The sequence below is a fragment of the Phocoena sinus genome, chromosome 12 (genome assembly GCF_008692025.1).
Source record: "Phocoena sinus isolate mPhoSin1 chromosome 12, mPhoSin1.pri, whole genome shotgun sequence".
Lineage (NCBI taxonomy): Eukaryota > Metazoa > Chordata > Mammalia > Artiodactyla > Phocoenidae > Phocoena > Phocoena sinus.
In genome coordinates this window covers 63,953,637-64,025,725 of record NC_045774.1, presented here as the reverse complement: position 1 = coordinate 64,025,725, position 72,089 = coordinate 63,953,637, and the positions used below count along the sequence as shown (strand labels likewise).

General features: G+C 37.4%; 1 pseudogene; it reads left to right on the top strand.

Annotated features, from left to right (window-relative positions):
- The first annotated feature begins 15,712 nt into the window (after positions 1–15,712).
- On the top strand, positions 15,713–58,494 carry LOC116763315 (annotated as a pseudogene).
- Positions 58,495–72,089: the final 13,595 nt, after the last annotated feature.

Sequence of the window (72,089 nt, the reverse complement as noted above, 5' to 3'; positions counted from 1 at the left end):
TGAATTTGTTACAATATTGCTTCTGTTTTATGTTTTGGTTTTTTGGCCATGAGGCATGTGGGATCTTAGCTCCCTGACCTGGGATTGAACCCACACCCTCTGCATTGGAAGGTGAAGTCTTAACTACTGGACTGCCAGGGAAATCCCTATGTCCCAATTTTTGATAGAGACAACTATGGATGTGTAATCTCATATATCTAATCGCTTATGGTTATACAACACCTTTCCAGCAATACTCTAATGAAACTGGTATGATAAAGAGTGTTTGATATGTTTCAAAGTCAGGATCATAGTCAGTGGCTTTTCAGTGGGTGAGTGAAGCGAGAGTAGAGAATGAGATCTGATCTCTAATGTGGACAACTAAGTAAAAAGTGATGTTTCTTTGTGATTGAAGGAATAATAGAATACAGTCATTGCACGTTATCCATGGGAAATTGGTTCCCAGACCCACTATGGATACATAGTCAGCCCTCTGTATCCACACGTTCTTTATCCTCAGGTTCAACTAACCATGTACTTGTAAACGTAGTACAAGACCTGCAGTTCTTCGAATCTGAAGATCCAAACCCAGAGATATGGAAAGCCAACTGTATTTTATGAAGAAGGTAACAAACTCATCTTTAACATAGGAATACTGGTGTTTATAGGACACCCGAATGGAAGTATCTAGTAGGATATAAAATACATAGATTTGAGATAAAATCAAGCATTGACCTGTTAGCATTGTGTATATGATAGTGAAGCCATGAAAAAGAGTGAAATCATCTAGGAATAATGTGAGAAGAATCAGAAAATTCTAGAGACTATCAACATAAAACAGCATCTCATAGATTTTAAGAACTCTTGTCATAGGAGGAGCAGAGATAAGAAACAGTGGTTATTACACAGATAAAAGTGAAAATCATTTCAAGAAGGAAGAAGTGATCAAGATGGAGGAAGTGAATCAGCAGTGTTTGAAGCTGCAGAAAAGACATTTAAGATCAACAATCAAACCTGCCATGGATTTAACATCAAGGGTGTCACTACTGCCCAAAGTTTTAGTTGGGATTGAGAGAATAATGGCATCATATATGGGATTTGGAGTTTGAAAGTGGGATAGTATAGAAAATATGCATAGACTATGTTTTTACAAATATTGATTTATTGATTGCAAAGTGAAAAAAATAGATGGCCAAAGGGCCATGCAGTGTTGAGTAAAAAGTTTTCTTTTGAGGAATAATTATTAGAGAGACTTAGGAAAGTTAAATTCTGAGAGAGAGAGAGAGAGAGAGAGAAAATAGACTAGGCAATGGTTTAAAGGTTCCTGAAGGTTTGGTTATAGACAAAAAAGGGGGGAGGGTTCTTTTTCCTTGGAGAAAGGCTAGAGATGGGATGGAGGAGGAATTAAGAGGTCCAAAGATGGGCTTCCCTGGTGGCGCAGTGGTAGAGAGTCCACCTGTCGATGTAGGGGACACGGGTTCGTGCCCCGGTCCGGGAAGATCCCACGTGCCGTGGAGCGGCTGGGCCAGTGAGCCATGGCTGCTGAGCCTGCGCGTTTGGAGCCTGTGCTCCGCAACGGGTGAGGCCACAGCAGTGGCCTTTTGCGTACCGCAAAAAAAAAAAAAAAAAAAAAGACCCAAAGATAAGTTTTAGGGTAGATAAGCTTTTCAATAATATTTATTAAACAGATATTGTCATTTACTAAAGATGAAGAGGAGGAGAAGGAAGAGGGAGGAAGAGGGGGGAGGGGGGAGGGGCAGGCATAGGAAGAGGCATAGGTGTCCCTTCACCTAAGCAAAGGAAGAAGGGGAGAAAGAGGTGAAGGCACACTATTGCCAAAGACTTGCTAATTTGTAGACAGATTCTTAGACACCATAAACACTAAGCTACGCTGAAGGGTACAATTTAAGCATAAACAGAGCTTTGAAATTTTGCTTTAATTCCACCTAAAAATTGCATTTTGCATGATGTTTATTGTCAACTGCTCAAAAAAGATCCTTAGGTCCAAGGAGAAAATTATTTCAGCGGCCCCTCTCAAGTAGTCCCCTGAATTTCTATTTTTTTTTTCATATATATTATTTCTCCACTCTTGGTTGAGATGTTCTACTTTTTGGTGGTTATTTCATCTTCAGAACTTTCACAGGCATAATTGAGTTAACATGCTTAAAGTCAAGGAAGACATTTAAAGTCAGATGCCTCCGAGGCACTGGAAGTGACAGCTTAATTCCTTGGCTTTCAGCTTCCTCTTTATTTTTGGCCCCTGAGGGAATTCTCTTGATTTGTCAAAAGCTAGGCTATACATTTAAAAGGATGTTTGTTATATATTATCCAGAATTTCCGGGTGTTTTGAAGGATGATATTAATGATATCTTATCTGCATATTAGTAGAGTTATAAATCTTAGTCTCTTGCTCCTAATTCTAACAGATTTTCCTTGTATCCTATGAATTCCCCTATCTCTTAATTATTCCTGGATTTTAATTTTAACATGGAGACATCTCTGTCAGAATTAAAACCAATAAGAGATTCTGAAAGGGGAAGGAGAGACTACTACTCTGAACGTCTGAACATGTCTCCTGTCTGCATCTGCTGCTTTGTGAGGAAGGCTTGCTTTCCCTACACGATGCTCTACAGCTGCAGGAGACATCCGCGGGATGCACAGCTCCATTTATTTGGGAGACTGAGTGACCTTGACTCTCCCTGCTCTTGGACTCCAGTCTTGGCAGTCCCTCAGACTCCTCCCAAGCTTACAATGCTCTTACTGGGTGGAGGCAGGTATGGCTGGGTTAAATCCTTTTTCCTGGAAATATAATTTTCCTCTTGGAGTCAGAGCTCAATACTTTCTTGGAGCAGTACTGTGACGTTTTTCTGTATAACACCTCTGATGCCCCTATTCCCCCACTTTCTGCCTCAGTACTGCCATCTGTATAATACTCTCTCTTCCCATGCTACATAATAGCAAATTTAACCAAGGCCACCATCACATACACAATTACACATTATTGCCATTTGCTGGGGTCTGCTACAATTTAGCAAGAATCCTAGTTTTCAAATGTTGAGAGAATGTTTTAATCCAAAAATTGGTGTGAGAGGCTGAATAATGGCCCCCAAAGATGTTTGTGCCCTGATCCCTAGACCTTGTGAATATATGTCACCTTACATGATAAAGTTAGGATTGTACACCCAGGATTAAATTAAGGATCTAGAGATGAAGAGATTACTCTGATTATCCCTATATAATCATGAGGGAGGCAGTAGAATCCTTCTGAGAGGGAGGCAGTAGAATTACAGTCCAGAGAAGGCTATGTGACAATGACAGGCAGCAGACATTGGAGTGATGTGGCCACAAAGCGAGGAATGCTAACAACTTCTAGAAGCTAGAAGATGCAAGGAACAGAGTCTCCCCTGGAACCTCAAGAAGGAACCAGCCCTGCTAACAACCCTGATTTTAGCCCCATGAACTTTATTTGGGACTTCTGAACTCTAGAACTGTGAGGAAATAGATCTGTGTTGTTTTAAGCCACTACATTTGTGGTAAGTTTGTTATAACAGCTAATAAAATCAGGAATTTAAATATACATAAGAACAAACATTTCTTTGTCCCCCAGGACATAGAAAATGTAGTAATAACAGTGGTTCTAGCAGCTTCCACCTACCAAGATTCCACTATTTACAAGAAATTCTTCTTTGTAACTTACCCACTTTATTTAATTCATATAATGGCACTGCTATTCCCATTTTACAGAAACAATATCATAGAAACCCATTTACCCACTGAGTGAAAGGCAGAGCCACCATGTGAACACAGGGCTTTGTGATATCAGTTTAAAGACTGGTACATTGTAAAAGCAAAACACAGATTACTGAAGAGAAGAATTTCAACATGGCTGAAAGGAATGCTGAAAACCTATCAAGGCAGTGTTATCAGTTGAGCTGGATCTCTCAAAAAACATTATGTGGGAGTCCTAACCCCCAGTCCCTCAGAATGTGATCTTATTTGAAGATAGTTTTACAGAGGCAATCAAGTCAAAATGAAGTCATTAGGGTGGGTCCCAATCCAATGTGACTGGTATCCTTATCAAAAGGGGAACTTGCCGTTTGAAGACAGAGGCAGAGATTGGGATGGCGCTTCTACAAGGCAATGAACACCAGAGATTGCTGCTGACAAGGAGACGAATGACCAGAAGCTAGGGGAGAGGCACAGATTCTTCCTCACAAGGCTCAGAAGGAACCAACCCTGCTGACACCTTGATCTTGAACTTCTGGCCTCCAGAGCCGTGAGACAATAAATTTCCGTGGTCTAAGCCACGCAGTTGGCAGTACTTTGTTATGGCAGGCCCAGCAGACTAACACAAGCACCAGTGATGATGAAAATTAGGACGATAACAGCAACTGCAGCTGTTTTTAAAATATCAGTATTCACTCATTATAGTTATAAAATTAAAAAATGTAGTTCTTACAAATCCGCTTATTATATATGTTAGTCTAGCACACTTAGCAATCGCTTTAAGGAGGCCTCTGAATAAAATTTGATCACATTTCTAATTAATCACCTATAAACATAAATGGCATTTATAAAGATAATATGTTCTATTTCCTTTAAAAATACTTCACTTGGGCTTCCCTGGTGGTGCAGTGGTTGAGAATCTGCCTGCTAATGCAGGGGACATGGGTTCGAGCCCTGGTCTGGGAGGATCCCACGTGCCGTGGAGCAACTAGGCCCGTGAGCCACAACTACTGAGCCTGTGCGTCTGGAGCCTGTGCTCCACAACAAGAGAGGCTGCGACAGTGAGAGGCCCGCGCACCGCGATGAAGAGTGGCCCCCGCTTGCCACAACTAGAGAAAGCCCTCGCACAGAAATGAAGACCCAACACAGCCAAAAATAAGTAAATAAATAAATTAAAAAAAAAAACAAACTTCACTTGTCTGACAAACAAAATCTTCTTGAGTACTTACATTCTAATAAATTAAGCTTTTAAAGATGTTGAATCCTGAAGACGATTAAACGTTCTAACGCTGTATAGAAATGGTAAGATTTCAACTTAAAAACACAAGCCTAAGTCAAATACTGAGTTAGACATTTAAATTTACTCTTATGGGTTAAATAATCTTAAACCTTTCAAGCACATAAAAAATCAAAACTACACAAACTTCTTAACCCACGTATATAAAAGTTATGGGGTGGATCCTCTCAAACATTCCTATACTGAATCCTAAATCTTTCTCAGGTTGAAAGGTACTTGCAAGGGGACAGAAACAATTTATCATCACACACAAATCTGGGATTACCTTCTCACTTTGCTGAAGTTACCTAAAGAAGAGGAGATAGTGGCTGAGGCATGACTGGGCTCATATCCCTGCACAAGCAGGAATTTTAAGCCTTATTCATGGCCTGCAACAGGGATTTAAGGGAGAAAAATGGTTTCGTGTTCCACATGCCTGAGATTTGAGTCAAATTGTTACTCACTTTTCAAACTGAAATACAGTCTGTACCCCCTTCCCATGTGGCTACACCGATGGTTTTTGTTTTTCTTTGGCTCTTAAAAAAAAATGAACATTAATATGTTGTTAACAAAGTATGAAGCACAGGCCTAAGTGCTTTAAGATATATTAACTAATTTAATCTGTGAATTGAGATACTAGGTCCCAGTGGTGGCCTCAGCATCTTATCAGCATCAACAAATGAGGAATGTCTACTTGTATAACCAAAATATCCTATAGCTAGATGGGCAGGTGTAACAGAGTCAACATTTGTTCAATAATTATATCTAGGATCAACACATTACAGTTAATTAGTTTGTATATAACCAACTCTAGTAAGCAGTGAAATGGAATACCCCAGGGCAACAGATCCTGATCAGGGAATAACAGGCTCTTCAGACTGTAACAATTCTATCAACTAGAACAGCTCATAGCTCAAGGACACTTGCTCACATAGCTGGTTTGCATTTTTGTCTCTTAACTCTCCTAACTCTTGAAGATCAAAGTCTCTGGATGGAGCCTCAGGACCTGTTCTTGATGAGGCCTGGTGTAGGATTGATATGCAGTAGGTTTAGGGAGAGAGAAAGCACCCACAATGATGAGGTAACTAATGGGCCATCAAATGCATCCCACCTAAAGTTTAAGGTGCTGTGGCCTTTAATACAATTCCTAAAGCATGGGTATATCTTGTGCTTATTGATTAGAAAGTTTATTCTGAGTAGATTAAATAATTTCATAATGAAAAAAATTTATGGTTAATATTCCAAAAATAAATATAAGTTGGACAATGTCTTACATATATCTAATAAGATAACTTACCAAACCCCTGAGTTACCAATTAAGGAAGTGAGTCTTACAGAAATTAGTAACAAGGCTGGTCAGGAAGAAGCAAAGCTATGATTCAGACCAAGAGCTGTCTGAATCCCAAGCAAGCTCTTGAATCTCCACCCAGTGACTTAAATGTACTTTTAGCCTCTTGCATTTGGTTGAGGAATAAGACCTCTGGTAGACCACTATATTCTGAAATTGTGGATTAAAAGAAAAAGAACATGAGAACTTTGTTAAACCTATTCCTCCTCTCAGTTAATGACAAATGATAAATGAAAAGGATACTCTTTTGCGATTTGTGATGAATAAGAATTATCAAATTGGACAACAAAGAAAAAGAGATATATCCTTACTATTGTTCCTTCAGATTGGGAAATAGGTTAATTTCAGAAGGGAAATAGGAAAGGGAGGTGTTTCAAGTTGGGCATTTCAAGCTATCAGACCTGAAAAATGGTAAAACTTGCAATCATTATCTCATAATGGTTGCAAATCCTGGTGCAAATCTTCCCATTATTGCAATGATTTAATACATACAGCATCCAGCAACTTACATTTTAATAAGATGACAATTTATTGCTTGAAGTAATTTTGTTTAAGCTATTTTTAGTTCTTTTCCCCCTCTTGTTAACTCTTAGAAATACTCCTACCAGCATATTCAGCCGTTTCCTTGTTATGGAAGTGTTACAGCTGCTGTAGTTTACGGCTCTTCTTTCGCTTGGGGTCAGAGAAAATTTTCTGGATAATTCATTTTTATCATTCCCTTTTCTAAGAATTCATGTTCATTTTTAAAGCAGTAAGCTTTATTTTCTTTTCTGCCAGATAATCTACAAATTATAAACATACCACAAAAATTTTTGAACATAATTCATACCTCTTGCAAACTAAAATCAAAACTTCAGTTTACATTTTCCCAAAACAATGATCTCTATGTTTATTCTTTTTAGCTTATTTCTAAAAAATGGTCAGAGTCAACATTTAGCATATTTCAATGCAAAACAGACTTAATTTTTTCTTCCTAGCAGCCTCTGATTTGTTCCAATCCTACCTTGAAGCGGAATTAGCATTTTGGTGGATCTTAACTTCATAAGACATTAAACTTTTCACTGAGGACTCCATGGGAAAATTAAGACATTTAAGAAGGTTCCCTGGTTGGTGTCCCCATTTCATCCAAAGATCCCTGTGACTCCCATTAGACATTTATCTCTCCTTTCTCAGACTTAGTGGGACATCCAAATAACACATCAAATGACTTTTTGCAGTAAATAATTTTGAAAGGATTGTTATAACTTTGCTTTTGAAGTTATTTAGCTGGAAGTGACTTAAAATTACAATTGACTCTGATTGTGCTGTATTAATCATGTTAACTCAAGGATTCCTGCAAAGTGAAAAGAGGTAACCTAAAATTGTTCTCATATATCATGACTGTTTTTTTTAGAATTCAAAATTTGACAATTAATACAATTGTTGACATAAGGGTCTACATTGGTAGATATTTAACTAAAAGTTAATATTTATTTTTCATTATGCAGGTTTTTTGGGTTTTCTTGTTTGTGTTTTTCTGTGATTTGGAGCCAATGCTTTCCTCAGATCTGACATATTTTCAGAGGACCCTGGACAGCCTCAGCATTATGACTTTTAGTGCTGGTGCAGAAGATGTCTACATGGCTAGGCTAGGAAAAATCCCTGTAGTACTCTCATTCTTTTAGCCCTAGCCCTCAATTAGCATAATGCACTCAGGAAACAAAAGTTTGATCATTAGCCATCCCTAGCCCCTTTGAAAGCTATCTATCTCTATATATTTACATATAAATATGTATTTATATATAATGATATATACAAATATACATAAATTGTATGTAGTATGTATTTATATATACATTTTATATATTATATAAAAATTATATAATGCTATATTTTATATATTTATGTATAAATTATATATAATGCTATATTTATTTTATATATAAATTATATATAATGCTATATATTTATTTATATATAAATTTAGTTCTCTCAACATCATAAGGAAATACAAATTTGATAAAAGCAAATCTTTTACTTAAGAGGAGGCTACCTCTAAGAAAAAATGGTTTTCCTTGTATGAAATACCTCCTCTTCAACTGGTGAATATTCTCGGCCCTCAGCAAATCTACTTGAGCTGCTTTTCCACAAGATGTGGGGCAGACAGTGTGGTGGAGGCTCCCTCTGGCATAGGAGGAAGGGTAAGGTCAGGTCATCACGGCCTGCAGTCTCTACATCTACAACACAGCCAGAACTGGACCAGACCTCATTCCCTTCCCTGCTGTCACCTTCCCCCAAGCCACCAAGCCTCTGGCTGCCCTCAGTCAGTGGCCTCCTCCCTGGCCTCCTACTTCAGCTCCTGCTCTCCTTCAGTCACCTCTCAACCCAGCGGCCAGAACGACATTGCCCAAACTGAAGTCAGATCACATCCCTCCTTTGTCATCACCTCCATCACCTCCACCTCATTCCATGATAAAGCCAAAGTCCTTCCAATGGCCTCACGGGGTCTAGGTCCCCTTGGCTCTCTGACCTCTTCTGCTATTCTCCCTGGTTCACTCCACTGCAGCTGCACTGGCCCCGCCGCTGCTCCTGGAGCAGGAGACTTCTGTTCAGTCTACTTGCTCTCTGGGCACAGCATACTCTTCTCCCAGTTGTCAACACATCTCCCTCCCTCACGTTTTCCTTAGACCACTTCTCAGTTTGTTTTGCTCTTTAGCACTTATCACCAGTAACGCCTACAACAGCGGTCCCCAACATTTTTGGCACCAGGGTCTGGTTTTGTGGAACAGTTTTTCCTCAGACGGGGGGTCGGGGGGATGGTTCAGGCAGTAACACGAGCGATGGGGAGCAATGGGGAGCAATGGGGAGCAATGGGGAGCGGCAGGTGAAGCTTCACTCGCTCCCCCGCCACTCACCTCCTGCTGTGCGGCCCGGTTCCTAACAGGCTGTCGACCGGTACCGGTCCGAGGCCTGGGGGTTAGGGACCCCTGACCTACGACATACCTGACTCATTAATCTTGTCTGTTGTCTTTCCACACTAGATCTAAGTGCTGCGAGGCGGGATTTTTTGTGCCTAGAACAAACCTTTGCTCATTTCACATGATCTTTCCATATTTGTTCATTGAGTGGGTTCACAATATGTTCCTTCTTAAAAAGAGTCAATGGGAAGATTGACATGATATTTAATTACTATCCAGGCCTCTACCAACTCAAGACTCAAAGGTTCTTCCTTTAATCCAACCCCTAAGTTCTTTTCCTAGGAGTGTTGGCCAAGCCAACTGTGACGCCATTTTGGGGAGAATTTTTCCCTTGGACTGGTGACTTCTGTCTGGAGAAGGTTCCTGTCCCTTGCTCCTCACAGGCACTCCCCCGGAAGTTAGGTTAGAGCTGATCCTGTCCTTGTTAGTCAACTCTGTTGTGAGGAATATACTAGAAATAGGATTCCAAAAAAAAAAAAAAAAAGAATGGGGATTGGGAGATGGTGTTTTCTCTAGCCAACACATTTTAGTACAAGACCTGACTGTTATGAGGCCCATGATCAAATGATGGGAGGGTATCTGCTTATCCCACTCTACCCTAGACTCTTGCCTTGGTGGAAGACCAAACTTCAAGGATGAATACCACTTCCTGTTCCTCAAGTCTGCACCACCACAGCCCAGCTGGCAGATCTTATTCCTTATAGAAAGTACATGTTACCTCCTTATCTTCCCCTTCCTGTTCTCTCAGAACTATGAGAGCTCAGGAAGTCCTTGGTGAAATTTTTTTCAGCAGTATATCCACAGTCCACATAAATTTCTCACACAGTGATCTGAACCCCTCAGACCAGAATCTTCAGGGGACTCTCATTAGCACTTTACACCAGCAGGACTCCTCTCTAAAATTCTCCCGTCTCACAGCCATCCTTTCTCTTTTGCTCATGTAATCTCTGTTGAGGGCTGGCCATCCCTGTGGCTCCTCTAGCGAACGATTTACGCAGAACTCAAGTATTTCTTCTGGTCCCTGGTATTTCACTCCCAGCACAAGTCTGTCTTTCCCTGTTCCACAATCTGTGTGAGAAAATATTAGCCCCTTCAGTTCATGTGACTGGTCCAGGCACAACCTGGATACACTATCACATTCTCTCAAGGTTCCTTTTAGACACTAAAAAAAATGTCAAGAATGCCTCCAAATAGTTGTTGCGCTGCTAGTGGCTGCTGGATGATTGAATCAGAAAAATTGTGTGTATGTAAAATATATTTATAATTTGGTCTAGAGAATCATTAATTCTCTAGATCCTGGTGAGTATACCAGAATCCCCAGTAAAAACATGGTCTACTTAAAATAGAATAATTTGAGACAAGTTTATTTACAAAAAAGCAATTTTCTGCAGAAGTATGATTGTAGGGGTACCCAGAGAATTGTGGAGTAACACAGAGCTAGTAACTGCCAAGTTGTTACCACCCCTCAGCCTGAAACGGGGTGGGGAAGGCAGTTCCAGGAACTTGCAAAGAGTATAAGTTGGCTGCCTTGCCAGGAGCAGTGACTTTTGGTCTTGTTATAAGGGAGCCAAGGAAAAACATACCCTCAACGCATTTTCTTCCCTCTCTCATCTTCTGCTGGGATTTCCATTGGCCCTTCACAACTGGACAATCCAGGGCATAGGAGCCTTCCTATTTAGTCCCTTTAGGTCACGCTCCCCCTCCCCTGAGAAGAAGAGGGGGGTGGATTTGGAGGGGCAAATACAATGGGCTTGTCTCAATTCTCCACAGTATTGTAATGTGCTATTTGAATGTACAAACATATAAAACCAATGTCTATACATTCCTCAGACATTCACATCTCTCAGGGCCATGCAAGACTGTGTGAGACCTTATAAAAGAGAACTTCCACCTGTGCTTTTGCCATTTAATGAGATTTTTAAAATAAGTGGTTATTATTAAAGGTTATGAAAATATAAGGGAAATTCAAAGAGAGCAAACAGAAAACACCCAACTGAACATTTCTTAGACTAAAGAATTAAGAAGATAGAAAATCCTACAGAGAATTTCTGAGACTGAAATTTTAAAATGCACTGAAACCATCTGGAGATTGACGTAGGAGTCTATATGCCTGAAATTTTTTTCTTTTAAAACTTCAAGTTTTCAGATGTTGATGCATTGTCTACAGGGAATAAACGGCAATCCACAAGGCAACAGGCTGTACTGCAAAACTCTGCAGATATCCTGACTCTGACCAGATGACCAGATATCCTGACTCTGGATTGGTTAAGAGGATCCTTGTGGAGTTTCTCGCTGAATTGTAGGGTTCTCTTTGCACATTGATACTGAACATGTAGATAATAGAAATAGACTTTTCAAGGGTGTGCATATTTTCCACGTGAAACAATATGTATTAAACAAATTAAAGTTGTTTTAAAAACAGAAAAATATTTTGTTCCAGAACCGCTTCATAGAAACAGAAGAGAACTGCAACCCAGTAATATAATGACAATTTTAACAAAAACTTGGTGAGATTGAGGAGTTGTTGGAAATTAAATAATGGGCATTTGGGGTGCTATTTTTAAAAGCCATTTCTAATTAACAAACACACATTGTATACAAGTGTGTTCCTATTTGCATTAGATTATTTCAGATGAAAGCCAAGTACAAAAAAGCTGACTTTGTTTTACATATGCATTTTTAATTTATCTTTATACAAATAAACAGATCTCTAATTTGACAGCATTTCTCTTTTGTGTTTTGATGAAAAGACTCAATCCTTTGGCTTTCCTATTAACTGAAGTGCTTTTGTATTAGCCTACTTGTAAAGAAGAAGAAAACAGACCTTATATTCTAGAAAATAAATTGTTCCGGCCAAGCTTCAGACCAAAGAGGCCAAGCTTTGAATTTGTAGCGCAGTTTTTGTAATAATGTTGCCATTCTAATGCATTTGAGATATTTAAAAATGAATAATAGCACTTTTCATTTAACCTTAGGTATAAATTTGCCAAGATATCTTAGTCATATTCCTTTTTTGCCGAATCTGAAATTGTCTTTGATATCTTCTACCTATGTCCTATTGGAAGGGGTTGCTTTCAGAATGCACTATTTATCCTTTTGAAAATACCACTAAGGCAGCAGTAATGACTTGTTTGAACTCTCCCTATATTTATGTTTGCTTTTGATATTAAATTTTAACTTTGTCTATTTAGAATCTAAACTAGTTATTGAAACACATTTAGAGTAATTTTCATGGTTTAGCAATCAATTGTTAATTCCATAGTTTGGTACTATTTTTTTGTGAGGAAAAATATTAATGACCTTGGTTTAGGGCTCGGGGAGTGTTTTTGAAACAGCATGAAGGGAAAGATTGATAAATTTTAATAAATTAAAACCTCTATACAGTAAAAGACATGATTAACTAAATTAAAGCTAGGAATAGACTAGACTGAGAAGATAAATTTTCATTGTATGTAATATACTAAGAGTTACTATCCAGACTATATAAACTACTCCTAAGAAGCAAAATGAAAAATATCAACAATTCAATAGGAAAATAAGAAATGAATATAGGTAATTCAAAAGAGAAAGCAGATTGGCTAAAAATATGAAAAATATTTAATTTCAATGAAAATTAAGGCAATGAAATTTCAATCAAAGATAGGGCTTTTAATCTATTGAACTGGCAAAAATAAATATCTGATAATAGTTTCAGTGAAACTGTGGAGAGGCAGTAATCCTCATATACTCCCAGTGGGAACATGCAATGCCACAGAATTAGGCAGAATCTAATAAAATTACAAATGCTATGGTAGGTAAAATTCTAAGATGGCCCTCATGATCACCACCCCTCCCCCTCCGGTGTTATGCTCTGTATAATCCCCTCCCTTTGAGTGTGAGTGGGACCTGTCACTTGTGTCTAATCAATAGAAGAGATGATAGAATGTCACTATTGTGACTAGGTTACAATATACCGTCATTGCTTAGCATGGTTCTGATATGCACAAATTTCGTTTACCATACTTTAGATAACTATCACCAGTCCCCCAAATATATCATCCAGATTTCATATATTTGCATATTAACTGTATTTGCAAATATACAAATTTTGCTTCCAGTTTTTCAGTCTACATATAACTATAAATAACAGATGCACATCATGATCAGTGACCAATCACTGATTTTCTTTCAAAGTGTTCACAGTTGTTCACTACACGTTAGTCACTTCATGCACTTACAACAAGGCATGTAGTTGTATTACCTCCTTGTGTTGCAATAAAACATATAGCATTTCACAGAAATGGATAAACAATAGAGGGACTTGACTAACAAAGAAATGTAGAGGAAAGAAATGAAAAATGAAAACACTGGGAGTAAAATTTGATTTGATTAGAGTATTTGAATATGGAGACAGCAAAGTGGAAATAGGACAAGACTTATCCCTGCATGAAGTTACTTTTTCTAATGGTATTTCAATGATATTGAAAGAGTACCATGAATCTATTAAAAAAAAAAGGGTAAAGTTGTTTCAATATCTTCAGTTTAAATTGCACTAAGGAATGAAGCTTTTACTTCCACTTTGAAGGCTGTAATAAACACACAAAAAATCCCAGTCAGTTTGTGTAGATTCAGGTCAAAGCACTGACTTTAGTTGCTTCATTGAAAAAAAAAGAAGATAATTACTGAGGATGAAGGAATAATTTTTACTGCCAGTAAAGTTTGGTTTCATTGTTTCAGAAGTAGTATAAATTGATTAAAATTAAGCTGTTTGGTGAAGCTACTAGAGCTGATAAGAGTGCAGCTGTAAAATTTGCACCCAAATTCCAAGTATTGGTTAAGGCAGTTATAATAATTGTGAAATATTTAATGGTGATGAGACAAGTCAATCTGAGGAGGTAATCCTTTTAATAATTTACAACAATGGTACAGAACTACAAGTGACCATAAAGGAGATGCACCCTGAAGAACTCAGTAAAAGTGAACTTACCAACATAAATGGAGTGGTTGGGATGGAAAGGATGGAGACGTCCAGAAGAAGCTGGTAGAACACTTTACATAAAAGGAACTCTTGGAAGCCATCTCATGACATTGAAGGTACAAAGGTTAAAGTGTTGGAAGCTAACTCAAACTTAGAATGGCCTATGACATTTCACCAAGGCATAGAAAAGATGCTCATTCCATTTAATAAATTATGGGATGAGAAGAAAGTGAGCACTGTTCAAGCTACTCATAATTAGCATTTTTTATTTTTTACAAAGAAATCGAACACTAATTCTGAATGTTTCTACTGTTTGAAATTACAGTTCTAGATATATTTGTTTTACTATTTAAAATTTTTTCTATATATTTTCAATCTATAATAAGAGAATTTTTAAATGTTTTGACAAAAATTTAAGGCCACAGAAAACAGTAATGAAAACTGTAATGTCTCACTGATTGCTAAGATTTTTCTGCATGGTTTCAGCTTGCACTGTCATTTTTATATCCCCACCATACCCTGCGAAGAGAGGACTGCCTGCATAAAGTCTCAGCCTTACTAACACACACGCCAGAAGATGCTTACACTGGCCTTGAAGAATTAAGCTGCCATGCTATGAACTGCCAATGCAGGGGGCCACATGGAAGAGAACTCTCAACCTCAACCCTACAATGGCAAGGAGCCGGACTCTGCCAACAGCTACATTAGCATGTAAGAGAGTCCCACATCTTCAGATGAGGCCACAACCCTCACTGAAACCTTTATTTAAGCCTATAGGGTCTGAATAAAGCACTCAGGTTAAGCCATGGAAATTGTGAGACAATAGAAATTGTTTAACATTAGACTTCTCAGTGTATCATTTTAAGCTACATGTCTCTTAAATGTGTGTCGATAGAACTAGAGTTATCTTTATCAACATGAACAGACTAAAAAATATTTTTACTGACAAAATAAAATACCAAAGAGAAACACCCAGTATGATATGGTATCTTTATGTAAATAAAGAAAAACACTCAAAAAGCTATATATATTCTATGAGCAAATATGTATATATAAAGGTAAGGAAAATGAACTAGAAAATTTTTACAATGCATCCCAAATAATGCTTAGCTCTTGGGGGTAGGAATGGGATATGGGTATGGGACCTGGAGTTCCAAACAATAGGAATTTCAACTTTAGCAGAAAAAAACTTTTAATAAAGAAAAAAAATCAGAAAAATGTCAAAAGTTAAATGGCAGGTGTTTATTATTTGTAATTTTCTATATTTTTAATTGCTAAAAAGGAAATGCCTGTAAATTCTAATATCTAATATACATTTAAATCCTAATTTTTATCTAGCCATGAAAAGGACAGGAGGAGGAGTTAGTAAGGAAAATGTTCAAAATGCTTTGTCAAGGGCGGGAGAAATTAAATGTTCAGTCTTAGAGCATAAAACCAAAATTATATAGATTCTTCCTTGCTGCTCCAGAATGGCTGCTGCCTGGGTTTTAGAAAAAGACTTTCTTCAATCTTATGCTAACAGCCTGCACTTGCTCCTAGGCAAAAACCAGACTCAGCTGGCTTCCCATGGGAGGAAGCTTGAAAGCACTTCAGTGTATCTTACCAGGTAGGTTATAATGATCTGCTTCAGAATCACCCTGAGTGCTTGTTAGGGATACGGATGCCTGTACCCACAACACATTTACTGAGTCAGAGTTTGGAGGCGTTGTGGCTAGGGATTTTCATTTTTACAAATTTTCTAGGAACTCTTATGCCCTCTTGTTTTAAAGTAATTATTATTTTAATAGTAGAGTTCATCAAAATGAGAAAATGTTTGCAAATTTTAATAATTATCATGTACACGAGTAACATTTTATTGAAAACACATTTTTTTAGGGAGATGGACAGAGGGTATTTATGGTATCTTGATTAAAATTTTTTTTTTTTTTTTTTTTCTCGGTACGCGGGCCTGTCACTGTTGTGGCCTCTCCCGTTGCGGAGCACAGGCTCCGGACGCGCAGGCTCAGCAGCCATGGCTCACGGGCCCAGCAGCTCCGCGGCATGTGGGATCTTCCCGGACCGGAGCACGAACCTGTGTTCCTTTCATCCGCAGGCAGACTCTCAACCACTGAGCCACCAGGAAAGCCCCCAAAGTGTCTAACTTTTGTTTGACCAACTCCACTCCCACCTTTGGGCAATGTACCATAGTACGGTTCAGGATGAACGAAGAGTACCCCACCCCTTTGTTCTTTCAATCTTTCTTTGAACTTTTAATTTAAAAAATTACAAAGGAATTGAAAAGCTACAAGAATGCTTAATAAACTTATTCTCTTCACTCACATTCACCAATTGTTCGCTTTTGTCACATTTACTTTGTGTGTGTGTATATACATATTTTTGCTGAACAATTTTAAGAGTAAATTAAAGATATCATAATTGTCTACCCCTAATTGTTTCAGTATGTTTATCTTCTAAAACAACAGGGTATTATTTTATATATAATGCAAATATAAAATAGATGAATTTTAATATCTTAGAGTACTATAATTTAATATACCACCTATATTCAAATTTTGCCAAGTGTCTTGAAGTTCTGTTAGAATTTCTTCTAATCCAGCCTTCATGTCTCCTTAGTCTCATTTAATTAGGAATGGTTCCTAACCTTTTGCCATTCATGACATTGACATTTCTTAATAGTAGTAGCCAGAGATTTTGCATTGGCATTTCTCAATAGTAGTAACCAGAGATTTTTCTGAATGTTTCTGAAACTTTTTTCTGATTGTTGCCTCATAAATAGATACAGGTTATGCTCTTTTGTCAGGAATCAGGAATACAAGTGATTTCTTGTCCTTCTCAATGCCTCACATCCAGAGACACATGATTTCAATTTATCCCATTATTTGGTGATGTTAACTTGGTGGCATTTGGTATATATTTGCCAGGCTTCTCCACTAAAAAGTGACCATTTTCTTTGTAATTAATCACTTATGACATAAACTGACACTTATAAATAATCTATTTTCCATCAAACCTTTTTAGTTTTAGCATGCACTGATGATTTTCCCCCAAAATCACTTATTTCTATGATTTAAAAAGGGATTTTATGACTATAATTTATCCATTTTATTATAAGGAAGAGCTTTCTCTTCTCTAGTATCAGCATGGACACAGATTCTTTTTCTTTTTAACACAGAACTGATTAACATCACTATTTGTTTTGATGTTCAGACTGTTCAAGATTTAGCCATTAGGAGCCCTTTATCTTTTTGACATGATCCTGTTGTTTTTTGAGCACTTTAAAAACTTTCTAGCACTATAAAGTACTGTACTTTCCCTCCATGGCCCTTCAAGCAACCATTTCTCCATAGTTCCTTGATTCTTTTTAGTGGGAGATGGTGTGTTGGAGATGAAAATATGCTCAAATGTGCTCACGGCTATGGGTGTTTTTGCTTCTCAACTTCCCAGCAAGCACAGCTTGTACTTATTCCTCTAATGTTGCCCTTCAGAATTTTTCTCTCTGTTCCCATTCCCTATTTGTATCTTCCTTCTTTCATGGTGAAAATCCTGGATCCAAATATACAGTCAATTTTGAGAAAGTGCAACTATGGCAACGAAGGACAAACACCACTCTACATATGAAACTTGGTAAAAGCTGATGGGGATGTACGTTTTCCCCTTGTTCTGTCTTCAGTTAACACTCTCCAGTGCTACCCAATGATGAGAGGATACTACTAACACTGGAAAGGGAAATAAGGCACCCTCGCCTTGTGAATGAAATATTCTGGGCAATCAGACTTCCTCCCTCCAATTAGGAAGCAGAGTCAGATGGAGCAAAGACAGAGGTTGATGTGTATACCGTATTGTATACTTGATTACAGCGTTGTAGACTTATATCTGAACCGTAAATGACACTATAGGAGAGTAAGCTAAATACTCTTCTCCACTGTCTGAGAGGATTTTAATAAATATCAGAAAACACATCAAAAAATAAAATAGGGGCTTCCCTGGTGGCGCAGTGGTTGAGAGTACGCCTGCCGATGCTGGGAACACGGGTTCGTGCCCCGGTCCGGGAGGATCCCACATGCCACGGAGCGGCTGGGCCCGTGAGCCATGGCCGCTGAGCCTGCGCGTCCGGAGCCTGTGCTCCGCAACGGGAGAGGCCACAACAGTGACAGGCCCGCGTACCAAAAAATAAATAAATAAATAAATAAATAAAATAAAATAAATTCTATCCCCTTACTGGAAATCTCCATACAGAGTTGAAAAGGAAACCTTAATAGTAAAAGTTGGAAGGCATCAATTTTAATGAAAAATATTTTCCTATTTTTATTGTATACCAGTAACAATAAAAAATATTTATTTATAGCTTGTACTTTTGTCTCTTTAAATACAATTCCCCCCCACACACACAAGGTCTGTCCACCTGAAGCCAATATATGATAATAAACTAAAATGTGAAAATCAATCATTTTATTTTTTTAGAAGTATAGAGAATCAGTTTAATGTAGCTCACTTTTTCTCCTTATAATTTATGGAAATGTTCCCTTTAATTCATTACTTTCAGACAACCAAATTCTTTTGAATTTGATAGCAAAAAAGAGTAAAATATGATTTCCTATCTTTCATTGTCATATCATCACCATCTAAACATAGAAAGAAGCATTATATTACACTGGATTCAAAGAACCCATCATCATTAAAAAGCATTTAACAAGATTCAAAAATTACTTGAACGTATAGTGTGTTTTCTAGAAGTTCAGCTTCAGTGTCAGTCTAGAAATAGTTCTAAGATTAAGATGAAATTTTTCTCTATTGAATCATTAAAGTATTTCTTACGCTCGTGCTTTAGAGCTTAATTTTTATATACAATTATCATCACACGAAACTCTTACAAATCCACCCTGCTGTTGAAATTACCTTTTCAAATAGCCTCTTTTAACGGGAGTAAATTCTAGCTATTCTTTGTCCTATAGTTCACTTGGTTAGTCACCTGGCTAAGAGAAGGGCAATCGTCGTTTATCAGTCTGGGCTGGGAAACAACCTTAGAATTGTTTTGCCAGGTGGTAAAGGTTATCACTTTGGGTTGCTCCCCAGGTCTGGGAGTCTTTTCCTCAGTAATTCCTGAGAGAGGAGTCTGTATGCTCCATTCTGGTTTAAATGTAAAATATCACCTTTAGAAAAATTTCCAAGGCAAATTATAAGGCTTCATTATAAATTATCAAATTAGAAAATGAGTTAGGACCCCTATTCAGTTCTTTGGGTTTATACTTTACAGTCTATGAAGAATGATAATACTTTTACATATTATATTCGACACATAGAAACATTTTTATTTCAATGTAAAGATAATGGGAACTGGCTCTCTTCTGTGAGTATGAGTGTGGTATAAATAGGCTTTATTTTTATATTTTTTAATTAAGGAAGAGAAATTCTTACTTAAAGCAATGTAATGTGGAAAACAAGGAACACATGCTAAGGAGTCAATTCTGTATCATTGTAAACCACAGGTGATGATGATGATGGTGATGATGATGACAGCTATAATACATACCTCACCTAGTCTTACCATGTACCATGCACAATTTTAAGCACTGTATAAAGTTTTTTACATTTTATATGTATGTACATACACATATATGTGTGTAGATATATACACCATATATAGTTACATATATAGTATATATAGCTACGAGTTAGTACCATTTTTATCTTCATTTTACAGTTTCATAGGTCGGGAAAATGAAATTCAGGGGTTCAGCAATATTCCCAAGATCATTCATCTATATTAAAGATCTAGGAACTTATAGGAAGATTTAATGACTGCTGAATTAGCCCAAAACTACCTCAGAACTAGTCTTAGATATAGTAGATGTGAGCAACATGGAACTTATCTTTAAAGAACTATGTTGTCATATGAGAATGGGCTTAGAGAAGAGTAGGACAAAGACCAGTATGTGGAATGTGAAGAATGGAGTTTAAAAATCCAATGTAAAAACTTCCTTACACAGTTAGGGTCACTCTTGAAATTTATTTTACTATACCGGAGGCAGACAGAAAGTACAGTTAATAGAACATGGCTTTGGAAGTAGATGCACGTGGGTTTGAAGCTCAGCTTTCTTATCCTTTTTTTTTCTACTTGAATAACCAAGGGCAAATTATTTTCTTGTCTAAAACTCTGGTTACTCATTAATGCACTGTACACGCTTCTTTGTGAGATACGAGAGGATTTTATGAGAATCCTGTGCAAGGAAACCTAGTACAGATGGTTGGTTCAGGAAGGCTATTTTAGGGCGGTTTTCCTTCTTGCATCATTGTCTTGTAGTATGCCGTGTGCATTTCCTACATTTTAATCTCCTGGTCCTTTCCTCCCTTCCTTCTTACTCTCAGCAAATTATCCTGCCTTCTACATCACAGAGAAGTATCTAGCAGGTGTAAACTTCATCAGTTTAACTTCCTCTAGCTGGAAGGACAGGTATTAAACTAATAAAGACTCAAAAGTTCTTTAGTTATAATTATGTATTCTTAAGCAAAAATACAATTCTGAAGATGTATAACCTGTTGCTATTTTGAAGGTACAACATACCAGCTGGATAACTGATTCTTAAACTGTGGTTCCTAGACTAATTCCAAAGTAAATGAGTGTCTAATAAAATAAAGACTTTTGTTCCCATTCTAGAACTCCTGAATCAGTATCTCTGGGAATTGGACATTATAATATAAATGCTTAGCAAGCTTACCAGGTGTTTTTCATGACCCCAAATTTGAGAGTAACTATCAACACATTTAAAGACCAGGATTATGTATTTTTCACCCACTAGGAGACTAATATAATGCTGGGTGCATGGATACCTTTCAAAAATTTGAATGAAAAGCTAGCTGAGACAAATGGAACTCTGTCTTTTCTGAAAGAAAGACATTTTTATTAAACTCACTCAAATTGCATAGCTAGGTTTTGGTATTCACTCTTAGTATGTCTGTGTGTTCCAGACAGTGGCAGAACAGATGGGTTTTGCAGGGAGACTCCTGTCCAGTGCACACAGCACTACCTGATCCAGCTTCTCTTTGCTATGGTGACCTCCTCTCTTTCTGCTCTGGCCCAGCTCCACAGGCCTCCCTGCATCATACCCAAGGCTCACTCCTCTCAGGACTTTTGAACTTGCTCGTGTCTTCCTGGAACCTTCTTCTGTTAGAAACTCACAGGCTTGCACTCTAACCTTCTATCTTTACTTAAGTGGCACTTCCTAATGAGAACTTTCTTGGGCTGGCCTGTTTAAAACTGCAACTATGTTCTTACCCAGAGTTCTCCATCACCTTCCCTGGTTTATTTCTATCCAAAGCACTTATTACTTTTTAATATGAAAAAATAATTCATTTTATTACATGTCTCCTCAAACTGGATTATAACTTCCATGACAGCAGGGCTTTAGTTGGTTTTGTTCATGCTATAGCTCTAGTGTCTAGAACAGTACCTAAAACATAAGTGCTCAATAAACTCTTTTTGACTAACCTAATATGGAGGTTTTTAACCTTCTATTATCTGTATTTGGCATCCTATATAATACATCTGAATGTATGTATTAATGTAATTTCTCTCTTAGAATTTGAATTATGAGGTGACAGAAAATAACATATTTAGTTCTTCAACTTTAGATAAAGTTTACATGCAAATCATGATACCATGGTCCACATAAACAGCAATGGGGGAACATGATTACAAATAGAGTGTAAAGATAAAATGTTGGGACTTAGTAATTGCGCCAGAGTTGACAATCTTTTATTCTTGTCAGCCATGGAAGAATGAGTTATCCAAATATTATAAGTTTAAAAAAATTAAATCAGAAGAATAGCATTGAAGAAGTCTTTCCAATGCTCTTAATACAAGAAAATTTCCTTATATATTTTAGTAAGAGGATGCTTTTCTTCCTGATATGGTAGATTTCAATTTAAATATGTTTAAACACATAAAATAAGTAAATATTGAAGAATTGGGGGAATTCATTTAGTTAAGATGTATGGTACAATATTAGACATTTCTTCCCTCTGTCTCCCCTTATCTATCACTGTGGACCTCCATCTACTCTTTCATTTCTCACTATCTCCTCTGTTGCCGTTAGAGGGCAAACCACTTCATCTTTCTTCTGGAAAATCGTTACACATTATACAAACTTCATGTCATAATTTAAAAATTGTTAATTGTTGAAAAAAACTCCCCTTCCGTGTGTGGCAATGAGTGCTGCTTCCTGGTATTAGGAGCTTTTGACAGAGGGGAAGTAACCTGAAAACTTGCTCCTTTCTGATCTGGGGAATTGGGCGCAGAGTGTAGGGGTGCAGGAGGGAAGAAGAATCCACAGAAAGAGAAGAATCTGAAAATCATGTCACTTCTTTCTCCATTTCCCACCCCCATGATAGCACCCAGCTATCCTGCACCTTGGAAATACCCAAAAGACACCTTAGGGAGAGAGTCAGGGAGTGGAGAGGGAAGCCTAATGAGAGACATGGTGTTTTATCCAAGAAAGATTAAAACATCAAAGGAACTAACTATCACGTCTGATTAATCTTTATGTAAAATCAAGAATTTAGTTATTTCCACCCCACGCTGATCCATGGGTAAGAGATAGGAGGAAATTAAAGACAAATATGAGAACCTATAAACAAGCAACATAATACATATGTTTTTATGCACATTTGTAATGTTGTTTTAATTAAATTGTGATCATGCTATAACTAAACCAAATGACCTCAATCCCATGGTTAAAACCCTTAATCTCTTTCCCTTACTATAATGTACCCACTTTTAATATGCTAGGCCTAAAGTCGACAGAGTCTGGCCATTGCTTATTTTAAATGATATCATCTTGCTCTAGTTTCTGCCTGAGTCACAAGGTTCCAATAGATATTTCAATTCCTTAAATGTACTAAACACTTTGCAGTAGAGGGTCTGCCTAGCACATTCCCCTTCCCATTTTTCACCTGTCTATTCTAACTTACCCTCCAATGCTTACCTAAAATGCTATTTTCTATGAGTTTTTCTATAATATCTCAATCTTCATTATTATTTTTCTCAGTATTCTTTCCTTCCTAGAACTATAAAATGCTGTAATTTTATACTTATTTGTGTAAATCTGTTTCATGTCTGTAAGCTCCATGTGTTTGGGGACTATACCCATTTTATTTATACTACCTACTAGGGTCTGGAACATAGTAGACATTCCATACTTTTTCTCATGCAAGCTAGACATAAGTTGTTTTCAAGGTAGCTTTGATATCTGCTCTATCATGTCCCTTTAATTACAACATCAACATTTTGTAGTTATTTATTTATATTCTTTAGCACCATTAATCTTGTCGGGTCTAGTTTGAGCCCAAGCGATTTTAACCTCTAATAAAGTGTCTTACGTGAACTGAATTATTAAATTTATATAAAGTCTTCTTTGGAATGGGAGTAAAAGAAAGAAGTTATGAACTACAGCTAAATGGAAGCTATTTCCATTCTCATCACTGACTTACTTGTATCACTGAGATTTCAAAACACCAATAAACTACTGTTTTAGAGGTTTTCTTAAATCCCAGGGGGAAAAAAGGAGGTGTAGATAAAAAGGAGACCAGTTAGCAATTTTTCTGTTACATTAACATGATGATTTGTGTCTGAAGAAATGAAAAAGAGTGCATTTCGATGTATCGGAAGGTAATTGGTCAAAGTGTAGATGGGTTAATTGAATATTATGGTGAGATTACAAATTACAAGTATAGATTCACCCAACACCTTAATGGTAAATTTTTGTCATCAAGGTCACAATGCCTCGAAGGTGGCTCTGGAATTTAGCAGAAAATTTATCAGCTGTGGGGTGACAGAGATTTCCTGTTTGCCTCATCCCCTCAATAGCTCTGTAAACTCAAGTAATTTGCTTAATTCTCTGAACTTTGGAGTCATCTGTTGTAAAATAAGTACACCCAAAACTGGTTTCGAAAACTGCTAATACATATGAAGCACTAAACATTGTCTGTACACAGTAGGTACTCAACTAATGGCAGGTGTTTTAAAGCATAGAGCAGCTCTCGGCACACAGTGAGTGCATAATCACTGTGTGAGGAGGAACCCAGCCTCTGAGTTTTTATGTGGCCTGTAGAAATAAGCAGAATTAGGAGATCTCTTTAACTTTTCATTATTTGGAGCATCAAGTGAAAAGTGGTTTTATTTTTATCTCTCCCCAACACTACAGAATAACAAGTAAACTGTTAACGCGTTGATAAATGACTATCTCTTGGGCACATCTACCCACAAGTGTAAAGAACTCATTACTGACCTGGGGTCAAGCATGGTATTCTGCATACATAAGATGCTCAATATACATTTGTTAGTCAGTTAGCTGTCACCTTTTAATAAACATTTCTCAGATTTTAGCCTTTTAACTTTTCTCTTGAGGTTCTCTATTTCTCTTATACACTTTATTGCCTGTGCTCATTTCTTTCCATTTAAAAACTTTAATGGTTTCTGATTCAACTCTATTTCAGAATCATCCCTGTTGTTCAGACGTATATTAAAGATAGCTCAATATCCTTTCATTCAAATTATGCCAAAGAAACAAGGTGTAATGATTCTGTACACAAATACATATTAAACCACCATTTTATATTTGAATAACCTAAGAAATCTTTAACTAATTAGTAACATAGTAATTGTCCATCACCTGGGGATGCCATCAGTATGAACTTGCTGGTCACCTCAGGTGAGATAAATCATTCTACATAGAAGTACATGAATGTGATAACATTGCTGACATTCATAATTTGGAATTTAAAAATACAGTTAACAGTTTAATCAAATACTGTTAGTAATAACAGAAAATTCATACATACAATAAAGAAGTATTAGAGCCTTTTTTCAATGTATATACTGCAACTTTAAAATCTTTGTAACTGCTTCTTACTATGTCAAGAAGAGCCCTGTGTAAAGTTTTTGTCTATTTCTTTGAGTTTTCATTCTGAGGTTAGAAGCTGTTTGATCTCTAACAAACACACGAAGTCTCTAGGCAAAAGTATTGCTAAATGTGAATCTTTATATTAAACAACCTGCTTAAAAATCTTCTCTCTGAATATTAGTGATATTGGAGAAGGAAGGTTATATAAAGATCGTTGTTTGGCAATTATAAAAAGAAAATAACCAGCAACCAGAGAATCATTCCATGTCCTTATTGGATCTATTAAAATTATTTACAGGAAGTCCTCAGTTTCTTTTCTCTTCAATTCTGAATAAAGATTTATGACCTGTCACTTTTCTATTTACTTAAACTTTCTTCTGTGATCCTAATTTTTAAATAAATTATACCAAATTTTAAAAATTAAAGAAAAGTTACACATAATTTGTTTCTTAGGTGATATTTGGTAAAACATCAAGATAAACAACTGAGCTTTTGGTTTTCCATACTTTTTTGACTATTGTAAAATGAAGCTACAAAATAAGGCCCTAGTAGGGTAAACACATAGACACTTTGCTGATCTTATGTAAATAGCAGACAGAGAGACTACATTGGAGGGTAAATCATGTGAGCTAAACACAAATAAGACAGTGGTCATATTTCCCAAAAGTAAGCCCTGAGAAATGTTTTACTAGAAATCGATTCAAAGATGAATGTTTGAAAGTGTAGATTTCCCCAAGAAATCAAAAGAAGCTTCAAGTAGAGCACCTATGAAAGTCTATTTCAAAGTGAACATTATTTCCTTCAACTCACTTTTATGTTAAGGTAGTTAAAATCATCTTGTAACGTTCTAGGATTATCCTTAATCTTAGCAGGATTTTTGAATTGGGAGTGGGTGGGCTAACACATAGAGACCCTTTGGAAAAGTAGGTTCCTGAAGGTCTCTATTATGGGGCTTGAAATTCTAGGGCTGCCCTAGAATTTCAGAAGGTGAGTTTCAAGAGCTAATGCTCATTTACAGGGACACAAAGAGGTGATACTTAGGCGCACAACACTGTTTTATCATGTCAGTTTTATCACTGAGACTTGGTTATCAGGCCTTTCCAAGGTAATTTATACGAAGCACCTCTCTAACAGCATTAGTCATCAAAGCTGAGTGGAACAAATATGCAATCAAACTTTATTTATTTAGCTCGAATCTATGAATTAGTTCCTGCTGTTTTAACAAGTATCCAACTGGCATTTGTTAGAATTAAATGATGATCTCCCAGGGAGAAATATAGTATGTTGGCAATCATTAGCATTTTATTGACCAATTTGGAATCACTGAATAAAACTGAAATGAAACTAATGGCTGTTTGTATAGTAAATAAGAATAAGAAAAAAAGAAAAAAAAATCTTTCCCCTCTGGCACTGTTAATTCTTTTCAAATGATTAATGAGGAAATATTAACGGGAAGTCAAAAACAACCCCACCTATCAGATTTATCACTAGCCCTCAAAGGGCACAGAACAGAGACTCAATTATTGAAGTTCTTACAGGTTTCCAACTCCTGTTTTATATTTGGGAAACGGTGTCCTTAAAATTAACAGAATTGAAAAAAAAATTAACAGAATTGAAATGTGCAATATTTATGATCTTCATAAAACTTCTTTTCATTTTGTTTACATAGCTAGTGTTACAAAATTTTGAATATCTGAGTTATTATTTTCCCAAGATGTTTACAGTGCTCTAGTACTACTTCCTCTAATAATGTTTCCTGCGTTAAGGGATACTACAAGGACATACAATGGTGTCTCTAGCATTTTTATATTTCCTTAAAGGCAGGGAATTTAGAAGGTTTTGAATTCTTGAGGTGAAGTGGGGACTACAGCAGTACTGTTTTGTAAAGTTATACTGAGGCAGGTAAAAGAAAGGGAGAGGAAAGAAAAGAAAGGAAAAGATGGAAATGGGAATTCATAGCGAGCACTGCTTTCACGGGGAACATTATACATGTCCTCTCATTTACTCCTTACATGCAGCATGGAAAAAAAACAATACTCGAATTTTAACAATAAAACAAACAAGGATAAGTAGAGATATAACTAGCAATTCTGATAGAGGAAGGCTTTGAACTCAAGCCTTTCTTAAGCTACAGTACATACTTTTTCACTACATCCTGGATGACCAATATTTAGCAGCTCCCCGGACACTGTGTATATGGGAATACACTGATCGTGAAAGTCGGTGCAGATGCATAAAACTAAACTGCATAGTCCCACCAGGTCTCTTATGATAAGTTAACAGTAGTAGTTGGGAAAAACCAGGGCCCTGAGATATGGCTTGCGTTCAATTAGACAGACACAGATGAGGCTGAGAATTTGAACCCTCAAATCTGCCTGAATGCAGCATTCTGACGGAGCAACCCCTCCTACCATCCTCCCTCTCCAACCACTCATTCCTGCCGAAGAGAACCAGTCCTGTCTCACGTTGGAAACCAAAAAACAATGCGAAATGAAACAAAAATCTTTAAATCATGTTACCTGGTGCAGATACTTCACAAGGAGATGCTGATTCTCTTCAGTATCCACTCCCAACGTTCCTCATTGACTCCATTCTCCAAATGAGAATCAGATTCAAACATGACACAGACAAGGGCCTCCACCAGGAGGGAACTGCTTCCACGCCGAGACAGTTGTCAACTTGCAGGAAATTCTCTTCACTAATGCACTAAGGAGTCCATGGCTGAGGGGATCACCAGAATTCACGAAGAGGGCTACAGTGGCTGCTCTCTATGGGCTCAAGGAAGACAGCGAGTCTGCTGCCATGGAACTAGGCTCCCCGCGGAAAAGATGGATCCCAGCGTGGAGAGGTCAGGTGCTGGCAGGTTACCCTTAGCTATATAGTGGGCACAATTACCATAATCAGCCGCAGAGGTCTACAGCAGTGGCTAATTATTCCCAGGGCTCTGGGAATGAAATTGCTGGGCAACCTCTTAATGCGCTGTTTGACTTTTAAGCAGAACATTCCAGGCCTGCTGAGCAAAATTAAGACTTGAAATACCATGGTGAGGTTCACGGCCTCTTGTTAGGTTCTAAAATGTAAACTATCTCATAGACCCAGAATGACTGGCAGGGAGGCCAGCCCTCTTTGAGGAAAAACCCTTGAAAAGGGCCTCAACCCTGTACTGTGAATCTTCCTCCAAGTCCTCTCCGAAGGCTATAATCCCTTAACAATGTGACTGAGAAAAAGCAAATGGCCAGACCTTACATGATTATTAGATGCTGGCTCTAAGTGGAACCATGTGGTCCTCTGGTCAATTAGGGGTAATGGAGATCAGGTGAGAGATGCAATCTTGGCAAAGCCAATTTTACACTAAATCCATTGGGATTGTTTCTCCTGTTATTTCCCTAGGCCGGAGATATTTTGGAGTAAATATATATACTTAGTAACTGACAGAGTCCTCACATTGGTCCTCTGAGCTATGGAATGAGGGCTATTATTGTAGAAATGTTCCATATAATTTCCTCTAGTGGTGTTCTCCCTCAAGATACTAAATCAAAAGATACCAAACCAAAAGCAATACCACATTCCTGGTGGGTACTGCAGACACTATTGTCGCCAACCAAGGACTTAAGAGATAATGGAGTGGATGTTTTTATTTTCTACCCATTTAACTTTCCGGTTTGACTACTGCAAAAGTTAGAGGGATCTTGGAGAATGACTGTGGATTATAACAACCTTTATAACCATCAGAAAATATGACAATTTGTATCTACGGCTCTGGACATGGTGTCTTCACTGGAGCAAGTGAATGGATGCCCTAGACCCTGGTATGCTATCACCCTTCACCCTAAAAAACACTGTTTTTAATGGCCAGCTAATTAACATAATCAGAAACAGATTGTCTTCACACATCACAAACACTATTTACCATCTTTTTTACCACCTTTTTTTCTTTTTCAGTTCTATGACAATTCTTTTGCTCTCTGTCATAATCTAGTACAGATGAATTTTCTTTCTTTATCTGGTTGCTTGTGGCACGCTGATCCATTGCATTACGCTAACTGAAACAGGTAAGAAGAAAGTAACAAGCACCATATTTTGATACGTGCTGGCCTGCAGAATCCATGACGTTTCTTGGCATTTCTTAGGTGGGGAATATCTAGGGATACTCTCTTAAAGTAAAAGATAAGTTGCTGCACTTTTCAATACCCTTCCCCCCAAAATAGGCATAATGGTTGATTAACTTCTTTAGATTTTAAAGCAAATAACATAAAATACCTGGGCATGTTGTTTTGATATGTTTACCAAGTGGTCTTTAAGGCTATAGTATTGAGTGGGGCCCAAAGCCAGAGAAAGCTACACAGCAGGTCTAGGCTGCAGTACACGCTTCCCTGACATATGGTCCTTAGGACCCGGCAGGCACAGTGGTCCTGCGAGGGGCTGTGGTACACGGAAATACTTTGTGAGGTCTCTAGCAAGTGGAAACATGAGAATAGCAGCAGAGACCTCTTGGATTTTAGATTAAATCCATGCCCTATCCTGCCAAATAGCTATACTCGACTTGACAATTAGCTCCTGGCATACTCTTAAGTCCTGGTAAACTCTTAATGCCTAACCACCGGACACCAAGTGATTTTGTGACTCAAGCCGCCGAAATGGAAAAAAAAAAAAAGACAAGAACAGATATTAAGGGGTACAATGCTGAGGGGTTGATTGAAAATTGTGTTGATTTTTCTGTGTGTTCTTCTGGTTCAATTCTTTACTTTTCTACACCCTGTTCTGTTCTCTGAGAGGCTGAAAGTATCCCCTGGACTCTCTTGCCCTGTAGCTTCTTGTTGTGTTTGGCCAACGGGATGCAATAAAATGGCAATGGGAAAGATTGATTATTTGTTTATCCCCTACACTTGCTCTCTGCTGAGCTGCTGTTTAGCAGCAGCTGTGTCCCTCTGTCTATGGCCACAGCTCCTTTGCCTATGGCCACAGCTCTAAATTCCTGGAGCAGCCTGAGGATATGTTGGCTTCCCTCTGTCACTAGTTCTTGGGATCTTCAACATTCTCTTTTGTTGCTCTTAATCTTTTCGACACCTTTATAAATAGTTCCTTTATTTAACTGTGGGCTATTACTCCTTTGAGCATGCAGTCATTTTTCTCCCAGAATAAATGACAGAACAAAAAGAGGATTCTGGGGAAATATCACACCATAATCTACCACATACTTAAGGATTTTTCTAGTAAGAGACAAATAAAATTGATCTTTTTAAAAGACACTGTTATCTTGGGGCTTTATATCATAGGCAGCCAAGCATAATCTTCAATGAGGTAACTCCTCACTTTGATAACTCCTTGTTCTACTTGTCTGGAAAGTGCTGCTTTACTGACCACGTCCCAGCATCCACTGTATCCCTTGGCTGCCACTCCTTCCTCTGAATATTAATAGACTTACTGCCTTTACCACTTACTTTTGGCTGAGAATGTCTAAATGTATCATTATCTACCATTCTCATACCATCCACTGTCCCTTAACTAAAACGTTGCGAACATGACCTGAACTCAGAAGTTAATCAATGTATGTTATTGATAAGAATAATAAATTCCCCATTTATTTCGGAAGAGTCAAATTTCACATCCTTCTAAGTGCAGAAGACTGATAGTTTAAGTATTTTCTTTCTGGGTGCTTGCCCTAAGTCTGTCTTATAACAAGTTGTGTTTTTTCTTTTCCCTGAATCTGCCTGTAAAGTAATGTAGAAGAATGTGATTGGGGGAGGGGTGCTTTAGTAAAGAGAGAAGAAGGAATACAGCAGGGACCCAGGCCCTGTTTCATCCTGTTCCATGATCGTGAGCTGGGACAGCCTTTGGAGTCAATAGCTCCCACAGACCTCTCTGCAGGGTGTGGTCCTGTCAACATCTGCTCACTTGACCCCTGTAAAAACTCCTCTTCATCCACACCTGTTCCTCCACAAGCTACAGAGAAGACTGTCAGCCTCTCACTGAGGATTGATTTTTGTCTGTGCGTGTCTGGCATGTAACTCATGAGACTAGAGGCACTAGAAGGGCAAAGATTTTTCCTGTCTCGGGTATTTCTGTATCCTTAGAAGCTAGCACATGCCTAGCTCATAGCAGAAAATCAAAGAAGTAACTTCAAAGTAGTAAACACATCTTCAAGATAGCACTGGAAATCTAGCACAGTACTCCATGAAATCTTCCTTCCTACTATTTTCATCACCTTCAAATATGCTGTACCTAATGGCGAGATTTTACTCCTCTGTAATTCCATAGTAATTTGTATACGCTTCTCTTATAGAATGTTTTAATGTTACCTCACAATTCTATATGTCTTTCCCACTAGCCTATGTAGCTGTCGAGCACAGCAGCTTTTACAGCTGAGTGTTTTAAACCTTGGGCTCTGAGTCTCAGCTCTGCTACTTCATGGTTTTATCATCTTACTTAATTTACTTAACATCTCTAAGATTCAGTTTCCTTATTCGTAAACTGTATATAATTCATTCATATATTTATTATGTGCCAGGTGCTAATGAAAGTATTGGACAGAGTTAAGCGGGGGGGAGGAAGAAAGAAAAGGAAAGGAAAGGAAAGGAAAGGGAAGAGGAGGAAAGGAAAGGAGGAAAGTTCTTGCCCTCATGAAGAGTACATTCTAGCTATGAATGTATTCATATCTATCCATATCTATACCTACAGAACAAATAAACAATAGAAGTTCATACATTTATAGCCACTTTAAAGAAAATAAAGCAAGGTAAGGAAATAGAGCTTGACAGAGCTAGCAAAAAGTCCTGATGTTTATTGGAGAAGCTGATTTGAGGATTGTAGAAGACCCTCAGAATTTTAGGGCTGCTCACACATATTGTTTCTTCTTGATGTATGATAGGATTACACTTTCTACCATCTTTGGAGTTAGGCATGGCCTAGTGACTTGCCTTGAAAGTTAAAAGTTGACTTGCTTTGACAGCAGGGAGCTGCATGCAGAAACTTTCAGAGGGGCCAATTAAGATTTGCCATACCTCCTCTCCCCTGCTGGAAGTACCGCACAAACATTTATGGAGAAGGGGCCTCCTTCAGCTTAGGCCTTCATGTTGACTCATGATGGACATCAGAGGTGACTTGGGGATTGTTTTACAAGAGGATAACCTGTCCTATTCTTACTGATGCAAGCGTTATCATAATGTCTGACACCCAGGAAGTATTTGGTAAATTCTTACTATCATCATTATTAATTTTATTATAGCAACATTTGTATTGCCACTGTAGAAACATAATAGGGAATCGATATCTTTCTCTTAAATGAGTTTAAGGCATTAAAGTGCAAGTCCTTACATTTTTACTGGGAGCTTGCCTGTCTTATAAATAAAAAACTCAACTAATACAGACTGTGACTTCTCAAATTCCAAACCGTCTTTGCTAGATCTATGATATATTTCAGTTTTGTCTTCTTGCTTATCTAGACACAAGAAACATAGTCAAACTCTTTTTTAAAAAAAAAAACAAACACATTATTACATGGTTCATGATAGCACAGGCTCTGAAGATAGATACCTGGACTCTCGTACTAGTGTTTTGTTTTCTTTTTAATAAAAAGGTATTTATTGGTATAAATAAATAAATAAATAAAAAGTGCAAGTCTTTTGGTCCTATCCTCACAACTAGGAAAAGTAATGTTGAAGTATTTCAAATTACCTGTCAGAGGTGGCAGAGTGTCAGCACTTAGACCCAAAGAGGTCCCCTCGGTGGGGAAGATTAAACCATGTTTTTCTATTGATTAGAAATATAAAACTAGATATACACACTTTAGAAGTCATGGACATAATACATTTAATTATGAGTTCAAGAAACCTTTAAAAAATCAAGTATATAAATAAAAAACGTTAACTCAAGGGAAATACCATTAGGAATAGTAAAATTTGTCTCAAAATGTCAATAGAAGCTAACAATGGTTATTTTTAGGCATAAAAATTAAATTTTCAAAGAAATAACTAAGTAGCTTCACGGGACAGAAATGTCCTTTTGAACTGAAATGTAGCTCATTTTCGCTTACACCTTTGCAAGGGGACCACAGGAAAAAACTAAAGCATAACTTTCTGTGGTGGCAGAAATTGCTAACATCACCAGAGTAAATCTGCTGGCGGTGAAACATGGAAGGACACATCTGGAGAGGGGCGGGAAATGCAAAACACATCAGAGGCAATTTTTCAGTGGATAAAATTAAATCAAAGGAGAAAGCAAATTTACTGGAACATAAATATAAATGATAAAATGGGAACTACATTTTCTAAAATAAGACTGTGTCTCTTAAATATTTCAGTGGTATCTACAAAATCAACTCCATGATTTAAAATTCTACAAATGAAATTCTAAATATCCTATTCCTGATGCATACAAAAAACTACTGACGTGAGTGTATTGTTTCTTTTTTAGAACTCACCATCTATCACAAAAATAACTGCAGCAAAAGAATTAAATTGAATGTGTATTATATGTTAGTAGGGAATACAGTATAATCACAATCGTTGCTTTAACAGGCTTGGCTGGAAACAAAAAGCTTGATTTGAAAATACTCAGGTAATGCTTTCTCTAAGTCATTGAAATAACCAATGCACTTCTCCTGCTCTGGGGCCTGAGCAAGAAGAAATTATTCAATAGCCGAGGACACAGAGTTATACTGTACTTTTAATGTTCCTGTTGTTTGAAAATACATGCTAACCCAGATAGAACAGATTTGTAAAATGTGTTCTGGTAAGAATGAGAAATTTTTACAAATCTGTTTGGCTTCATTTTGAGATTTTTTAAATTTTAATTAATTAAAAAAAATTTTTTTTAAACAGTACTGATTATATGACTATGAAAAGAAGCCTTACCCAATCAGCCAAGTTTTCAGCAAGCAGTCCCTGGGAACCGCATGGGTCAATTTTTGTAGGTATTAAAAACACACACACACACAAATCCATACACAAACTAAATCAATAAAAAAAAATCTAATTCTTAAATTCTATCAATAAAAGCTTATTTTAATTGATATATATCCATTTCAGTTATAAGCAGCTTTTAGATGCAAGAAGTTGAATAATCTTTTAATCTTTTCAAGTAATAAAACATAAAGAAAAATGATTATTTTCCAAGGGGAAGATACACATATATATTTTATATAAGGTCATACGTATATATGTATATATACATACACACACACACATACACACACGTGTGTGTGTGTATATGTGTGTGTGTAAGGGGGAGCTTAAATTCTTTGATTTGGGTACCATATTGGAAACAATATGAAAAAAGACTGAATTAATTTAAACAGAAACAAATCATGTTTTCTTTTGTTCTAAAGTGCAAATACTGATCCTCTCCTTTTCCTGAGTTCTCTGAGGTTGCCTCAAGTGACTTGACACTACTGAGCTAGCAGGAGCAGTCAAACTTCCCTGAATTTTTTAAATGTGTTAAAATAAAAGACTCTTCCACTAACAACTTCACTAGAATTATCAAATCTTCACCACTGAAGTTTAGTCATTAGGCAGATGGATGGGTTTTTACTCCTCCTATCATTTTTAATTGTCATGGAATTACATTTATCCTCCCTAAACCAGTACAATGTATGCTGTTCTAGGTTCAGTTGAAAGGGATGCACCCTAGAAGAGACAAATTATTCCACTATCACCAAAACATTTATTAAATGTCCATATTTTTAGAAGACAGTATTGAGTGTTATAAACAGGAATTAATTAAGCTCAGTTCCTGCCTCATTGGAGGTTAGAGTGTGAGCTGTCCAGAGAGCAATGATGCAGGCATTTTAAGGTCATGCATTAAACAGACAGAAAGAGATAAGTAAGTTTTTACCATGAATATTTGCACTCTTGAACAAAGTATATCAGTGAACTGGGTGAAAAAAACTCAGGAGATGCATGTCACAGTGATTCATGACCACACCACCAATCATGTAGGAAAGACCCCGGCTGAAATCCCAGGACTTGACTGAATGCCGTTCAAATGAAAGCATGATAAGAAGGGGTGGGCACAGTGGAATTTTTCCTAAATCTTCTATATCGCATCTGAGAAATTACTAAAAAGAAAGGATTGCTAACTTGCATCTGCTTTACATGTTTTTAAAATGCTTTATATACTGTGGGGAAGAGGGTCAAAGAAGAAATAAACTACTTACTGGCAAACACAGCAGAGAACCACACTAGAGCAATATATACTTTCCATTCTGGTAGAGTGTTAAGTACAGGCTTAGAGAATTACTGCCATTTTATATATCAGAAATCCCTAATACACCGACATATCACTGCCTCTCCTTTACTCCACAACTCTAAATGGTTAACAGATCTTATTAATTCTGCCATATCTCTACCTCTCAAACTCATCCTTCTTCACCATTTTCAGGACAACCAAATTAGCATGGATTGTTAACCCTTTCTTTCTGGATAATTGTAATAACCTCCTAGCCATTTTTCTTTCTAGTCTGTTTACCAATCCTTTCCATAACAGGTCCACAGTGCTGACTTGAGATTAACTTTTTTTTCAAAAATACACATCGTATTATACATTTTCCATTTTAAAAATTCAAGAGCTTTCCCACCCCAGTGTTCACAAACTAGTGGTTACCAATGGGGAGAGGGAAGAGAGGAGGGGCAAGATAGGGGTATATGATTAAGAGGTACAAACTACTATGAATAAAATAGATAAGCAACAAGGATACACTGTACAGCACAGGGAATAATAGCCATTATCTTGTGAAAACTTTAATGGAGTATAACCTGTAAAAGTACTGATCACTATGCCATACACCTGAAAGTAATATAATATTGTAAATCAACCACACTTCAATAATAAATAAATAAATAAATAGATAAAATTCAAGAGTTTCCATCAGTTAGGCAATAAAATCTTGACTCCTCAGACTAACACATGAATGACCCTGATATACCAGTTTTGTTTTCAGCCACCTCTGGCTCACTATCTTCCCATTCCCCCATCTCAGCCACAAGTTTGATGAGTTCATTATGATTTTTCTTGCTTATCTGTAGGGGTACATATTGTTTCCTCTGTTCAGAATACTGTTTTCTTTTATCTCCACTTGAAGAACCCTTACTTTACCCCCAATATCAAGTCCAAATGTTATCTCTTCTGTGTAGCTTTCCGCTATGTTCAAAGGAAGCTGAGCACTCCTTACTGTTTGTTTTACCCATGACATTTTATGGGTATGATTTTTCCACTTAAAAGGCAGACACAAGGTGTTGCTCATATATCCTCACTTGCCCGCACTACCAGTGAAGTAATAATACCATCTTCTCATGACCTGTTGCTTTTGATTTTCAGAGTTCTTTCAAGCACATTGTTTCATTTTATACTTTCAATAAGTTTGTAAAGTATTACACAGCAGATATCTTTCCCATATAGCATAAGGAAATTGAGTGTTAAAGTCAATAAATAACTGAGAGCTTTTGTTTTGTTTTAAATATTTGCTTTGTTTTATTTTACTTATACTTTAATGTGTATCTAGTATATCACTGTCTTTATTATTTTTTTATAGTTGATTTACATATAGTTGAAGTATAGTTGATTTACAATGTTGTGTTAATTTTGGCTGTAGAGCAAAGTGATTCAGTTATATATATATATACATTTTTTTAATATTCTTTTCCATTATGGTTTATAATAGGATATTGAGTATAGATCTCTGTGCTATACAGTAGGACCTTGTTGTTTATAGTCTTTATTATTAACATTACATTTAATCTCATATATACATGTGTGTACTTCCCCGCTGCTGTGGGATAGAAAGAAACATTACCCCTTTGTATATACATGATTTTCTTTGAACATTCATTAAGGATCAGTATATTACAAACCAAAAAATCCCTTAGCTTTCATTTCTTTCATTTTGATTCTACCTCATCATGACATAAACTATGGCTTGACCAATGATCTAACCAAGGTATTATAAAACACTTTAGATAGGTGCTTTAGGATAATGATTTATGAAATAATCATTGAGGTCAACTGCTATGAATGGAGCTTTCCAAAAGTCTTAGTACAAAAGTCCTAATAGATCATATCCTTTGTACACCTTAGGGGAGGTAACCATAAATTTATTTTGATAATGTCTATGTCAGTCAGTATGTTTTACTTCTCTTCTACGCAAAAGACTGAGAATTAATATAAGTGAAAACCTGTGAGTAATACAGCCAAATACAGAAGAAACTAGTCAATGTTGTCCTTACATTTCTGTGTTGAAAATAAACCAGATTTTGTTTTCATCCTACATGGGAGGGAGGGGGGAAGAAGAATATTAACCAAATATACCAACTGAATTTTCTTTCCAGAAACCGTAAGAGTCTACACAGGGAAAATAATGAGAGGAAGAACATTCAGGCACTTGTAGGACTCTAAAAGGAAAAGCAAATGACAAGATAATAGGTTTTATGAGATAATACTATATTTTCCTATATACAACAAGGTCATTCATGCAGCTTGCAGTGGGCCACATTGCTTTCATTGCTTTCATAGTGGCTGCCACAGTTTTGTCCTGGTTCATTCACATTCCATTGCCCAATCCCTATTTGTGTGCGTAGCCCTGTATTTGTATGCAGATGCCTGGGATCTGTTAGTAACCTTCTTCTGACTAACTGTGTGTGAACAAATATATCTTCTTATCTGAACATTTAGAGCAAAGTTTGGTAAATAGTGCAAGACCCAGGAGGGAAGACAAATCAAAACTAAGATCATAATTTCAACGCCTTGAACTCTTGCTATATATTTTGTCATTCTTGGGCCTTACTCAAATGGTTAATGAGACCCAAACTATTTTAAATGCATGTCTCTAAAATCTAAGTGGGATGCAGCCACATTTGAGTAAAGAGCTATTAAAATGATGATATCATTATATTGTATCTAAGGATAAAACACACTGTAAATATTTAGTCTTTCACAGTCACAAACCACTTAAATGGATGAATATAGTCTATTCATTGGTTTATGGTTCTAATAGCCTCCAGGAAATGTCAAATTCACATGTTGTCCCAGAACACAAGATTTAGCTTTTGGATTTTTAACTTAACTAAAAGACGTATAAAAGCACACAGTGATCTAGCTCCCTATTGGCTCCACATCTGTGTAGGATTATATGCAAACAATATTTGAGCTAGCATTGGTCTCACATCAGTTCACTAGCTTGAATGTAGTTAATTTTTTTTTAGAGACAAAAAAAGTGAAGGAAGACAATTTAGAGAAGCACTGTTTTCAGCAATAATCTTACATAAGAGGTAAGGCTCAAAGTTGCCAAAATGGAATCTGGAAATAGAGATCCATAGCCTTATGTCTAAAATAAATCATAATTGTTCTGAAAGTGATTAATGCTGGGTGACAGCCAATGTTCCTTTGATAAAATAGAGCTGACTCTGATTCTACAATTGAGTAGACAGGAAATGGCTCACCATTTGGTAATGAATTAACTCTTTCTTAGAGGGCTATAGTAATTCTAAACTATAAGCCACAAAAATGTCTAGGATGCCAGGAAATTAAACAATGTCCAGGGGTAGCAAACAATTGCTCTTTTTCTATCACTGTCTCATGCTGCTCTTGCTTTTACTCTTTTCTTATCTGCAGATTTTGGTGGACAACGTACCTATTGCTCAAGGAGTTTCTTAAAAATTGACTCTGCTGATTTGGCTGCATCCAAGAGGAAGTTATTAAACAATGGCAGTACTCCTTGGTGGCTTTCCAGCTTGCAAAAGTTGCGCACACACACACAAACACCATATATATATATATATATATATATATATATATATATATATATATACGGCTTATGGAAGGAAACACATTTATTGAGCATCTGCTACATGTCACACACAACCTATGTGTTTGTTTCATCTGATAATAAATAAATGTAAGGCAGATTTCTCCCCAAATTACCCTTTAATATAAGAGCTTTGCCTTACATTCAGGTCTTACAATGTTTCCTGTATTATGGATGCTTTCTCAATTATTAATTTATTATTTATTTATTACATTTAAAAAATGTTATTGTTTTTTTCTTCCAGTTTTATTGAGATATAATTGACATACAGCACTGTATAAGTTTAAGGTCTACAGAGGTAGTACGCTCTTTAACATAGGTCTTAGTAGTATTTTTTTGGATCTGTCTCCTCAGGCAAGGGAAACAAAAGCAAAAATAAACAAATGAAACTACATCAAACTAAAAGGCTTTTTAGTGAAAGAAACAAAACAAAAATTCCACCTACTAAATGGGAGAATATACTTGCAAACAATATATCAGATAAAGGGTTAATATCAAAAATACACCGAATAACTCATAAAATTCAACATAAAAAAACAACCTGATTAAAAAATAGGCAGAGAATCTGAATAGACATTTTTCTAAGTTAGACATATTCATGGTCAACAGGGACACGAAATGATGTTCCACATCACTAATCATCAGAGAAATGCAAATCAAACCACAGTGAGATATCCCCTCACACCTGTCAGAATGGCTATTATTAAAAAGACAACAAACAACAAGTGCTGGAGAGGGTGTGGAGAAAAGGGAACCCTTCTGCACTTTTAGTGGGAATGTAAATTGGTGCAACCACTATGGAAAACAGTATGGAGATTCTTCAAAAAATTAAAAATAGAACTACCATAAGATCCAGCAATTCCACTCCTGGGTATTTATCCAAAAAAAGGAAAACACTAATTAGAAAAGACATATGTACCCTATGTTCATTGCAGCATTATTTACAACACCAAGACATGGAAGCAACCTAAGGGCCCATCAGTCGATGAATGGATAAAGATGTGGTATTATATACAATGGAATATTACTCAGTCATAAAAAAGAATGAAATTTGCCATATGCAAAAACATGGATGAACCTAGAGGGTACTATGCTATGTGAAATAAGTCAGACAGAGAAAGACAAATACTATATGATTTCACTTATATGTGGAATCTAAAAAACAAATGAACAAACATAACAAAACAAAAACAGAATTACAGATACAGAGAACAAACAGGGGGGTGAGAGGGTGAGGGAAATAGGTAAGGGAGATTAAGAGGTACACACTTCCAGTTGCAAAATAAATAAGTCACCAGTATGAAATGTAAGATGTGGGGAATACAGTCAATAATTATGTAATATCTTTGTATGGTGACTGATGGTAACTAGACTTATTGTAATGATTATTTTGAGATGTATGGAAATGTCAAATCACTATGTTGTGTAACAGGAACTAACAGAGTGCTGTACGTCAATTATACTTCAAAAACAACAAACAAACTCATAGAAAAAGAGATCAGATTTGTTACCAGAGGTGGGGGGAAGGGGAAGGGGAATTGGATGAAGGTAGTCAAAAGTTACAGACGTCACGTTATAAGATAAATAAGTCCTAGGAATGTAACATACAACAAGATGAATATAATCAACTGTACTGTATGTTCTATATGAAAGTTGTGTAGAGAGGAAACCCTAAGAGTTCTCCTCTCAAGGAGAACAGTTTTTTCTATTTCTTTAATTTTGTATCTGTAAGAGATGATGGATGTTCACTAAACAAATTGTGGTAATCATTTCATGATGTATGTAAGTCAAATCATTTTGCTGTACACAAAATATTTTTAAATACTATGTAATAAGCTGGGACACAGGCAGAGCAAATTCCCATAATTTGTCAAATGTAGTCATTAAAATTGTAATAAGATCTTGAGAGTTCCTGATTCCTGGAATGCAAAAAAACTATGAAGCTGGGTCCCTGTCATCATATGGTGTATTTAAATACCCCTTTTAGACACACATCTCCCCATTCCACACCACACTCCCTATGTGCAACATTGTCAAGCCCAGACTCTTTCTCCCCACGGGCATAACTTAAGTCCATCTAGAAAATGATTTGATCTGCAGAATGCAGATCATTTTAAACTGGAAAGAAGAATAAAACCTTGGAGACAGCACAGAATGTGGTTATAGTAGTCCAAGTTAAAAATGACTAGAGCATCAGCAGGGGATTTCACTGCTAGACTAGTGTGGTTATTAATGGACAAATGCTCTTTCCTCAACTGGGGAACTGCTTCTACTTTTTGTGGTTATGGGAATAGGAAATGGAAGGAGACAACACTTTACTGGCAGACACACTACTGACCCTGCAGAGGCAGCAAGAATAATGAGCAGAGAAGGTTTTAGAGAAGACAGTCCTGCCAAGCAGAATAACTGCTGCAGGAAGTGCAGGATTCCTTGGACATGATGGTGACTGGGTTGGGTCACCCTCTATTAGAGTAGGATGGATCAAGCAAAAGGACTGGTGAATAAAATCATCCTAGAATGTTGAAATCACTAGGTAAAAAGCCAAAACATCCTGATTCCTGTCCATTTGTGAGTCATGGTTATTGGAGGGAACCAACCTTTCACTTCACTTATGACACATCTTGACAATTACTTGCTACTCATATATCTGGTATGGTCCTGAGTTCAGATATTCATTCTGTAATCTGAGTATTCTTGATATTTGCTGCGATAAATATGGCTATCAAAATAATATAGAATGCAGATTTTAGACTAGTATAACTCTCCAAGATAATGTTTAAAATAAATTAAATGGTCAGGTTTTTTTTTAATTGCAGATTTTAGGAAATAATTTTGGCTGGAAAGAAACAAGTACTAAATGTATGCCTTTAGATTTGATGTTTTGCTTGTTTCACATCTCAAAACTGTTTACTTAGAATCGAATTCTTATGAAAAACATATTTGGAACTAGAGTCAATAAATATAATGCATGAAACAGATAAAGGAGGAATAAATAATGGAAGAACATAAATAAATAAAATTAAATGAGAAAGCAAGTCATGTTAATGTAGGCTAAATAATATCTAGAAGTGGCCCCTCCTTGGGAGATGATAACTCTGTTTAGTGTTTTACCTTCTCTCTCTTTCACTTTGACTTTGGGAGCCCAGCAAATAGCTTTGCCTGGGAACAAAAATACAATTAAAGGAGTCAGGCGGAGGGACAAACCAGCCCTCACCTCTGCCACTAAGAACTTGAGGCATAAGTGGATAATTTCTGAAGCAAGATGGCTTTTGCAGAACTATGTTTTTGAGATGCTTAAAATTCTTCCACGAACAATATATTCTTCCACTTTTGATGTATTATTAAATTTTAGAGCAGAAATGTATCAAGGGTTTTGGGGCCTCCACAAAACAATTTGTTTAAATGAAACTGCCCCTGGAAAGGGTCATAACATTATCTGCAGACTCTTGGGCAGTTTTCTTTGTAATCGCGTTAGAAAATCTGGCTTTCTGGAAAGGAAAAATAAGATGATCCTCTAAGCAGCTATGGAAAAAGAAAACTAGGTACCTCAACTGGGAAGCAATGGACGTAGAAAGGAATCAGAAACGGCCTTTCCCTGGATCTCTGCCTTTTCTGCCATTTGCCCCACTCTGCCTACAAAGGGCTACAGCTCTGCCCACTCCTCCTGATATTATTGGCAGTCAGCTGAATGTCTGCACAGAGAACGCCACAGTCACGGCAAGATTGTTTCTGTATTGAAAAAGCAGAAACCAGCTTCTTGGCACTCCTTCAGAATAGATGTGATTTCCTAACAAAACAGGAATGCTCAATCAGAAGAGTTTTTGGAACTTTTCCATCTGCCATGAAACCTGGTGAATGGTCTGAGTTTTTCCAAAATTACTTGAAATGTCGCTGCTGGGAGGCTGTGCCGATTGTTCCAATTTTCCTTTCAATTTTGCATTTTGTTGGATGCTTCCCTCAAGTCTTCGGTGTAGTTCTATCATTAGTCAGAGCTGGAAGGTTTATTATTTATTTTGACAGTCACCAGCCTATTTTGTCAAGCAGTACACATTACTGCTCCATTTGACAGGTGTTACTCTTAAAATCCTTCAGTTTCTTTTTTCCCCCTCTGAGTGAGGCTTCTATATCTGCTGTCTTGTTTACCTTCCCAAAGGAAGCACAGTACATTTTCTGGTTGATAAAAGCTTTGTTTTGTTGTTACTTTTCAGTGACAGATTAAGCAGCCATTGGCCAAAGGGGAGGGAAAAAAAACCTTTTTTTGATTTAATCTGAATTTTGGTGATGTGCTTAAGCTGGGATCCAACAGGCAATTAAAAAAATAATAATAAAATAAAAATAAAAGAAAGGATAGTGAATGTAATGTAAATAGAGGAAAGAAAGTACTGCCGTTTCACCTACAATATATATATTGTGAGATTAGAAAGGTCAAAACGAGCTTTAAGTTTGGGGTAAGAAGAAACAAGCTGTATAAAATGTTCCAACTCTCCCAGAAGAAGATGCGTTGGCAATGATGATGTAGAAGAGGATACTGGCTCAGGTTAGAACTCAGGCCTTTCTGAGGAAGATGGTGTATGAACTCATTTTAAAATACAAATAGTAATACAGACAAAAGAAAAGATGGTGAAGAGCCTTCTCTATTGATGCCAATATAGAGATGGGAATTTGATTTTGGACATGCCGATTATAACCTATTATGAAACACTGGGGGATTATTTTTTTTCTGATGTTCATGGTTCCTCACTGTGACCTATTCAGTGCTCTAACTTCCTTTTCTGTTCAAATGTTACCTCCTCAGCAAGCCTTCTCTGACCACCCAATGCAAACACTTCTCTACCACCTCCTTGGCAGCTCGCTATCAAGTCCTGTTTTATGTTTCTTAATAGAATGCTTCATTTCCTGTCAGGAAGAAAAAGCAAATATTTGTTTAATTATGTATTGTCAGTCTCTTCTCTCTTTTAGCAGTACTGGGTAACACAGTACCCTACACGTAGTGGACTAAAACAAAACACATTTATTATTATTTTTTTTTTTTGCGGTACGCTGGCCTCTCACTGTTGTGGCCTCTCCTGTCGCGGAGCACAGGCTCCGGACGTGCAGGCTCAGCGGCTACGGCTCACGGGCACAGCCGCTCCACGGCATGTGGGATCTTCCCGGACCAAGGCACGAACCCGTATCCTCTGCATCGGCAGGCGGACTCTCAACCACTGCGCCACCACGGAAGCCCCATCCCCAGATTCTTGACACACGATCACACACATCCAGAACTCAGAACGTGATAACGTCTGTCCATTGACTCACATTAACATTAATTAAAAAGTTTAAACACCATTTTGGGGGCAGTAAATGTGAATTCACTGGCTTTTTGGAAAAAGAGGCAATATATATTAAATAGTTTTTCGTTGTTTTGTGTTCTACATTATGCTGTGTTCTCTATACAGCAAACTCTACTGAAATGAAAACTATACAGGAAAATAAGAGGGCTGGTAAATGTATCTTTTGGTGGGAGCATTTAATCCATTTACATTTAAAGTAATTATACATATGTATGTTCCAATTCCCATTTTCTTAATTGTTTTGGGTTTGTTATTGTAGGTCTTTTCCTTCTCTTGTGTTTCTTGCCTAGAGAAGTTCCTTTAGCATTTGTTGTAAAGCTGGTTTGGTGGTGTTGAACTCTCTCAGCTTTTGCTTGTCTATAAAGGTTTAAATTTCTCTATCAAATCTGAATGAAATCCCTGCTGGGTAGAGTAATCTTGGTTGTAGGTTTTTCTCCTTCATCACTTTAAATATGTCCTGCCAGTCCCTTCTGGCTTGCAGAGTTTCTGCTGAAAGATCAGCTGTTAACCTTATGGGGATTCCCTTGTGTGTTATTTGTTTTTTCCCTTGCTGCTTTTAATATGTTTTCTTTGTATTTAATTTTTGATAGTTTGATTAATATGTGTCTTGGCGTATTTCTCCTTGGATTTATCCTGTATGGGACTCTCTGTGCTTCCTGGACTTGATTAACTATTTCCTTTCCCATATTAGGTAAGTTTTCAACTATTATCTCTTCAAATATTTTCTCAGTCCCTTTCTTTTTCTCTTCTTCTTCTGGGACCCCTATAATTCAAATGTTGGTGCATTTAATGTTGTCCCAGAGGTCTCTGAGACTGTCCTCAGTTCTTTTCATTCTTTTTTCTTTATTCTGCTCTGCAGTAGTTATTTCCACTATTTTATCTTCCAGGTCACTTATCCATTCTTCTGCCTCAGTTATTCTGCTATTTATCCCTTCTAGAGTATTTTTTTTTTTTTTTGGCGGTACATGGGCCTCTCACTGTTGTGGCCTCTCCCGTTGTGGAGCACAGGCTCCGGACGCGCAGGCTCAGCAGCCATGGTTCACGGGCCCAGCTGCTCCGCGGCATGTGGGATCTTCCCGGACCAGGGCACGAACCCGTGTTCCCTTCATCAGCAGGCGGAATTTCAACCACTGCGCCACCAGGGAAGCCCTAGAGTATTTTTAATTTCATTTATTGTGTTGTTCATCATTGCTCGTTTCCTCTTTAGTTCTTCTAGGTCCTTGTTAAATGTTTCTTGCATTTTCTCTATTCTATTTCCAAGATTTTGGATCATCTTTACTATCATTATTCTGAATTCTTTTTCAGGTAGCCTGCCTATTTCCTCTTCATTTGTTAGGTGTGGTGGGTTTTTACCTTGCTCCTTCATCTGCTGTGTGTCTTTCTGTCTTTTCATTTTGCTTATCTTACTGTGTTTGGGGTCTCCTTTTTGCAGGCTGCAGGTTCGTAGTTCCCGTTGTTTTTGGTGTCTGTCCCCAGTGGCTAAGGTTGGTTCAGTGGGTTGTGTAGGTTTCCTGGTGGAGGGGACTAATGCCTGTGTTCTGGTGGATGAAGCTGGATCTTTTCTTTCTGGTGGGCAGGTCCACGTCTGGTGGTGTGTTTTGGAGTGTCTGTGGCCTTATTATGATTTTAGGCAGCCTCTCTGCTAATGGATGGGTCTGTGTTCCTGTCTTGCTAGTTGTTTGGCATAGGGTGTCCAGCACTGTAGCTTGCTGGTCGTTGAGTGAAGCTGGGTGTTGGTGTTGAGATGGAGATCTCTGGGAGATTTTCACCGTTTGATATTACGTGGAGCTGGGAGGTGTCTTGTGGACCAGTGTCCTGAAGTTGGCTCTCCCACGTCAGAGGCACAGCCCTGATGCCCGGCTGGAGCACAAAGAGACTGTCTTCCACATGGCTCAGAATAAAAGGGAGAAAAAATAGAAAGAAAGAAAGAAAGAAAGAAAGAAAGAAAGAAAGAAAGAAAGAAAGAAAGAAAGAGGATAAAATAAATTAAAATAAAGTTATTAAAATAAAAAATAAAACTAATTATTAAGAAAAAAATTTTTTAAAGTAAAAAAAAAAAACCAAAAAACAGATGGACAGAACCCTAGGACAAATGGTGAAAGCAAAGCTATACAGACAAAATCTCACACAGAAGCATACACATACACACTCACAAAAAGAGGAAAAGGGGAAAAAATAATCTATCTTGCTCCCAAAGTCCACCTCCTCAATTTGGGATGATTCGTTGTCTATTCAGGTATTCCATAGATGTAGGGTACATCAAGTTGATTGTGGAGATTTAATTCACTGCTCCTGAGGCTGCTGGGAGAGATTTCCCTTTCTCTTCTTTGTTCGCACAGCTCCTGGGGTTCAGCTTTGGATTTGGCCCCGCCTCTGCGTGTAGGTTGCCTGAGGGCGTCTGTTCTTTGCTCAGACAGGACGGGGTTAAAGGAGCCTCTGATTCGGGGGCTCTGGCTCACTCAGGCCGGGGGGGAGGGAGGGGCCCGGAGTGAGGGGTGAGCCTGCGGCGGCAGAGGGCGGCATGACGTTGCACCAGCCTGAGGCGCGCCGTGTGTTCTCCCGGGGAAGTTGTCCCTGGATCACGGGACCCTGGCCGTGGCAGGCTGCACAGGCTCCCCGGAAGGGGGGTGGGGGTAGTGACCTGTGCTCGCACACAGGCTTCTTGGTGGCGGCAGCAGCCCTTAGCGTCTCCAGCCCGTCTCTGGGGTCCGCGCTGATAGCCGCGGCTCGCGCCCGTCTCTGGAGCTCCTTTAAGCAGAGGGCTGGTTATTGTAAAGGGGATGACTGATTTTGACGGCCAGAGGAAAGTTTTTCAAAACCTGATGCCAGATGTTGGGTCAATCTTGGGAGTTATATTCATTTTAGCTTTACATTAAGATCTTTATATCTCCTTTTTAAAAGTCCTTAATATGTCAGCAATGATAGTTTTAGGAAAAAACATTTTAGAGACCAAATACTTTTTTTTTCCTTCTCTGAAATATGACTATTTCAATTACTAGTAGCAACAATTAATCACTAAGTGATTCATCAGCCTGCAGCTGGGATTGGAGAGCTGACTTCCTTTCTTTATTCCTATTTTATGTTCTGTGCTCAGCAAGGATTGAGTAATAGCAAACTAATAACTTTTCCCTACCCTCAGCACCTTTTTCTCATACCAGCAAAGAAGAAAATTTTGAGTATTTTTTCCCAAGTACATTTTCCCTCACACATTTCTGAACAGAATTGTAGAATTACAAGTGTTAATCCATGTTGCTATAAGAATAAGGCATTATAGAAAAAGATGGTTCCTTAAGATTTGACCTACCATTCTTAGTTATTTTTCACTAAACAACTCATGCTTGAGGCATGGCTAAATAACTGACTCCAAATGGATAATGGTTTTCTATTTCTTGGCTACCTGGCATTTTGAACTTCATGTGAATGACATGTAAAATGCTAGATTCATGTCCATGGTCAGAGAACAACTATTAGCAAATCCATTAGTTAGATATTGTATATACTTTTAAAGTTTTCAATAAGCTCCCCCCGCTACTTCTAATGTATGAAGTCAAAACTAATTTAGAAATGTATCTGATTCATATGACTCCGGATTTACACTATATTAACATATACCCATCTACTCAGTAATGGATCATCTTCAGATGTTCTAGTGTTCTGATTATCAATATGTTTCATTGCCTAGAATTCAGTTAGAGGGTATTGTAACCTGTTATGTCATTCCTAGGAGGTGCCAGCAGGTTGGCCTGGGAGCAGCATACTCACCCCGCACTCCAGAAAAGGAGTGAATTCATTTAGAGCAAGGTTCTCATGTAAACAATCCACAGACATAGAACCATCTACAAATGTCAAAGCAGAATTTGTGTCACCGGGCATTTTCTATACCCTTCGTCAATTTCTCCAACATATTAAAATAAATCCTCTTAGTGGAAATCAGAAGTTCTCTTCAGTGCTGAATTGCCTTCTATTTAATCACATTCATTTATTCACTTAATTAAAGCCCAGTATGCCTTGAAAATGTTAGCTACAAGATCTGTAGACTAAGGATTTTTTTTCTCCTACTCTCCTTAGTGTAACTGAAATTATAATTAGTATACATTAGCAATATTATACACGTCAAAAATTTAGAAGGGTCTGAGACGTACTCTACCTGTGTTGCAAATTAGCTTGCCGCAGTTTCGTGGCTGCTGGCAGAAGACAGGAGACTGCAGGAATAAAGGACTTTATTAGTCACAGCAATACCAGTTGTCAGCATTTATGCTGGTGCCCCATAGGACAATGTGAAATGAGCCAAGTGCCTGCACACACACAATGGTTTGTATTCCAGGAGTGGGATTCCAACCTTAGGGAAACTGAATCTTTTATAATGGGCAGTAAACCTGCCTGATCTTTGCCTCCAAGAGAAACACTATCTTTGTCATACTGAGGAATAAACAGGCAAGACCTATGGAGACGTGTCTTCTAATGATATCCACCTCTCCATCCAACACTGTCTTGGCATCTGGAAAATTTTTCCTCTGAGCATAGCCCTGTGTCAGCCACATTGATTAATCTGGCTGATAGAGATTAGGGCTAAATATGTTCCATTTGGCGCACACTACATTTTAAAGGCTGATATCAATAGGGCTCTGAGCTGCAGTATGCGGAAATTTGCAGTATTAACATCAACTGTCCCAGACCCAACCAGCTGAGCAGATCTCACAAACCATCTGGATCTGCCTCAGAAATCGAGGTGTTTTTCTCCTTAAATTTCCACGTTGACCCTTCAACTTGGCCTATGGCCTTAGTCTGGTACAGCAGGAGTTTTAGAGATTACACAAGACTCTACCTTGGCACTCAAGGAGAAAATTTAAGGGCAATATCATCTGTCACAAGCCTGATCACTGAGTTACTACTAACCTGAATACATTCCAGGACTGAGGCAGTGTCTTTGATCACCTCAACTAATATCAAAGACAAATTTTGTGTCACCTTTTCTAGTTGGACAACTCACATTGTAGGGAAAACTGACTGCAAGGTGGGTGCAAGTACAAATCAGTTCCCTTTCTGGAAAGCTTCCCCAAGTAATCATTTTGGGAAGATGGCACAGTCATCTAAGGGCTATGTTATTCTCTAGGAGTATTTCCTTAAAAACTTGGAGGTCTCTTGTGACCACTCCTAAGGTTATAATCACCATTTGGGGGAGAGAAATAAGCTAATGCTTGGTTTCCACACAAGACATTAGTGGTATCCCTAAAAAGAAAGTGCTATTGGGGCCACTGAAGGGGCGGGGGGAGTCTACATCATCCAGTAGCACACGTTGACTCTGCTCCAATGTGGCCTCATAACCAGCTAGTAGATCTTATGTTTCTCAGTTTAGTTTGAACGATTGAATCTAGTTATTGTTTTTGAAGGTAATGTCTGAGGACAGTCAGCCTGCTCTGTCCTACTTTTCTGCATCATCAGCTGGGTGGCTTTTATCCACTCTGTAGCATCACTGAACTACCGTACTTGGCATAGGGGTGAAGCAGATACTAAAGGTGTTGACAGGAATTGTACTGTGAAGTGTAGGGACCACGGCCATCATCTGCCCCTTTGATAGGCTTCTGGTAATTTTAAGAGGAATGGCAATCCAATGGTGACCAGAGCTGCCTGGTGGGGGAGAACAGATCCTGAAATCAGTTAAATTTAAGTGCTCATTAGTTTGACAGAGATACATGAGGGCTTTTATCTTGAGGAAGACTCCAGGGATGGTCTGAAAGAAAAAAAAGTATTAATGTTCCTTTCTCATCCATGTCTCCCGGAGTGTAAGATGTTCCCTCTCCAGTTCCAGGGTGATGCTCTTCCTCCACTGCCATAAAATATCTGTGTCCCATTACAGTAGCTATAACTTCACCTTTTTCAATTATCCACTGCTCACACTCAGAAGGGATAGGTGCAGAAGTGCAAAAGTGACAAAGGCAATTTAATAGAACTTACAGAGCTCCCTTATTTCCCTCACTTTGGCCAGTGTGGGCTACTGTAGAGGATCTTGGCAAACAATGTTCTCAACCAAGTGGTCGTTATCTTTATGATTTAACTATGTCACTGTTGCAAGAGGCATCTCTGGATGTATGGTGCTTCCCTTTGCCAGAGATTCCAATCAGCAATATCATCAGTCACAGAGGTCATTTGTGTAGAGATCATGCAAAGCTCACTTGATAGCTTCCAACCCACAGTTTTGGTCTGGGTCCCATTCAAAGGATGCATATTTGTGAACTAGCCAATATCATGTTCCAAGTAGAATGCCCACTCGAGACATGTACAGTCTTCAATACTCAAAGAGTTCTATAAATTGTTGGATCTCTCTTTGAGGAGGGGCCAAGAGACAGTTTTTCCTTGATTGCCAGAGGGGTTGAGAGCTTTGATATACACTTACGTAGTCTCAAGACACTCCTTGGCTAGCACGTCTCTAAATTTTGTTGGGGTTTATCAGCCACTTCTGCTGGGAGAAATGTAATAACACTGAAGTCAAGACCATTTACACTGAGGCTTCAAAGTTGCGAACCTGCAGGCTGTCATCTATTTAGTGAAGACTTCAGATTCCATAAAGTAGAGACATTAATGTTACCTAGGCCACCCCCCTGAAGGCAAATGTCAGGGGAGCGTGGGTACCCCCAGGGGAGTACTGCAAATGCATACTGGAGGCCTTGCTGCATGGAGCTACACCGGTCTTGATCCTCAGGTGCCAGTGGGATAGAAAATAAAGTTTTGCCAATGTTTAACACAGCATACCAAGTGACATCAGTAGGTGTAATGGAAATCATCTGTGGGGCTATAGTAGCAACAACAAGACTCAGTTGCCAATAATCCACTATAAGCCTCCATCTCCCATTATTATTTTTCACTGGCCACACAGGGCTGTTGTGGTGGTATTGCAACCTATCCTTGCTATCTTTAAGACCTTGAGACTGTGATTTCCACTTGTCGTCCTTGGATTATACATCACTTCTGATGGACCACCTTGGAGGAGACAGGCAGAGGATCTGGTTTACATGTCCCACTAACAATTTTCTATATGTGACACTTCCTAATTGGGAGAATCCACTCTGGATTCAGTAAACACATATAAATTAATAAAATTGTACATTCAGGAGCAGAAATCACAACAGTACATTGAACTGACCCAAAGGGCCCCATCCACAAGACATACTAACTCCCCTTCCCTAATGTGTACCCAGCCCAAACCTCATTACCTAAATCTGGGTATCCCTTGAACTACAGAATCAGGAGGGATTGTGACTTGGGACCTTTCTCCAACAGAATTATACACATTTGAATTTTTTCCTTCCTCCAAATTCCCCTGAAAATCTAGATGGAAGCATATGGCCTTTGGTTTTTCATGGAGTCAAGGGACACCTAGAACTCATCCAAAATCATCTTTCCCTTTAAAGTGGCTGAAGACAGGTTAATGAAGAGGGCGGAATGAGAGAGCCTGGAGGAATCAGAAAGCAAGTCATGTTTACTTTCCATTGTGAGCAGAGTGGTGTCTACATACAGCTCAACTAAATGAACCTCCAATGTTTTCAGTCCATCCAAAGCCATATATGAGCACCAAGATTACACATACCGACACCAGCTATTTTAGCTTTGAGGAACCTTTGATCCAACTGCCATAGTCACACTGCTTTCTGGTCGAGGCTGTGGATTTATTCCCTTTGGATTGTTTGGATGTGACATATGCAGTGGAGACTTTTTTTATTCCACCTTAATCTAGGACATCTGAAGTTCCATTATCAAAATAACAACTTAAGTTCTTTCCCAGTTTCAATGTAAGGCCTAGGGGAGTTTTCCAAGGTGACATTGCTTACTGAAAAAATTTACTAGGCTTCTTTGGGTCCATTTCTTACTCATTAGTGGGTCACTTTCATCAGCATTGTAAAGCTCACCCAAGGCAGTAAGAGCACAAATCCATATCAATGCTGCTTTCCCAAAGGAGTTTTCTTTCTCATGGAAATCTACCTGAAAGGGCCAAAGCTCCCTCATAGTAGCTAGGACCCCCTGCACAAAGCCCTGAGACCATTTATTGTCGTCTCTGAAAACATCTAATGTTGGCATGCTAGACTGCAGAAGGCACTAAGTCACAAGACCACCCTTCTATCGCCATTCTTCCTTAATAGGTATTATATGCCCAAGTCAGGCATTATTTCCCGTGTCTCATCTACCCAGCCAACTAACCAAAATTCTAATGGCTTGCCTGCTTTCTACTCTCAGTGGTCATGAAGTTGCCTCTACTCTACTCTTCCTCAGCACATCTCTTTTTTTTTTTTTTTTTTTTGCTTTACGCGGGTCTCTCACTGTTGTGGCTTCTCCCGTTGCGGAGCACAGGCTCCAGACGCGCAGGCTCAGTGGCCATGGCTCACGGGCCCAGCTGCTCCGCAGCATGTGGAATCTTCCCAGACTGGGGCACGAACCCGCGTCCCCTGCATCGGCAGGCGGACTCTCAACCACTACACCACCAGGAAAGCCCATCAGCACATCTCTTTTTAATGAATGGTGGTAGAACTTTCTGCCATCGAACTCGAGGACAAGTCCTAGTACCAGTTAATGCAAAGAAATAGGCCTGAGGATGATCAGTGGATGAGAGCCTTCAGTTTCCCCTCTTACAAAAGAATTAGCAATACCTAGGGCATCATTTGAAATTGTCTTTACATCTACTTCCTAGTGCTTGGCCTGAAATCATCTCCACAATTCCTCTTAAGTAAAATAAAATAAAATGGAGGACTTTTTATACCCACTGGATCTTCTCACATAAACTTCCCTCTTCTAACTTCCCTCTTCTCCTGTTAATCAGCCATGAGACCCTTATCTTTATTCTTGCAGAAAGCCATGTCTCCACCAGCATCCCATCTCTCAGGACAATGGAGGGGTTTGAGATTTTACCTGACTAGCAAGTTATTCTGCCTCTCTTTCATAGATACTCAGAGAAGGCAAAAAATAAATAAATAAAAAATAAACCCCTGGGATAGGAGACAAAGGACTTTCTTATTTCCAATGACAGTAATAGCAAGACTGTCAGTGTTTACACTGGTTCCCCAAGCTCCAATTCCCATAGGGTGGCACGAAGAGGTTCAGCTGACATCTGAACATGTAGTGGGTTACAGTACAAGACACAAAACATGAGTTAGAGAAACCAAGCCCTCTGTAATAGGTAGAAAACATGCCTACGTTTTAACCAAAGATAAACATGTTTCCATTATACTGGGCAGTGATATAAACAAACAAGAACAACAAAAACAAAGAAACAAAACAAAAAATAAAACTGCCTTTTGCTCCAGAGGCAGAAACTACCTCTATCTCCTGAGGCTGTTTGCTATACTAACATCCTTGAAATAATAGTCCAGAACAAAGGCCTGTGCCTCTGCTCACAAGGCATGCAGAAACGTGAGAAACTTGTGGATAACTGTCTCCCAAAAACGTTCCCCTGTAAAAATGTATTGAAGTGCATTTTCTGTCTATGTTTTTGTTTCTGTCTCTGTCTCTTTCTCTTACACACACACACACACAGACACACACACACACACACACTCTCCCCCCCCCCAAAACGTTGAAGAAGTGTTTTTGAGGTATCTTATAGCTTTAAAATAATTCCAAGAAGTTTTACAATAAAAATATCAGGATATTCATATAATATGAACGTCAGAATTTCTTTAATAGTTGATAAAATAAAAAAACCTGTTTTTCCAGTAATTATTAATGGGAAATGGAATGAATTCTAACCATATTAATAACATAGATAAGAAGAATGACTGCAGGGACTGACATGGGGAAATATCCAAAGTCACAGATTAGGAGCATTATATGTAGCTAAGCAGGTATCAAGCTGGGAAAATTGGCTGGAATGAGAAAGTTTGGCAAATATTTGAAAAAAGAAAACAATTTGAGTTAAATTTATAAACGAAAAGAAATCCAGTCAGTTAAGTGATGGAGGATGAGTGAGGATGAAGCAGTACCGCTTCACTGAGCAAGATAATAGTCTGCTCAGAGTATTCTGGACCCTGGAATTTTAGAGACTAAAGATTTAAGGTGGCTATAAAAGAATGAATTGTAGTGGTTGACACAGGAAGGATGAATAAGGATATCAATTGATGCCTACTCAATGTAAGGAAAATCTGGCAATATTTCAGAGATGATGAGAGTCCAAACTATATATGGAAGAAGAAAAAATTCTTCTCGGAATGTTTCAGTACAGAAGCCATTTAACTCACGTGGAAGTGAAGGTCTTTGGGACAGCCATCTATTTCACAGGACATAAAGATCTTCTCCAGTGGGAGTTAACAGGTTTGGCCCTCCCAGCTCCTGTCTGAAGATATATGCAGCACAAGTTTAGGAAATGCCTATTATTATATTGTTTTATTGTATCATAAATATTCATAGCATCATACCACAGAGGAAAATTGTGCCAAAGGAGAGATAGAATTCCAGCATCAATGAGCTTATGGAGCAATGTAATATGCAGAAAGAACAGAAGGAGAAATGTAATATACTGACTTTTAATTTTTATTTGAGACTGATGCTCATGGCTATCTAAAGCTAGCCTCATTAGCAGAGGAGCAAAATAAATATACCAGTACAGGAGGGAAGCACACGACAAATTCCAAATTCTAGATTTGACAGACTTATTTATTGCATACGTATGATGAAAATGTAACTATTACCATTTATAATTATGCTTTGCAGTCAGGTTTTGTTTTTTCCTTTGTAAAAATGCGCATATGTAATGTGCAAGAGACATTGGATAGGGACAGTTTAATTATCCTCTCTAAAACAAATACCTTTGTACAGTCAAAGGTACCACACAGGGTGTACACATAAGATGGGCATTTCCTTTTTGATATTCCCAGCTGGGCCTGCCTTGAAACTGAAAACTAAAAGGGGCAAATGCAGAAGTTAATACATCAAGACTTAGTCTTCCTAAAATATTTTGCATCTCAAGAATAAACCCATAATGAAATACATTTCATTTCGGCTTAGCTTTCTCAAAAGCCACCTACTCCAATTGCTTCAAATCATGCTGCCTATGCAATCTATATTGCAACAAAGTCTAAATTAGTTTGTATCTGTATTATAGAAGCTAAACACAGCTGAAAGGTAGGTCTGTGAAAAGACATTTGTGTACATTGTCATATACACAACAAAGCAGATCTTCTGGTTTGAATTCCAACTTTGGGATCCAGTTCTATCAGTAGCTTTGTGTAGACATGAGCATACAGTGGAACTGATTTTGAATTCTAAGAATGTGGGTCCAGTTTGATTATATTTGCAATGTCTCTATGCAAACCACTAGAGGAAGGGGCATTGTCAAATAAATAATAATAATATAATAGCTAACATTTATTCATTTTTTTCTACTTATCAGGCATGAGATAAACATTTATATGCAATTTCTTATTTAATTATCACCCCAGTCCTATGAGGCAGGTACAATTATCTATTATCTCTATTATATACATGAGGGAAAGCAGGCTTAGGAGGTTATGTAACTTTCCTGAACTCATAAACCTGTTAAAAGATAGTATCAGGACTTAGGCCAAGGTCTCTATGACCTTGGAATCCAAAATCTATGAATGACCTTGAGAAACACTTAAGTACAATCTAGGATTCTGCAAAGAAATGAATCTAAAATTGACTAGAGAAAGAAAGATGAGTCATGCAATTCAAACTCAATTTGTTAGAACATATTATTAAAAATGTTTTGTTATACTCTCCCACACTGGGAAGTTCTCTTTATCAAGAATCCTGAGTCACGGAGTGCAAATCCAACCTGGCAAAGTGCCCTGCAAATACGTGCTGCTGTAGGTGATTCAGCATGAAACATCACCTTTTTCAGAATCTCACATTCAGTCCATTATTATAATTCCAATGGTACTGTCAATATCTCAATTTTATAGCTGAGTATCTCAACAATACCTTGTTATATAAAATTTTCTTAATTTAAAGAAATACCTTATAAAAGTTTTAAGTTAAATATAGAGTCTATATTTAGGGCAAACAATTGAGTATAGAGCAGTCTTACTTAGGAATTCAATACATATTGATCAGAAATAATAGTTTTTTAATCTTGCAAAATGACTTACCTAATAAAATGTTTAAATGACGTTTATAATAAATACAGATTGAAGCTGGACAATTACATGATTTAATCGTGCTCTAATATCTGAATTATTTTCCTTTGAAAGTAAAATGAACTCTGATTAAAATTTTAATGGAGTAAATTAATCATCACTTCATATGAAAGTTATAAAAAAGTATTAAAAATAACTGGAACTACAATAATTTGTTAATGGATACACAAGATAAAATATGTAAATTTTAACATCAAAATTATAAAATGTGTGTGTGCATGGGTGGGATAGTAAAACTGTAAAGCTTTATTATGCATTCAAAGTTAATTTATTAACAAGCTTAAAATAAACGGTTATAAATATGAGACGTTTTACGTAAGCCTCATGGTAATCACAAAGCAAAAACCTATGTAAATACACAAAAGATAAAGAGAAGGGAATCTAAGCATACCACTATAGAAAATCATCATATCAAAAGAAGAGAGCAAGGGAAGAAGAAAGAAACAAAGGAATTATAAAACAGTCACAGAACAACAAATAAAATGGAGAAATAAGTCTTTACTTTTCAACAATTACTCTAAATGTAAGTGGACTAAATTCTCCAATCAAAAGGCATAGAGTAGCTGAATGGGTTAAAAAACACAACATTCAAATATATGCTAACTACAAGAGACTTCAACTTTAAGGACACATACAGACTGAAACTGAAGGGATGGAAGAAGGTATTCCATGAAATGAAACCCCAAAGAGAGTAGGGGTAGCTATACTTATAACAGATAAAATAGTGTGCAATAAGAGACAAAGGAGGTTATTATATAATATTAAAGGAGGCAATCCAACAAAAGGATATAACATTTGTAAGTATTTATGTACCCATATTGGATCCCCTAAATATATAAGGCAAATATTAACAGATCTGAAGAGAGAAATAGACAGCAGTACAATAATAGTAGAGGACTTTGATACCCTACTTTCAACAATTGATAGATCATCCAGATGAAAAAATCAATAAGGAAACATTGGACTTAAACTACACACTAGACCAGATGGACCTAACAGACATATACAAAACATTCCATCCAAAAACACAGAATAGGCATTCTTCTCAATTGCACATAGAACATTCTCCAGGATATATCATGTGTTGAATCTGAACGAGGCTGCAGCACCTGTGCAGACATGGCCAAGTGGGGCAGGGGACCTGCCCTGGATCATGGAGGAGTGGGAGGACAGACCAACATGAATGACTGGCAATGGACAGAGCAAGATGTCACCAGCTGGTCCAAGGGGAAGTTCCATGAGCTACTGGTGGTCACTGTTGTAGAGAATAGGCTGGCTGCTGCAAGATCAGTAAGCTGAAGCAAGTGGAAGGTGAGGTTTTCTGCAGCAGCTAGAAAGGAAAGCTTATTTCATTTTATGATTGAATATCAAACTGGGTTATAAAGGTATAATTAAAGAATCTAGAGCAAAGCACAAGGGATTGATAGAAATATTCAACCTTTCTGAAGAAAATGAAGTAGATGACATTGAGGCAAATGTGAGTAAAAATAAAGATGGGGACATTATGAAAACGGAAGCTACTGTCAAGAGCAGGGAGGCTTTTTGAGATTGCCTGAAGGCACGTAGGAAGGAATTTAAGATGGGAATGATTTACTAACAAAGCTATGACAACTCAGGAATTGCCACTTGTTAAAAGGAGACTGAGTGAGAATACCTTGCAGGCCTCATCTCCCATGGCATTGGGCATCAGGATTCCCAGTGTGGTGGCATTGCACATGATGGAACTATTTGATACATTTGTAGAGAAGCTGTATAGTGTCTTCAATGTGAAAGTTTGGTGCACAAATTTTACAAGGTTCCTGCTGTATTAGAAGATGAAAAGGGAAGGAAATCACAAATGTTTGATGGGAAAATCACCGTAGATATATGGAATTGTTAACAAATGAAAATATAATCATTGAGTGGAGATGTAGGAACTGGCCAGAAGTTGAACTGAATTTTGTGCCCCATCCAAAGTAAGTGAAATTACAATTGAAATGTAAAGGACTTCCTGTTTGTAAAGAAGAAAACATGAGATTCCGTTGGCAGAAGCAGCATTTTGAAGAAATGAAAGGTTTACTGCAGCTGACCACCCTTGGTGGTTGAATTAGTTAGAAGATTTTATAAGGGCATTACTTTTTGTAATCAGAAAGTGTCAAGTTAACATCTTCCCTATTATTACTTTTAAAAACGAAGACAAAAACTCTTAATTCATATTGGATGAAATCCATGAACTTATACAGAATTTAAAGCATTGTTTGTATCTTTACTATGACTAGACTCTGCATTGAGTTAAAAGCAGCAAGCAACCTGAAATTAGGTATTAACATTACCTCCCATAGATGATCCTCTGGGGATAGATTGAGTCCCTGAGTACAGATAGTTGAAGTTTCCCAAGCTAAAGGTTGTCCTAGAAAACTTACTTTCAGCTGTGGTTTTAGCTCAGGAAGACAAAAATAATAAATGGCATGTTGATACCATTTCCCTTAAAAAACAAACAAAAAATTATCTTTCTTTTTCCTCTAAAATATATTTGCTTTTTTTCTTTGTGTTTTTATGTTTTGGTAGATAAATTCTACCTGACTTCTCGTTGTTTACTTGAAAAGAGCAACAAACTTACTATCTGTTTAAATTATTCTCCTAAAAAGTCAGCAAAAAAAATTAAGCACAGTGTTTACTGTACTAGTAGTACTTTAGAACTGAAGAAGTCATTTTTGTTCACATTTTGAAATTGAACCCAGAAAGGAAATAGCCCATTCATTATAGGGCTACAAAGTTCAAACTACAATTTTTTAACAACCCCTTCATTCTCCCTCTTCTGTGAATACTGGATGGATATCAATAATATATTAGCTTCAAAAAGGAAAGAGTTAAAAAACTACATAATGGACTGGGCAGGGAAACAAAAGACCCAGGTTGTGCTCCCAGATTACTGCTAGTACTAGTCTGGGCCTCGTTTGTAAGGTCACAGTAATCCTAACAAACCTCATTGTCACCTTCCTGCAGTGTGAAGAAACCATACAAATAACTACGAAATAAAGCCCTTGGCTGTTCTTCAGCAGTCCAGCATGGTCATGGAATCTCCATCTGTGCATAGACAGGTCTGATGCTCACTAGAGGGTTGGAAATAATCATAGAAGGGGCCAGACTTGGACACAGCTCAGTCAGAAAGCTCTGTATAAAATGAGAAAAAGGGTTTCCTTGAATGTGGGGATCAGTTTAGAATGCTCACAAGCTTCATGAACAAATCGAGATGGTCTCTGAGGTAAACCCTCAAAGTCTCCCAGGAGTTCTTGGACTAAGAGGTGTTCATCCATGACTCTACTATAAACTTGCTTGGTCCCTTGTTGGAAATAATTCTTCCAGAATTTTTTTCAATCTCGATATATATATCTGTGCAAAATTTCGTGGCTGGAAAAGCTTCTGTGCTGCTGACTCCCTCCCTGAGATACAGGTAACCCACACATACCGAGACATAAGCACTGATCAATTGCCTCTAAATTTCCAGAGAACAGAGGCCTGTTCTCAGCATAAGAAGTCCAATCTCCCAGGGGCCTGTGCAGAACCAGCCAATTGAGAGGTGCCCAGGCTTTATGTGAGGAGATTCATATGTTGCCTTGTATCCTGCAACCTTGTTATAATCACTTATTAACTCCATCATTTTTTTTTGTCCACTCATTTGGATTTTCTAAACAGTTGTCTTCTATGAACAAACACAGTTTTATTTCTTCCTTCCCAAGCTGTATATCTTTTATTTTCTTTTCTCTTCTTATTGCATTAGCTAGTACTTCCAGTACAATGGTGAAAAAGAGTTGGTTAGGGAGGATATCCTTGCCTTCTACTTGTAGGAAAGGTTTTATGTTAGCTGTAGGTTTTTTGATGAGACTATTTATCAAATTGGGGAAATTATCCTCTGTTCCTTGTCTGCTGAGGGTTTTTATCATGAATGGGTGTTGGATTTTGCCAAGTGCCTTTCTGCATCTAATGATATAATCATATGATTTTTTTTGTTTATTGATGTAATTGATTACATTATTTAATTTTTGAATGTTGAGCTAACCTGGCATACCTGGGAAAAATCTCACTTGGTCATGGTATATAATGCATTTTATACATTGTGGGATTCAATTTGCAAATATTTTGTTGAGAATTTTTGCATCAGTTTTCAAGAGAGATAATGGTCTTAGTTTTCTTTTCTGGTAATGTCTTTGTCTGGTTTTGATATTAGGGTAATTCTGGCCTTAAAGAATGAGTTAGATTGTACCTCCCCTGTTTCTATCATCTTTAAAAGATTTTAGAGAATTAGTACAAATTCTTCCTTAAATGTTTGGTAGAATTCACTGGTCTGGTGCTTTATGTTTTGGAAAGTTATTAATTGCTAATTCAACTTCTGTAATAGGTTTAGACTGACCCAGATTGTTTCTTCTTGGGTGAAAAATTGGGTCATTCAAGGAATTTGTCCATTCCATCTAGGTTTTCAGATTTGTGGGCATAGAGTTGTTTACAGTATTCCTTTAACTTTCTTTTAACGTCCAAAGGATCTCTAGTGAGGCCTTTGCTTTCATTTCTGATACAGTACTTTTTATCCTCTTTTTTCTTAGCCTGCTAGAGTTGTATACATATTTTTTACTAATCTTTCCAAAGAACAAGATTTTAGTTTCATCAATTTTCTCCATTGATTTTCTGTTTTCAATTTTGTTGATTTCTGCTCTAATTCTAATGATTTATTTTCTTCAGCTTACTTTGGATTTAATTTGCTCTTCTTTTTCCAGTTTCCCAAGCTAGAAATGCAGATTATTGATTTAGATCTTTCCTCTTTTCTAATATATTTATTCAATGATATTTTCCTCTAAGCACTGCTTTCACTGTATCTCACAAATTTTGATAAGTAGTGTTTTCATTTAGCTCAAAATATTTTAAAATTTCTCTGGAGAATTTTTTTTCATTGACCTATGTGTTGTTTAGAAGTGTGTTGTTTAATCTCCACTTATTTGGGGATTTTCCAGTTATCTTTCTCTTACTGATTTCTAGTTTAACCCCACTGTAGTCTGAGAGCAGATAATGTGTGAACTCTATTTATTCTCTTAAATTTGTTAAAGTATGTTTTATGGTCCAGAACATGGCATCTTGGTGAATGTGTATTCTGCTGTTGTTGGTTGAAGCAGTCTATAGATGTCAATTATATCCAGTTGATTGATGGTATCCTTGAATTCAACTGTGTCCTTATTGATTTGTTTCCTGCTGGATCTTCCACTTCTTATAAATTAGTATTTTTTTAATCCTTGAAATTCACACATTTCACCAGATTATGACTAACTAGACCCCCCCTCCCTCCTTCCTTCCTTCCCTTTCTGTCTCTTTCTTTCTTTCTACTTTTATTTTTTGTCCAATATTGAAGGGACATTTTTAATCATCAGAATTGATCTTCAGTTGGGGTAAATTTGTTGATTTTAATGTATATAAAACATTTTTCATTAAAATGATACATTGGACTGAAATTTCAATATTGTAAAGATCATTTCACACCAATTCATTTATTGTCAACTTATCATTGTACAGAAACACTTTATATTATTGGTATTATTTGTTTGTTATTTTTTTCTTCTCTGCATGTCATTTACCTTTTAATGTTTTATGGCATCTGTCATTTTACAGAAGTTTTAAATATTCTTGTAAGCAAAACTGTTACTGTTTTCTAGTTTTTTCCTTCCTAGGGAAAGTATTGTTTATGTCAAGGTTGTAGAAATACTCCCCTACAGACCTCCCAGAAATTCATTTATTTTCCTTTTTATTTAATGCTTCAATCCATCTGGAAACTACTTGTGTGTGTGTGTGTGTGTGTGTATGTGTGTGTGTGTATGTGAGTGTTAGATCTCTAACCTGATCTTTTTTTGACACTAATCAATATATAATATATCTTTTCCTCAATGATTTTAAAGATCATGCTCATGATAAGCAAAATTTGTACATGTACATAAATCTATTGTTATTTCATACTTCCTATTCTATTTTACTGAACTATTTGCCTATTTCTGTGTATACACTACAATGTTTTGCTTGTTTGACTTTATAGCATGATTTGACATTTTCCAGACCACTAATTCTCAATATTAAGTTGTTCCATATCGCTAGGGAATATTGGGAAGGTGTGGGGGTATTTTATGGTGTCACAATGACTGATGGTGTGCCACTAGCATTTACCCAGTGAAAGCCAGAGATGTTAAGACATTCCAATAAGTAAAAGAGTCCCACCCAACAAAGAATTATTTTAACCAAAATGTTAACAATATCTCTATTTGAGAAAACTTGTTTAAGGAAAAGTAAAAATAAAACAAAGCAAAAAACAAAAAATATCAAATGAAAAAAGTTTAGAATCAGTTGGACAAATACAATTAAAAAGTGAATTTGAATTTTTTTAAAAAATTAACTGATTTGGAGGAGAACTAACAATTAAGAAAAATTAAGAATTAGGATTGAAACTCCTCATTCAGGAAAAAAAAAATCTTGGTATATTTTATGTCTTCAGGAAATATTCCCCCCCCACGACAGGTTTTACACATCCTCATCAGATTAATCCATAGGAATCTTACAGGTTTTGCTACCACTGTGAATGGAATTTGTCCTTTATTTTACATCATAATTTTCTATTATATATTTTCACTGCGTTTTCTAGTAGTTGAATCTTGTGTATATGAATGGGAAAGCCATTGATTTTTCTTTATTGGTGTACTCAATTACTTTTTAGAACTATTTTATTAGGCCTAATTTAAACATTTTGTTCCATTAATTCCCTTGTGTTTTTGAGATAGACGATCATGTTTTTTGCAAGAGTAATTTTTTCCTACCATTGTAATGTCTCATATATGTATTGCGTTGTATAATTACATTACCTAGGAACTCAGTCGGTAGTAATAGTGGTATGCTTCTCACTATAATGGCACTGCCACTAACATTTTAGCATCAAGTATATTGTTGGCTCTGTTCCTACTAGATATGCTTAACCAAATTTTCTTTCTATTCCAGCATATTAACTATTTTTATAAAGAAACTTCCATCTGAAGACAAGTATCAGCTCTGAGAAAAATACTCATTCAATTTTTATGACTTAATTGTTTAACATAAGATGAAAAGTGAAAGACATCAAATTGACTAATTTGTTCCAATAGCAGTTCTTAAATTAATTATAGTAACAATTGTCTAAATGCTCTCTTTTCTTTGTATTTACATATTTGTATTTTTATTTCAAACTTAAAGTGGCTCTTACCTTTCTACTACTACTACTACTACTACTAGTTAACTAACACCTAAAAGTGCATACTATATGCTGGGTACAACCTGTACCTGTTTTGTGTGTGTTACTCATCTTTTCCTCATGACATCCTCAGAGGTAGATATTATTATCTTCATTTTAGAGATAATGAACCAGTTACAGGAAGGATAAGTGACTTTCTCAAGGTCATACAACTGACAATTGAGCATAATGGAAGATATTAAATAAAGATGGCATATTAATCAAATGTCTCTTAATATCCCTTCCCCCTTAATCTCAAATAATGAATGCCTCTATTACATTCCTGTGTATCACCAACAGAGATTACCTTTAGTTTCTCTTCTGTTTGCTTTGCATTCTTTTTCATGCTTACCCGTGATCTATATTTGGATTTATGTCCTTTGGATTTATCATCTATCACTTTCTGGTGTGTGTAGCAGTGGTAGTATGCAGCAGCGGATCTGTACCATGGCACCATTGGTACCTAAGGGGCATCCAAACAAGTGCATTTCTTCAACATCATCTCGGCTGCAGTTCCTCCCACAAAGCTTCTGTTGTCTTCTGCCCATTTTCCTAGCAGGTCTTCCATCCTGCCAGTTAATTCCATGAGCTATCCAACATTCCTTCAATAAATTAATTTTCTCCTTTTATTAGCTAGAAGAGCTGTTTTTGCTGCTCACAACGAAGATCCCAACTGAGAGAGAAATTGTTACCAAGGAATGGGGTGCATCGATAGATACCTGCAAGGGAATATGGGAACCATCAGTTGTTTATCTGGCATAGCTGGGTCAGCTAGTCAAAATCTTGCTCAAATGCCAAGATGGGAATTCTTCAGCAGTGAAAAACCTAATCAAATCATTGCCTGTGGTCACCTGGCATCAAGTGCGCAGTGCAGGCATGACTTATGGGAATTGAGTTGCTCTTACCACAGAACAGTAGGATGACATGAGGAATTTATGGACTTAGGAAAGGAGCAGCTGTTTCAAACATAATGGGCAGCTTAAAGAAAGAGAATGACAAGTTAAAATCCTTGAATTCTAGGCTCATAGCACTGATTGAAATCCAGGGAGTTTCTAGGATCAAGATAAAAGAATCTCTTATCTTTTGTTGCTGCAGGGACTGAGCTGGGTAAAAAACAAAATGTGGTCTTAGAGATAGTAAAATTAAGACTATCAGTTGAATTCACAGCTTTTCCTTCTCTCTCATGTGGAAATTAAAGAACTGGTAGGAAGAGTATATTGGCACCCTGAACCATTCCCACCCATAGTCCATTGACATTGAAGAACATGCAAAGAAGCATCCTCATTCCTCTCCCTAAAGACACGTATAGTCACTTACCAAGGTAAAGGTTCCCTGGTGAAAGGGAAATGCTTATTCAGGCTTTAAGCATATATTAACTCATTGTACCTATTGGAGGATACTCTTTCTTTACAACCTACAGGGCCACTTGTGAATCTCATGGTACAAAATAATGCCACAGGAAGTCCAGTTTTCTCTGGTGCTAGTATATCATGTAGACCTTGACAATTGTTTCACACTGCCTTAAGCAAGGACCTATAAGAATTTATGGGAAGTGGCTGCTAGTTTTTGTAGATAATAAGGAATCTCAAAGGATAAGTATTTTGGAGAGGAAGGAGAAGCAGGGAAGAATTTTTTTGAAATGGGCTTGGAACCTAAAGAATATACATGCTCAAAGGACATCTTCACTCATAATAATTAGGTAGACAAGAGAACATGATCTCTCAGTGTCAGTCATCTCCCTTCTATAATATCTTCAGAACTTGCCTAATGAACTATGTGGCTATGGTGAACAAGATGGATGCAATTCACAAGTGCAACAACACAGAAGTCCCTTTACCAGCGTATAAAGACATTTTTCCAAAAGTAATAAATATGAACCTATAATATTGTACCATAATACTTCTGCGCAACAGTTGATGATTTATTTTTTTTCTTTTACTCCTTTTGTCGCGGAGAGTTCCTGTGATGTGGATTAGTTACTTATTCTGTATTTGGATTTAGATTTGATTTCTCCATTCATCATGCCTCAAGGCAGCATTTTCATGAATGTTGTAATCAACTGAATACCTTATTCAACATGATGATATCGCTCATAATTTCTTCCAAACAAGGAACTCAATTTCCCATGAAAGAAATACGACAATGGGGGTAGTGCTCTTAGGTTACTTTAGTCTTATCATATACCTTAGGATACTGAAGAATCAGTTATGGCACCAGATCATAGGATGCTACCTATGATTTGAAACATTGACCAGTATATGGTGCTATTTCTTTCATAATAAGTATACATAGTTCCCCAAACAAAGGAATAAAATAGTAATTAGCACCTCTCACTGTTAAACCTAATCAGCCATTCTCATTTTTAGAAAAATTCTCATCCCTGAGATTGGGAACTACTAGTTTAGACATTAGTAATAACCATGGGAAAAATGTTCTACCAGGGGATTCTGCAATGGTTACATGGAAGTCAACAACACCATCTAGACAATTCAGTCTCATGAAACTGAGCCAGCAGGCAAAAAAAAGGGTTACTGTATTGGATTGGGTCATTAGATTCTGGAAATCAAGAGAAAAGAGGATAATGATGCGTCAAGGAGGATGTGTTCTTAAATGGTCCCTGAGGAATTTTCATACAACCATACCTACTGGTAAAATACTGGGACTCTGGGCTTCCCTGGTGGCGCAGTGGTTGAGAGTCCGCCTGCCGATGCAGGGGACACGGGTTCGTGCCCCGGTCTGGGAAGATCCCACATGCCATGGAGCGACTGGGCCCGTGAGCCATGGCCACCGAGCCTGCGCGTCCGGAGCCTGTGCTCCGCAACGGGAGAGGCCACAACAGTGAGAGGCCCGCGTACCGCAAAAAAAAAATACTGGTACCCTGTAGAGATAGGACTAGCAAGAACTTGGAACTCCTAGGAATAAAGGGTTGATCACTTTACTGGCTAAAGAACTCCACAACAGCAAAGGAAATTGATGGCAAAGGAAATATACAGTTTAAAGAAAAACAAGAGTGATATTGGGACTTCTCTGGCAGTCCAGTGTTTACAACTCCACGCTTCCAATGCAGGGGGCACAGGTTTGATCTCTGGTTGGGGAACTAAGATCCCACATGCCTCGCGGTGCAGACAAAAAAAAAAAAAAAAAGTGATATATATATATATATATATATATATATACACACACACACATATATACACACTCATATATACATATATGTATATATTATTTTGTGATCATTGTAAAAATGAGTATTGGCTCCAATGTATACATCTTTTTCTCTGCAAACTTTTTTATTTAAAATATATATACATAATTGTAACCTCTTTCTCCTTTCAGTTCCTTTTCTTTCAGTCACTACTGCCACAGGAATAAGTGATGATTAACTTTATAATTTCAGACATATTTTGTTGAATATCAAGACTGGATTCAAGAGAACTAGGGTCTGGACGGATGTTACTGAAGGATCCTAGACTTGGAGCTAGATGCCGTGATGGAAGAGACTTAGAGTTTTCTCTTTTTGAGACACTGGTAAAACGGACTTTTGCTATGAGAGGAAACTGCATTGTGGTAGGAGTTTTTTCTTTCAAAATAGGAAGAACATTTTATATGAATGTTGGATTGCCAAAGGGATAATTTTTAGTGAGCATATTTCAGGGCCAAAATACAAATGTTTAACTTATTTGGGAATAAAGTCTCCATTACGTAAATCTTGGAGGGAGCCAAGGTTCAAGGAGAGACAAAAGGGTCAAAGACTTTTTTCCTCTGACAGGTAGAGCAGGGCAAGGGACCTACCTTTCACCAACCACATGCCCCCTTATCCCCTTTTCTCAATTTATTTAAGCTGAAAAAAAGTTTACACATTTCCCCCAACTTCCACTTCCTGCCTCTGGCAACCACCAATCTGTTTTCTGTATCTAGAAGCTTGTGTTTTGCTTGTTTGTTTTTAGTTTTCATATATGAGAGGTCATGTGGTGTTTGTCTTTGTTTTTTTTTGGCTGCGCTGGGTCTTCATTGGGGAGTGCGGGCTTCTCTAGGTGTGGCATGTGGGCTTAACTCCCCAGCAGCATGTGGGATCTTAGTTCCCTGACCAGGGATCGAACCCACGTCCCCTGCATTGGAAGGCAGATTCTTAACCACTGGACCACCAGGGAAGTCCTGGTATTTGTCCCTCTATGTCCTTCACTTAGCATAACGCTCTATCCATCATGTCACAAACACAGATTTCTTTCTTTTTTATGGCTGAATGCTATTCCATTGTATATGTATACCACAATTTCTTTATCTATTCATCCATCAATGGACACTTAGGTTGTTTCCATATATTGGATACTGTAAATAACGCTGCAATGAACATGGGGGTACATATGTATTTTCAAATTTGTGTTTTTGATTTATTTGGATAAATACTCAGAAGTGGAATTGTTGGATCATATGGTAGCTCAATTTTTAATTTTTTAAGAAACCTCATATTGTTTTCCATAGCGGTTGTACCAATTTAACCCCACCAAGAGTGCTCAAGGGTTCTTTTCTCCACATACTCATCAACACTTCTGATTTCTTGTATTTTTGGTAACAGCCATTCTAACAGGTGTGATGTGACATCTCATTATGCTTTTCATTTGCATTTCCATATGATTAATGATGCTGAGCATCTTTTCATGTACCTGTTTGCCATCTGTATGCTTCTTTGGAAAAATATCTATTCAGATCTTCTGCCCTTTATTTAACTGAAACATTTTATTTTATTTTATTTTTTGCTATTCAGTTGTATGGGTTCTTCATATGTTTTGGATATTAGCTTATTATCAGATATATAGTTATATATATATGTACATAATACATAATAATTTGCAAATATTTTCTCTCATTCAATATGTTGCCTTTTCATTTGGTTGATGGTTTCCTTTGCTGTGCAGAAGCTTTTTAGTTTGATGTGGTTTCACTTGTTTATTTCTGCTTCTGTTCCTTTTGCTTTTAGTGTCAGATTCAAAAACTCATTACCAAGACCTATGTCAAGAGGTTTACTGCCTATGTTTTCTTCCAGGAGTTTTATGGTTTCAGATATTACATTCAAGTCTTTAATCCATTTTGAGTTAATTTTTGTTGTGGTCCAATTTAATTCTTTTGCATGTGGCTGTCTAATTTTTCCAGTGCTATGTTTTGAAGAGATTGTTCCTTCCCCACTGTATTTTTGGCTCCTTTGTCATAAATTAATTGACCATATAAACGTAGGTTTATTTCTGGGCTTGTTATTCTGTTCCTTTGATCTATGTGTCTGCTTTTAATGCCAATACCATACTGTTTTAATCACTATAGCTTTGTAATATAGATTGAAATCAGAGACCATGATGCCTCCAGCGTTGTCCTTTTTTTTTTCTTTATCAAGATTGCTTTGGCTATTTGTACTTGGTTTTGCATTTGTACAAATTTGTATTTGGTTCCATACAAATTTAAAATTATTTCTTCTATTTCTGTGAAAAATACCATTGGAATTTTGATAGGGTTTGCAGTGAATCTATACATTGTTTTGGGTAGTATGGGCCTTATAACAATATTAATTCTTCCAGTTCATGAGCACAGAATACGTTTTCATTTATTTGTGTCTTCTTCAATTTCTTTCATTAATGTTTTGTAGTTCTCAGTATACAGATCTTTAACCTCCTTGGTTAAATTTATTTTTTGGTATTACATTCTTTTAGATACAGTTGTAAATGGGATTGTTTTCTTAATTTCTCTTCCTGATAATTTGCTACTACTGTATGGAAATGCAACAGATTTTTGCATATTGATTTTGTGTTCTGTAACTTTACTGAATTTGTTTATTAGTTCTAACAGATTCTTGATGAGTTTTTAAATTTTCCTATATATAAAATCATGCCCCTGGCAAATAGTTACAGTTTAATTCTTCCTTTCCAATTTGGATACTTTATTTTTCTTGCCTAATTTAAATGTCACTCTAAAAGTCCCATATTATTACCTTTATCATGGCACTTCTTACATAATATTATAATTGCTTTCTTTGTCATATTAAATGCCCTATTAGAAATACGACTAAAACTTACCTGCAGTTAAGGCAGACTAGCCTCACACAGGGCCTGGTGTACAGTGAAAACCCTGAAACTGTGTTTTCACTAAAGGAGTGTAGTTGATTTTCTGGCTGTTACCCTATGCCAGTTATTAAGTCATTGCCTCTCAGCCATTGCCTCTCAGCTCAAACTCTCTCTTCTAGAGTGTTCTGTGATGCTGGGGTTGGAAATCTGTCAGCTTTGCAGTTGCCTCTCTGTTTGTGTTGGCCAGTAGGAAGCACAAAAGGGAGCTGCAAGGATGAAGGAGGAAGAGGGACTTGTTTCATCTTGTTTGCTCGCTGTTGGCTTCCTGTCCCTATCAGCATCACCTTGGCCTCTTCTCACCTCTTCCCTTTGGAGGCACTAGTTTGCTTTAGTAAAATGTTGAACTGAGTTTGCAGTTTTTCAACACTTTCAACACCATCCTTAGTGTGTGCCTGCAGAAACTCCAGCACCTTCTGATGTTGTTCAGTATCCCTCTTCAGGGTTCTGGGTCCTAGTCCGGTGACATTTCTCCTCCAAGCTAAGAGATACCAGTTTAGGTCAAGCAGTGGTTCCTTCTCTGAGGTCTGAGTTTCAACACTGCAGGGTGCCTACTCCAAGTTTATACATTTGCACTCCTTCCCGAAGCCCTAGGACGGTAGCTGCAGACTGTTGACAGTCCTTCTATGATAACTTAATTGTTCTTTTTGCCTTTTTTCATTCTTCAATGCCTAACTAACAATTCTTTACATATATTGTTTCTGTTAAGTTACCTAATTTTATTTTGTCTCCTGATACAAACTCCTTCCCAGGTTAACAGATGGAAAATCATGTTTGATGGGACCTAGAACTTCTGTTGTGGCCTATTTAAACCCCAACTGGCTCTGAGAAGTGCATCTTTCTGTGTATGTTTCTGTATGTGATATATTGACTCAAAACTAGAAAAATCTAGGTGCTAAAGCCAATTTGAATTGTATTTCCAGTATTCACAATCAAAAGATGTAATGAGGATGTTCATGTTTTACTATTTTTCTTTTTGTACTGTTTGAATAAGCTACAAGAGAATCATGTATCAATCAAGGTCCTGTAGAAAACAGACTACTTATTCAAATTGGATAATTTTAGATAAATTTAATTAAACGAATATTTACAAAAGCTAGCCTAGGGTATAGGGAAACCAGAGAGATAATGCAGTTCCCCAAGTCAAGTTACACAGAGAGATCTGTTACCACTCTTAGATCTGAAAGGACTAAAACCCATAGAGAGATCTGTTGGTAAGAATCACATGCCGGGGGCTTCCCTGGTGGTGCAGTGGTTGAGAATCTGCCTGCCAATGCAGGGGACGCGGGTTTGAGCCCTGGTCTGGGAGGATCCCACATGCCGCGGAGCAATTATGCCCGTGAGCCACAACTACTGAGCCTGCGCATCTGGAGCTTGTGCTCCGCAGCAAGAGAGGCCGCGATAGTGAGAGGTCCGGGCACCGCGATGAAGAGTGGCCCCCGCTTGCCACAACTAGATAAAGCCCTCGCACAGAAACGAAGACCCAACACAGCCAAAAATTAATTAATTAATTAATAAACTCCTACCCCCAACATCTTATATAAAAAAAAAAAATCACATGCCAGGAGCTGTGACCTTTGGCTGAGGTACACAGTCAACCTGCAGAGAAGGAGCTAGGGAATAAACTCCCCTACCCACGTCTGATCTCCCACCAGGGGTCCGCATTAGCAGAAATCAACAGGAAACTAGAGGGCAAGGAATTGCTCGATGCACATCACAGAGGTCAGTCTCCTAGAGGTCTAGCAAGGTAGATAAAAGGGAACAGAGGATCTGGAGGAGGGAATGGGGGATACCTTGCACAACTGGGTTAATTTCAAATGCAATGAAAATGTTTTTAATAACAGCGACATATTCAGGAAGAAATTCTTTTGAATAAATGAAGAAAATATACTGAGGGCAGCAAGAGGGTGGGGTGGGAAGCGGAGAGGAACACATTCACAAAACATCTCTGGAAACACAGAAGTTAAATATCAAAGAGAAACACTGTCATCTGAAAACATGAAAGGAGTTGGAAATATAAGCGTTCTAACTAACATTTTTATTTTTAACAGTAAATACAGATTTTTAACAAACTCCCATCTTGATTCTGGAAAGCATTTTAGTGGTAAGTAGCATAAAGAAACACTGAAACAGTTTGACAAATACCTCCACACATATATAACGTGTATATATGTATGTTTAACATTTCAAAATATAATATGTGGTAAGTTGCAGAGCATTTATAATTAATAAAGCTGTTTTCACAACCCTCTAGAAGAATATTTTTCCAGGATAGCTCACTGCATAAGGCTGAGCATGATTTA